This window comes from Eschrichtius robustus, chromosome 1 (assembly GCF_028021215.1).
Source record: "Eschrichtius robustus isolate mEscRob2 chromosome 1, mEscRob2.pri, whole genome shotgun sequence".
Taxonomy (NCBI): Eukaryota; Metazoa; Chordata; class Mammalia; order Artiodactyla; family Eschrichtiidae; genus Eschrichtius; species Eschrichtius robustus.
Window position 1 is genome coordinate 111,090,597 of NC_090824.1, and position 72,089 is coordinate 111,162,685.

The window sequence follows — 72,089 nt, forward strand, 5'->3', positions numbered from 1 at the left end:
AAGTAGTTGATTTTTATAATGGGGTTTAGCTGCTTTTCACTGCTGTGTTTAGGCCGCTTTACACCCACTTGACTCACTTACAGAGGGATATCAACACATAGGTTTTAAGATTCTTACTAGTCAGGTATATTCTTGGGCGTTGAATAGGGGGTGTTGAGTCCAGTTCACTGAGCAAGGAGTAGGTCTTGTCTATTACATATTGGGTTTATGGAACGGTATCTGAGCTAATTTGAAACCCTTGTTTTACGCATCACCCCACCTCACCTTTCCCGTTAAGCAGCCATAGTGTGTTTTCTAAACGTGTGACTCTGTTCTGTTTTGTAATTCAGTTCAAGTGTAGCGGTTTTTACATTCCCTCTATAAGTGATATCTTATGATAAGTGTCTTTTTCTGTTTGACTTATTTCACTTAGAATCGTCGTACCTAAATCCACTCATCATGTTGCTACTAGCCTTATGACGTTGATTTCATGGCTGAGTGATATTCCATTGTACATAAGGACCACAACGTCTTTATCCATTTTTCTCTTTCCTGGGATATTTAAGGTGTAACTCAGTGGAGGTTCTTGTCAGCAGAGCAGCCCTAAACTTTGGGGTGCCTGTGTCTTGCTGATTTTTAGTTTTCCCAATTTATACGCCCATGAGTGGAAGTGCCCTATGCTCTCTAAGCTGAGTTTTTTAGGTGTTTCAGGACACACCGTACACTTCTCCAGAGTGGCTGTTGGCAATTGACATCCCGCCCATCAGCGTAGGAAGGCTCCCGTTTCTTCATGGCCTGTCCTGCATTCCTGGTTTTGACAGTTTATACAGCACGGCCCTTTTGACCGATGGGAAGCAAGACTTCTTTGTAGCGCTGATTTGCCTTTCCAGGTTGCTTGGTTGGCCAAAAAGGGCGTATGCGTTTTTTCCTGAATATATTCAGGAAAAAACGCATACGCCCTTTTTGGCCAAGGGCATCATTGTCGAGGTTTTGCCGCTTTTCCTGTGCTTTAAAGGCGATTCGATTCTACCTCCTGAAATCAGTTTCCTGCAATTCTGCCTTGCTTTCAAATCCTTTTCGTTGCCTTCCCTCAATATATTTGTGGACGAGAGTTATCATTGATAACTCTGCAGGTTTGTGAATTGCAGTGCCCCTGGGCTACGTTTTTCAACTCGCATTTTTGGGAGCAGGCCGCAAAAGCGCAGGATTGCTTCAGGCCCTATTCTGGTTCCGGGGGGGCAGGCTGAGCCTGTGGTTAATTCTTCTTCCTGATGGGAAAATAGAGTGACCTGTGCCTGTCCCAACACCTAGAGCTAGTCTCTCATTGGTTCCCCCTCTTCCCGTTCATCCTCAGGACAAATGGCTACCTGTACGGAACAGGAGGTGAAAGGTGCTGATTCTCCAAGGAGGGAGATTGCTAGTAAAGCGGTTGGAATGGCGAACCCGAGCACAAGGAGATGAGAAATGAGGTGCGTTTTGGAAACCTTTCCCGATCACACGGTGTACCATCTTCTGGGTTTCTCATGCATGTTTTCGATGTAGGAAGATGCCCTTGAACCTGGAGATTTGGGACCCATGGGATGGGTACCCCGCAGTATTACTTTAAAGGGTCTGTGTTTGCTCACCCAACCTCACCAATACTCTAAGCCGCAAGAGTGTCCACCCTTATGTCTCAATCAGCAGTGGGTCTAGATATGGTCAATCCAGGTGGCATCACAGCCCCTGAACGAATTTTGTAAGAATTTCTCTCTCTTTCACTGTCTTTGTTTCACGGGTTTTTAAAAGTAGTTGATTTTTATAGTGGGGTTTAGCTGCTTTTCACTGCTGTGTTTAGGCCGCTTTACACCCACTTGACTCACTTACAGAGGGATATCAACACATAGGTTTTAAGATTCTTACTAGTCAGATATATTCTTGGGCGTTGAATAGGGGGTGTTGAGTCCAGTTCACTGAGCAAGGAGTAGGTCTTGTCTATTACATATTGGGTTTATGGAACGGTATCTGAGCTAATTTGAAACCCTTGTTTTACGCATCACCCCACCTCACCTTTCCCGTTAAGCAGCCATAGTGTGTTTTCTAAACGTGTGACTCTGTTCTGTTTTGTAATTCAGTTCAAGTGTAGCGGTTTTTACATTCCCTCTATAAGTGATATCTTATGATAAGTGTCTTTTTCTGTTTGACTTATTTCACTTAGAATCGTCGTACCTAAATCCACTCATCATGTTGCTACTAGCCTTATGACGTTGATTTCATGGCTGAGTGATATTCCATTGTACATAAGGACCACAACGTCTTTATCCATTTTTCTCTTTCCTGGGATATTTAAGGTGTAACTCAGTGGAGGTTCTTGTCAGCAGAGCAGCCCTAAACTTTGGGGTGCCTGTGTCTTGCTGATTTTTAGTTTTCCCAATTTATACGCCCATGAGTGGAAGTGCCCTATGCTCTCTAAGCTGAGTTTTTTAGGTGTTTCAGGACACACCGTACACTTCTCCAGAGTGGCTGTTGGCAATTGACATCCCGCCCATCAGCGTAGGAAGGCTCCCGTTTCTTCATGGCCTGTCCTGCATTCCTGGTTTTGACAGTTTATACAGCACGGCCCTTTTGACCGATGGGAAGCAAGACTTCTTTGTAGCGCTGATTTGCCTTTCCAGGTTGCTTGGTTGGCCAAAAAGGGCGTATGCGTTTTTTCCTGAATATATTCAGGAAAAAACGCATACGCCCTTTTTGGCTAAGGGCATCATTGTCGAGGTTTTGCCGCTTTTCCTGTGCTTTAAAGGCGATTCGATTCTACCTCCTGAAATCAGTTTCCTGCAATTCTGCCTTGCTTTCAAATCCTTTTCGTTGCCTTCCCTCAATATATTTGTGGACGAGAGTTATCATTGATAACTCTGCAGGTTTGTGAATTGCAGTGCCCCTGGGCTACGTTTTTCAACTCGCATTTTTGGGAGCAGGCCGCAAAAGCGCAGGATTGCTTCAGGCCCTATTCTGGTTCCGGGGGGGCAGGCTGAGCCTGTGGTTAATTCTTCTTCCTGATGGGAAAATAGAGTGACCTGTGCCTGTCCCAACACCTAGAGCTAGTCTCTCATTGGTTCCCCCTCTTCCCGTTCATCCTCAGGACAAATGGCTACCTGTACGGAACAGGAGGTGAAAGGTGCTGATTCTCCAAGGAGGGAGATTGCTAGTAAAGCGGTTGGAATGGCGAACCCGAGCACAAGGAGATGAGAAATGAGGTGCGTTTTGGAAACCTTTCCCGATCACACGGTGTACCATCTTCTGGGTTTCTCATGCATGTTTTCGATGTAGGAAGATGCCCTTGAACCTGGAGATTTGGGACCCATGGGATGGGTACCCCGCAGTATTACTTTAAAGGGTCTGTGTTTGCTCACCCAACCTCACCAATACTCTAAGCCGCAAGAGTGTCCACCCTTATGTCTCAATCAGCAGTGGGTCTAGATATGGTCAATCCAGGTGGCATCACAGCCCCTGAACGAATTTTGTAAGAATTTCTCTCTCTTTCACTGTCTTTGTTTCACGGGTTTTTAAAAGTAGTTGATTTTTATAATGGGGTTTAGCTGCTTTTCACTGCTGTGTTTAGGCCGCTTTACACCCACTTGACTCACTTCCAGAGGGATATCAACACATAGGTTTTAAGATTCTTACTAGTCAGATATATTCTTGGGCGTTGAATAGGGGGTGTTGAGTCCAGTTCACTGAGCAAGGAGTAGGTCTTGTCTATTACATATTGGGTTTATGGAACGGTATCTGAGCTAATTTGAAACCCTTGTTTTATGCATCACCCCACCTCACCTTTCCCGTTAAGCAGCCATAGTGTGTTTTCTAAACGTGTGACTCTGTTCTGTTTTGTAATTCAGTTCAAGTGTAGCGGTTTTTACATTCCCTCTATAAGTGATATCTTATGATAAGTGTCTTTTTCTGTTTGACTTATTTCACTTAGAATCGTCGTACCTAAATCCACTCATCATGTTGCTACTAGCCTTATGACGTTGATTTCATGGCTGAGTGATATTCCATTGTACATAAGGACCACAACGTCTTTATCCATTTTTCTCTTTCCTGGGATATTTAAGGTGTAACTCAGTGGAGGTTCTTGTCAGCAGAGCAGCCCTAAACTTTGGGGTTCCTGTGTCTTGCTGATTTTTAGTTTTCCCAATTTATACGCCCATGAGTGGAAGTGCCCTATGCTCTCTAAGCTGAGTTTTTTAGGTGTTTCAGGACACACCGTACACTTCTCCAGAGTGCCTGTTGGCAATTTACATCCCGCCCATCAGCGTAGCAAGGCTCCCGTTTCTCCATGGCCTGCCCTGCATTTCTGGGTTAGACACTTTACTCAGCATGGTCCTTTTGACCGATGGGAAGCGAGACTTCTTTGTAGCGCTGATTTGCCTTTGCAGGTTGCTTGGTTGGCCAAAAAGGGCGTATGCGTTTTTTCCTGAATATATTCAGGAGAAAACGCATACGCCCTTTATGGCCAAGGGCATCATTGTCGAGGTTTTGCCGCTTTTCCTGTGCTTTAAAGGCGATTCGAATCTACCTCCTGAAATCAGTTTCCTTCAATTCTTCCTTGCTTTCAAATCCTCTTCGTTGCCTTCCCTCAATATATTTGTGGACGAGAGTTATCATTTATAACTCTGCAGGTTTTTGAATTGCAGTGCCCCTGAGCTCCATTTTTCAACTCGCTTTTTTGGGAGCTGGCCGCAAAAGCGCAGGATTGCTTCAGGCCCTATTCTGGTTCCGGGCGTCAGGCTGAGCCTGTGGTTAATTCTTCTTCCTGATGGGAAAATAGAGTGACCTGTGCCTGTCCCAACACCTAGAGCTAGTCTCTCATTGTTTCGCCCTCTTCCCGTTCATCCTCAGGACAAATGGCAACCTGGACGGAACAGGAGGTTAAAGGTGCTGATTCTCCAAGGAGGGAGATTGCTAGTAAAACGGCTGGCATGGCGAACCCGAGCACAAGGAGATGAGAAATGAGGTGCGTTTTAGAAACCTTTCCCGATCACACGGTGTACCATCTTCTGGGTGTCTCATGCATGTTTTCGATGTAGGAAGATGCCCTTGAACCTGGAGATTTGGGACCCATGGGATGGGTACCACGCAGTATTACTTAAAAGGGTCTGCTTTTGCTCACCCAACCTCACCAAACCTCTCAGCCCCAAGAGTGTTCACCCATATGTCTCAATCAGCAGTGGGTCTAGATATGGTCAATCCAGGTGGCATCACAGCCCCTGAACGAATTTTGTAAGAATTTGTCTCTCTTTCACTGTCTTTGTTTCACGGGTTTTTAAAAGTAGTTGATTTTTATAATGGGGTTTAGCTGCTTTTCACTGCTGTGTTTAGGCCGCTTTACACCCACTTGACTCACTTACTGAGGGATATCAACACATAGGTTTTAAGATTCTTACTAGTCAGATATATTCTTGGGCGTTGAATAGGGGGTGTTGAGTCCAGTTCACTGAGCAAGGAGTAGGTCTTGTCTATTACATATTGGGTTTATGGAACGGTATCTGAGCTAATTTGAAACCCTTCTTTTACGCATCACCCCACCTCACCTTTCCCGTTAAGCAGCCATAGTGTGTTTTCTAAACGTGTGACTCTGTTCTGTTTTGTAATTCAGTTCAAGTGTAGCGGTTTTTACATTCCCTCTATAACTGGTATCTTATCATAGGTGTCTCTTTCTGTGTGACTTATTTCACTTAGAATCGTCGTACCTAAATCCACTCATCAAGCTGCTACTAGCCTTATGACGTAGATTTCATGGCTGAGTGATATTCCATTGTACATAAGGACCACAACGTCTTTATCCATTTTTCTCTTTCCTGGGATATTTAAGGTGTAACTCAGTGGAGGTTCTTGTCAGCAGAGCAGCCCTAAACTTTGGGGTGCCTGTGTCTTGCTGATTTTTAGTTTTCCCAATTTATACGCCCATGAGTGGAAGTGCCCTATGCTCTCTAAGCTGAGTTTTTTAGGTGTTTCAGGACACACCGTACACTTCTCCAGAGTGCCTGTTGGCAATTGACATCCCGCCCATCAGCGTAGGAAGGCTCCCGTTTCTTCATGGCCTGTCCTGCATTCCTGGTTTTGACAGTTTATACAGCACGGCCCTTTTGACCGATGGGAAGCAAGACTTCTTTGTAGCGCTGATTTGCCTTTCCAGGTTGCTTGGTTGGCCAAAAAGGGCGTATGCGTTTTTTCCTGAATATATTCAGGAAAAAACGCATACGCCCTTTTTGGCCAAGGGCATCATTGTCGAGGTTTTGCCGCTTTTCCTGTGCTTTAAAGGCGATTCGATTCTACCTCCTGAAATCAGTTTCCTGCAATTCTGCCTTGCTTTCAAATCCTTTTCGTTGCCTTCCCTCAATATATTTGTGGACGAGAGTTATCATTGATAACTCTGCAGGTTTGTGAATTGCAGTGCCCCTGGGCTACGTTTTTCAACTCGCATTTTTGGGAGCAGGCCGCAAAAGCGCAGGATTGCTTCAGGCCCTATTCTGGTTCCGGGGGGGCAGGCTGAGCCTGTGGTTAATTCTTCTTCCTGATGGGAAAATAGAGTGACCTGTGCCTGTCCCAACACCTAGAGCTAGTCTCTCATTGGTTCCCCCTCTTCCCGTTCATCCTCAGGACAAATGGCTACCTGTACGGAACAGGAGGTGAAAGGTGCTGATTCTCCAAGGAGGGAGATTGCTAGTAAAGCGGTTGGAATGGCGAACCCGAGCACAAGGAGATGAGAAATGAGGTGCGTTTTGGAAACCTTTCCCGATCACACGGTGTACCATCTTCTGGGTTTCTCATGCATGTTTTCGATGTAGGAAGATGCCCTTGAACCTGGAGATTTGGGACCCATGGGATGGGTACCCCGCAGTATTACTTTAAAGGGTCTGTGTTTGCTCACCCAACCTCACCAATACTCTAAGCCGCAAGAGTGTCCACCCTTATGTCTCAATCAGCAGTGGGTCTAGATATGGTCAATCCAGGTGGCATCACAGCCCCTGAACGAATTTTGTAAGAATTTGTCTCTCTTTCACTGTCTTTGTTTCACGGGTTTTTAAAAGTAGTTGATTTTTATAATGGGGTTTAGCTGCTTTTCACTGCTGTGTTTAGGCCGCTTTACACCCACTTGACTCACTTCCAGAGGGATATCAACACATAGGTTTTAAGATTCTTACTAGTCAGATATATTCTTGGGCGTTGAATAGGGGGTGTTGAGTCCAGTTCACTGAGCAAGGAGTAGGTCTTGTCTATTACATATTGGGTTTATGGAACGGTATCTGAGCTAATTTGAAACCCTTGTTTTACGCATCACCCCACCTCACCTTTCCCGTTAAGCAGCCATAGTGTGTTTTCTAAACGTGTGACTCTGTTCTGTTTTGTAATTCAGTTCAAGTGTAGCGGTTTTTACATTCCCTCTATAACTGGTATCTTATCATAGGTGTCTCTTTCTGTGTGACTTATTTCACTTAGAATCGTCGTACCTAAATCCACTCATCAAGCTGCTACTAGCCTTATGACGTTGATTTCATGGCTGAGTGATATTCCATTGTACATAAGGACCACAATGTCTTTATCCATTTTTCTCTTTCCTGGGATATTTAAGGTGTAACTCAGTGGAGGTTCTTGTCAGCAGAGCAGCCCTAAACTTTGGGGTGCCTGTGTCTTGCTGATTTTTAGTTTTCCCAATTTATACGCCCATGAGTAGAAGTGCCCTATGCTCTCTAAGCTGAGTTTTTTAGGTGTTTCAGGACACACCGTACACTTCTCCAGAGTGCCTGTTGGCAATTGACATCCCGCCCATCAGCGTAGGAAGGCTCCCGTTTCTTCATGGCCTGTCCTGCATTCCTGGTTTTGACAGTTTATACAGCACGGCCCTTTTGACCGATGGGAAGCAAGACTTCTTTGTAGCGCTGATTTGCCTTTCCAGGTTGCTTGGTTGGCCAAAAAGGGCGTATGCGTTTTTTCCTGAATATATTCAGGAAAAAACGCATACGCCCTTTTTGGCCAAGGGCATCATTGTCGAGATTTTGCCGCTTTTCCTGTGCTTTAAAGGCGATTCGATTCTACCTCCTGAAATCAGTTTCCTGCAATTCTGCCTTGCTTTCAAATCCTTTTCGTTGCCTTCCCTCAATATATTTGTGGACGAGAGTTATCATTGATAACTCTGCAGGTTTGTGAATTGCAGTGCCCCTGGGCTACGTTTTTCAACTCGCATTTTTGGGAGCAGGCCGCAAAAGCGCAGGATTGCTTCAGGCCCTATTCTGGTTCCGGGGGGGCAGGCTGAGCCTGTGGTTAATTCTTCTTCCTGATGGGAAAATAGAGTGACCTGTGCCTGTCCCAACACCTAGAGCTAGTCTCTCATTGGTTCCCCCTCTTCCCGTTCATCCTCAGGACAAATGGCTACCTGTACGGAACAGGAGGTGAAAGGTGCTGATTCTCCAAGGAGGGAGATTGCTAGTAAAGCGGTTGGAATGGCGAAGCCGAGCACAAGGAGATGAGAAATGAGGTGCGTTTTGGAAACCTTTCCCGATCACACGGTGTACCATCTTCTGGGTTTCTCATGCATGTTTTCGATGTAGGAAGATGCCCTTGAACCTGGAGATTTGGGACCCATGGGATGGGTACCCCGCAGTATTACTTTAAAGGGTCTGTGTTTGCTCACCCAACCTCACCAATACTCTAAGCCGCAAGAGTGTCCACCCTTATGTCTCAATCAGCAGTGGGTCTAGATATGGTCAATCCAGGTGGCATCACAGCCCCTGAACGAATTTTGTAAGAATTTGTCTCTCTTTCACTGTCTTTGTTTCACAGGTTTTTAAAAGTAGTTGATTTTTATAATGGGGTTTAGCTGCTTTTCACTGCTGTGTTTAGGCCGCTTTACACCCACTTGACTCACTTCCAGAGGGATATCAACACATAGGTTTTAAGATTCTTACTAGTCAGATATATTCTTGGGCGTTGAATAGGGGGTGTTGAGTCCAGTTCACTGAGCAAGGAGTAGGTCTTGTCTATTACATATTGGGTTTATGGAACGGTATCTGAGCTAATTTGAAACCCTTCTTTTACGCATCACCCCACCTCACCTTTCCCGTTAAGCAGCCATAGTGTGTTTTCTAAACGTGTGACTCTGTTCTGTTTTGTAATTCAGTTCAAGTGTAGCGGTTTTTACATTCCCTCTATAACTGGTATCTTATCATAGGTGTCTCTTTCTGTGTGACTTATTTCACTTAGAATCGTCGTACCTAAATCCACTCATCAAGCTGCTACTAGCCTTATGACGTTGATTTCATGGCTGAGTGATATTCCATTGTACATAAGGACCACAACGTCTTTATCCATTTTTCTCTTTCCTGGGATATTTAAGGTGTAACTCAGTGGAGGTTCTTGTCAGCAGAGCAGCCCTAAACTTTGGGGTGCCTGTGTCTTGCTGATTTTTAGTTTTCCCAATTTATACGCCCATGAGTGGAAGTGCCCTATGCTCTCTAAGCTGAGTTTTTTAGGTGTTTCAGGACACACCGTACACTTCTCCAGAGTGGCTGTTGGCAATTGACATCCCGCCCATCAGCGTAGGAAGGCTCCCGTTTCTTCATGGCCTGTCCTGCATTCCTGGTTTTGACAGTTTATACAGCACGGCCCTTTTGACCGATGGGAAGCGAGACTTCTTTGTAGCGCTGATTTGCCTTTCCAGGTTGCTTGGTTGGCCAAAAAGGGCGTATGCGTTTTTTCCTGAATATATTCAGGAAAAAACGCATACGCCCTTTTTGGCCAAGGGCATCATTGTCGAGGTTTTGCCGCTTTTCCTGTGCTTTAAAGGCGATTCGATTCTACCTCCTGAAATCAGTTTCCTGCAATTCTGCCTTGCTTTCAAATCCTTTTCGTTGCCTTCCCTCAATATATTTGTGGACGAGAGTTATCATTGATAACTCTGCAGGTTTGTGAATTGCAGTGCCCCTGGGCTACGTTTTTCAACTCGCATTTTTGGGAGCAGGCCGCAAAAGCGCAGGATTGCTTCAGGCCCTATTCTGGTTCCGGGGGGGCAGGCTGAGCCTGTGGTTAATTCTTCTTCCTGATGGGAAAATAGAGTGACCTGTGCCTGTCCCAACACCTAGAGCTAGTCTCTCATTGGTTCCCCCTCTTCCCGTTCATCCTCAGGACAAATGGCTACCTGTACGGAACAGGAGGTGAAAGGTGCTGATTCTCCAAGGAGGGAGATTGCTAGTAAAGCGGTTGGAATGGCGAACCCGAGCACAAGGAGATGAGAAATGAGGTGCGTTTTGGAAACCTTTCCCGATCACACGGTGTACCATCTTCTGGGTTTCTCATGCATGTTTTCGATGTAGGAAGATGCCCTTGAACCTGGAGATTTGGGACCCATGGGATGGGTACCCCGCAGTATTACTTTAAAGGGTCTGTGTTTGCTCACCCAACCTCACCAATACTCTAAGCCGCAAGAGTGTCCACCCTTATGTCTCAATCAGCAGTGGGTCTAGATATGGTCAATCCAGGTGGCATCACAGCCCCTGAACGAATTTTGTAAGAATTTGTCTCTCTTTCACTGTCTTTGTTTCACGGGTTTTTAAAAGTAGTTGATTTTTATAATGGGGTGTAGCTGCTTTTCACTGCTGTGTTTAGGCCGCTTTACACCCACTTGACTCACTTACAGAGGGATATCAACACATAGGTTTTAAGATTCTTACTAGTCAGATATATTCTTGGGCGTTGAATAGGGGGTGTTGAGTCCAGTTCACTGAGCAAGGAGTAGGTCTTGTCTATTACATATTGGGTTTATGGAACGGTATCTGAGCTAATTTGAAACCCTTGTTTTACGCATCACCCCACCTCACCTTTCCCGTTAAGCAGCCATAGTGTGTTTTCTAAACGTGTGACTCTGTTCTGTTTTGTAATTCAGTTCAAGTGTAGCGGTTTTTACATTCCCTCTATAAGTGATATCTTATGATAAGTGTCTTTTTCTGTTTGACTTATTTCACTTAGAATCGTCGTACCTAAATCCACTCATCATGTTGCTACTAGCCTTATGACGTTGATTTCATGGCTGAGTGATATTCCATTGTACATAAGGACCACAACGTCTTTATCCATTTTTCTCTTTCCTGGGATATTTAAGGTGTAACTCAGTGGAGGTTCTTGTCAGCAGAGCAGCCCTAAACTTTGGGGTGCCTGTGTCTTGCTGATTTTTAGTTTTCCCAATTTATACGCCCATGAGTGGAAGTGCCCTATGCTCTCTAAGCTGAGTTTTTTAGGTGTTTCAGGACACACCGTACACTTCTCCAGAGTGCCTGTTGGCAATTGACATCCCGCCCATCAGCGTAGGAAGGCTCCCGTTTCTCCATGGCCTGTCCTGCATTCCTGGTTTTGACAGTTTATACAGCACGGCCCTTTTGACCGATGGGAAGCAAGACTTCTTTGTAGCGCTGATTTGCCTTTGCAGGTTGCTTGGTTGGCCAAAAAGGGCGTATGCGTTTTTTCCTGAATATATTCAGGAAAAAACGCATACGCCCTTTTTGGCCAAGGGCATCATTGTCGAGGTTTTGCCGCTTTTCCTGTGCTTTAAAGGCGATTCGATTCTACCTCCTGAAATCAGTTTCCTGCAATTCTGCCTTGCTTTCAAATCCTTTTCGTTGCCTTCCCTCAATATATTTGTGGACGAGAGTTATCATTGATAACTCTGCAGGTTTGTGAATTGCAGTGCCCCTGGGCTACGTTTTTCAACTCGCATTTTTGGGAGCAGGCCGCAAAAGCGCAGGATTGCTTCAGGCCCTATTCTGGTTCCGGGGGGGCAGGCTGAGCCTGTGGTTAATTCTTCTTCCTGATGGGAAAATAGAGTGACCTGTGCCTGTCCCAACACCTAGAGCTAGTCTCTCATTGGTTCCCCCTCTTCCCGTTCATCCTCAGGACAAATGGCTACCTGTACGGAACAGGAGGTGAAAGGTGCTGATTCTCCAAGGAGGGAGATTGCTAGTAAAGCGGTTGGAATGGCGAACCCGAGCACAAGGAGATGAGAAATGAGGTGCGTTTTGGAAACCTTTCCCGATCACACGGTGTACCATCTTCTGGGTTTCTCATGCATGTTTTCGATGTAGGAAGATGCCCTTGAACCTGGAGATTTGGGACCCATGGGATGGGTACCCAGCAGTATTACTTTAAAGGGTCTGTGTTTGCTCACCCAACCTCAGCAATACTCTAAGCCGCAAGAGTGTCCACCCTTATGTCTCAATCAGCAGTGGGTCTAGATATGGTCAATCCAGGTGGCATCACAGCCCCTGAACGAATTTTGTAAGAATTTGTCTCTCTTTCACTGTCTTTGTTTCACGGGTTTTTAAAAGTAGTTGATTTTTATAATGGGGTTTAGCTGCTTTTCACTGCTGTGTTTAGGCCGCTTTACACCCACTTGACTCACTTACAGAGGGATATCAACACATAGGTTTTAAGATTCTTACTAGTCAGATATATTCTTGGGCGTTGAATAGGGGGTGTTGAGTCCAGTTCACTGAGCAAGGAGTAGGTCTTGTCTATTACATATTGGGTTTATGGAACGGTATCTGAGCTAATTTGAAACCCTTCTTTTACGCATCACCCCACCTCACCTTTCCCGTTAAGCAGCCATAGTGTGTTTTCTAAACGTGTGACTCTGTTCTGTTTTGTAATTCAGTTCAAGTGTAGCGGTTTTTACATTCCCTCTATAACTGGTATCTTATCATAGGTGTCTCTTTCTGTGTGACTTATTTCACTTAGAATCGTCGTACCTAAATCCACTCATCAAGCTGCTACTAGCCTTATGACGTAGATTTCATGGCTGAGTGATATTCCATTGTACATAAGGACCACAACGTCTTTATCCATTTTTCTCTTTCCTGGGATATTTAAGGTGTAACTCAGTGGAGGTTCTTGTCAGCAGAGCAGCCCTAAACTTTGGGGTGCCTGTGTCTTGCTGATTTTTAGTTTTCCCAATTTATACGCCCATGAGTGGAAGTGCCCTATGCTCTCTAAGCTGAGTTTTTTAGGTGTTTCAGGACACACCGTACACTTCTCCAGAGTGCCTGTTGGCAATTGACATCCCGCCCATCAGCGTAGGAAGGCTCCCGTTTCTTCATGGCCTGTCCTGCATTCCTGGTTTTGACAGTTTATACAGCACGGCCCTTTTGACCGATGGGAAGCAAGACTTCTTTGTAGCGCTGATTTGCCTTTCCAGGTTGCTTGGTTGGCCAAAAAGGGCGTATGCGTTTTTTCCTGAATATATTCAGGAAAAAACGCATACGCCCTTTTTGGCCAAGGGCATCATTGTCGAGGTTTTGCCGCTTTTCCTGTGCTTTAAAGGCGATTCGATTCTACCTCCTGAAATCAGTTTCCTGCAATTCTGCCTTGCTTTCAAATCCTTTTCGTTGCCTTCCCTCAATATATTTGTGGACGAGAGTTATCATTGATAACTCTGCAGGTTTGTGAATTGCAGTGCCCCTGGGCTACGTTTTTCAACTCGCATTTTTGGGAGCAGGCCGCAAAAGCGCAGGATTGCTTCAGGCCCTATTCTGGTTCCGGGGGGGCAGGCTGAGCCTGTGGTTAATTCTTCTTCCTGATGGGAAAATAGAGTGACCTGTGCCTGTCCCAACACCTAGAGCTAGTCTCTCATTGGTTCCCCCTCTTCCCGTTCATCCTCAGGACAAATGGCTACCTGTACGGAACAGGAGGTGAAAGGTGCTGATTCTCCAAGGAGGGAGATTGCTAGTAAAGCGGTTGGAATGGCGAACCCGAGCACAAGGAGATGAGAAATGAGGTGCGTTTTGGAAACCTTTCCCGATCACACGGTGTACCATCTTCTGGGTTTCTCATGCATGTTTTCGATGTAGGAAGATGCCCTTGAACCTGGAGATTTGGGACCCATGGGATGGGTACCCCGCAGTATTACTTTAAAGGGTCTGTGTTTGCTCACCCAACCTCACCAATACTCTAAGCCGCAAGAGTGTCCACCCTTATGTCTCAATCAGCAGTGGGTCTAGATATGGTCAATCCAGGTGGCATCACAGCCCCTGAACGAATTTTGTAAGAATTTGTCTCTCTTTCACTGTCTTTGTTTCACGGGTTTTTAAAAGTAGTTGATTTTTATAATGGGGTTTAGCTGCTTTTCACTGCTGTGTTTAGGCCGCTTTACACCCACTTGACTCACTTCCAGAGGGATATCAACACATAGGTTTTAAGATTCTTACTAGTCAGATATATTCTTGGGCGTTGAATAGGGGGTGTTGAGTCCAGTTCACTGAGCAAGGAGTAGGTCTTGTCTATTACATATTGGGTTTATGGAACGGTATCTGAGCTAATTTGAAACCCTTGTTTTACGCATCACCCCACCTCACCTTTCCCGTTAAGCAGCCATAGTGTGTTTTCTAAACGTGTGACTCTGTTCTGTTTTGTAATTCAGTTCAAGTGTAGCGGTTTTTACATTCCCTCTATAACTGGTATCTTATCATAGGTGTCTCTTTCTGTGTGACTTATTTCACTTAGAATCGTCGTACCTAAATCCACTCATCAAGCTGCTACTAGCCTTATGACGTTGATTTCATGGCTGAGTGATATTCCATTGTACATAAGGACCACAATGTCTTTATCCATTTTTCTCTTTCCTGGGATATTTAAGGTGTAACTCAGTGGAGGTTCTTGTCAGCAGAGCAGCCCTAAACTTTGGGGTGCCTGTGTCTTGCTGATTTTTAGTTTTCCCAATTTATACGCCCATGAGTAGAAGTGCCCTATGCTCTCTAAGCTGAGTTTTTTAGGTGTTTCAGGACACACCGTACACTTCTCCAGAGTGCCTGTTGGCAATTGACATCCCGCCCATCAGCGTAGGAAGGCTCCCGTTTCTTCATGGCCTGTCCTGCATTCCTGGTTTTGACAGTTTATACAGCACGGCCCTTTTGACCGATGGGAAGCAAGACTTCTTTGTAGCGCTGATTTGCCTTTCCAGGTTGCTTGGTTGGCCAAAAAGGGCGTATGCGTTTTTTCCTGAATATATTCAGGAAAAAACGCATACGCCCTTTTTGGCCAAGGGCATCATTGTCGAGATTTTGCCGCTTTTCCTGTGCTTTAAAGGCGATTCGATTCTACCTCCTGAAATCAGTTTCCTGCAATTCTGCCTTGCTTTCAAATCCTTTTCGTTGCCTTCCCTCAATATATTTGTGGACGAGAGTTATCATTGATAACTCTGCAGGTTTGTGAATTGCAGTGCCCCTGGGCTACGTTTTTCAACTCGCATTTTTGGGAGCAGGCCGCAAAAGCGCAGGATTGCTTCAGGCCCTATTCTGGTTCCGGGGGGGCAGGCTGAGCCTGTGGTTAATTCTTCTTCCTGATGGGAAAATAGAGTGACCTGTGCCTGTCCCAACACCTAGAGCTAGTCTCTCATTGGTTCCCCCTCTTCCCGTTCATCCTCAGGACAAATGGCTACCTGTACGGAACAGGAGGTGAAAGGTGCTGATTCTCCAAGGAGGGAGATTGCTAGTAAAGCGGTTGGAATGGCGAAGCCGAGCACAAGGAGATGAGAAATGAGGTGCGTTTTGGAAACCTTTCCCGATCACACGGTGTACCATCTTCTGGGTTTCTCATGCATGTTTTCGATGTAGGAAGATGCCCTTGAACCTGGAGATTTGGGACCCATGGGATGGGTACCCCGCAGTATTACTTTAAAGGGTCTGTGTTTGCTCACCCAACCTCACCAATACTCTAAGCCGCAAGAGTGTCCACCCTTATGTCTCAATCAGCAGTGGGTCTAGATATGGTCAATCCAGGTGGCATCACAGCCCCTGAACGAATTTTGTAAGAATTTGTCTCTCTTTCACTGTCTTTGTTTCACAGGTTTTTAAAAGTAGTTGATTTTTATAATGGGGTTTAGCTGCTTTTCACTGCTGTGTTTAGGCCGCTTTACACCCACTTGACTCACTTCCAGAGGGATATCAACACATAGGTTTTAAGATTCTTACTAGTCAGATATATTCTTGGGCGTTGAATAGGGGGTGTTGAGTCCAGTTCACTGAGCAAGGAGTAGGTCTTGTCTATTACATATTGGGTTTATGGAACGGTATCTGAGCTAATTTGAAACCCTTCTTTTACGCATCACCCCACCTCACCTTTCCCGTTAAGCAGCCATAGTGTGTTTTCTAAACGTGTGACTCTGTTCTGTTTTGTAATTCAGTTCAAGTGTAGCGGTTTTTACATTCCCTCTATAACTGGTATCTTATCATAGGTGTCTCTTTCTGTGTGACTTATTTCACTTAGAATCGTCGTACCTAAATCCACTCATCAAGCTGCTACTAGCCTTATGACGTTGATTTCATGGCTGAGTGATATTCCATTGTACATAAGGACCACAACGTCTTTATCCATTTTTCTCTTTCCTGGGATATTTAAGGTGTAACTCAGTGGAGGTTCTTGTCAGCAGAGCAGCCCTAAACTTTGGGGTGCCTGTGTCTTGCTGATTTTTAGTTTTCCCAATTTATACGCCCATGAGTGGAAGTGCCCTATGCTCTCTAAGCTGAGTTTTTTAGGTGTTTCAGGACACACCGTACACTTCTCCAGAGTGGCTGTTGGCAATTGACATCCCGCCCATCAGCGTAGGAAGGCTCCCGTTTCTTCATGGCCTGTCCTGCATTCCTGGTTTTGACAGTTTATACAGCACGGCCCTTTTGACCGATGGGAAGCGAGACTTCTTTGTAGCGCTGATTTGCCTTTCCAGGTTGCTTGGTTGGCCAAAAAGGGCGTATGCGTTTTTTCCTGAATATATTCAGGAAAAAACGCATACGCCCTTTTTGGCCAAGGGCATCATTGTCGAGGTTTTGCCGCTTTTCCTGTGCTTTAAAGGCGATTCGATTCTACCTCCTGAAATCAGTTTCCTGCAATTCTGCCTTGCTTTCAAATCCTTTTCGTTGCCTTCCCTCAATATATTTGTGGACGAGAGTTATCATTGATAACTCTGCAGGTTTGTGAATTGCAGTGCCCCTGGGCTACGTTTTTCAACTCGCATTTTTGGGAGCAGGCCGCAAAAGCGCAGGATTGCTTCAGGCCCTATTCTGGTTCCGGGGGGGCAGGCTGAGCCTGTGGTTAATTCTTCTTCCTGATGGGAAAATAGAGTGACCTGTGCCTGTCCCAACACCTAGAGCTAGTCTCTCATTGGTTCCCCCTCTTCCCGTTCATCCTCAGGACAAATGGCTACCTGTACGGAACAGGAGGTGAAAGGTGCTGATTCTCCAAGGAGGGAGATTGCTAGTAAAGCGGTTGGAATGGCGAACCCGAGCACAAGGAGATGAGAAATGAGGTGCGTTTTGGAAACCTTTCCCGATCACACGGTGTACCATCTTCTGGGTTTCTCATGCATGTTTTCGATGTAGGAAGATGCCCTTGAACCTGGAGATTTGGGACCCATGGGATGGGTACCCCGCAGTATTACTTTAAAGGGTCTGTGTTTGCTCACCCAACCTCACCAATACTCTAAGCCGCAAGAGTGTCCACCCTTATGTCTCAATCAGCAGTGGGTCTAGATATGGTCAATCCAGGTGGCATCACAGCCCCTGAACGAATTTTGTAAGAATTTGTCTCTCTTTCACTGTCTTTGTTTCACGGGTTTTTAAAAGTAGTTGATTTTTATAATGGGGTGTAGCTGCTTTTCACTGCTGTGTTTAGGCCGCTTTACACCCACTTGACTCACTTACAGAGGGATATCAACACATAGGTTTTAAGATTCTTACTAGTCAGATATATTCTTGGGCGTTGAATAGGGGGTGTTGAGTCCAGTTCACTGAGCAAGGAGTAGGTCTTGTCTATTACATATTGGGTTTATGGAACGGTATCTGAGCTAATTTGAAACCCTTGTTTTACGCATCACCCCACCTCACCTTTCCCGTTAAGCAGCCATAGTGTGTTTTCTAAACGTGTGACTCTGTTCTGTTTTGTAATTCAGTTCAAGTGTAGCGGTTTTTACATTCCCTCTATAAGTGATATCTTATGATAAGTGTCTTTTTCTGTTTGACTTATTTCACTTAGAATCGTCGTACCTAAATCCACTCATCATGTTGCTACTAGCCTTATGACGTTGATTTCATGGCTGAGTGATATTCCATTGTACATAAGGACCACAACGTCTTTATCCATTTTTCTCTTTCCTGGGATATTTAAGGTGTAACTCAGTGGAGGTTCTTGTCAGCAGAGCAGCCCTAAACTTTGGGGTGCCTGTGTCTTGCTGATTTTTAGTTTTCCCAATTTATACGCCCATGAGTGGAAGTGCCCTATGCTCTCTAAGCTGAGTTTTTTAGGTGTTTCAGGACACACCGTACACTTCTCCAGAGTGCCTGTTGGCAATTGACATCCCGCCCATCAGCGTAGGAAGGCTCCCGTTTCTCCATGGCCTGTCCTGCATTCCTGGTTTTGACAGTTTATACAGCACGGCCCTTTTGACCGATGGGAAGCAAGACTTCTTTGTAGCGCTGATTTGCCTTTGCAGGTTGCTTGGTTGGCCAAAAAGGGCGTATGCGTTTTTTCCTGAATATATTCAGGAAAAAACGCATACGCCCTTTTTGGCCAAGGGCATCATTGTCGAGGTTTTGCCGCTTTTCCTGTGCTTTAAAGGCGATTCGATTCTACCTCCTGAAATCAGTTTCCTGCAATTCTGCCTTGCTTTCAAATCCTTTTCGTTGCCTTCCCTCAATATATTTGTGGACGAGAGTTATCATTGATAACTCTGCAGGTTTGTGAATTGCAGTGCCCCTGGGCTACGTTTTTCAACTCGCATTTTTGGGAGCAGGCCGCAAAAGCGCAGGATTGCTTCAGGCCCTATTCTGGTTCCGGGGGGGCAGGCTGAGCCTGTGGTTAATTCTTCTTCCTGATGGGAAAATAGAGTGACCTGTGCCTGTCCCAACACCTAGAGCTAGTCTCTCATTGGTTCCCCCTCTTCCCGTTCATCCTCAGGACAAATGGCTACCTGTACGGAACAGGAGGTGAAAGGTGCTGATTCTCCAAGGAGGGAGATTGCTAGTAAAGCGGTTGGAATGGCGAACCCGAGCACAAGGAGATGAGAAATGAGGTGCGTTTTGGAAACCTTTCCCGATCACACGGTGTACCATCTTCTGGGTTTCTCATGCATGTTTTCGATGTAGGAAGATGCCCTTGAACCTGGAGATTTGGGACCCATGGGATGGGTACCCAGCAGTATTACTTTAAAGGGTCTGTGTTTGCTCACCCAACCTCAGCAATACTCTAAGCCGCAAGAGTGTCCACCCTTATGTCTCAATCAGCAGTGGGTCTAGATATGGTCAATCCAGGTGGCATCACAGCCCCTGAACGAATTTTGTAAGAATTTGTCTCTCTTTCACTGTCTTTGTTTCACGGGTTTTTAAAAGTAGTTGATTTTTATAATGGGGTTTAGCTGCTTTTCACTGCTGTGTTTAGGCCGCTTTACACCCACTTGACTCACTTACAGAGGGATATCAACACATAGGTTTTAAGATTCTTACTAGTCAGATATATTCTTGGGCGTTGAATAGGGGGTGTTGAGTCCAGTTCACTGAGCAAGGAGTAGGTCTTGTCTATTACATATTGGGTTTATGGAACGGTATCTGAGCTAATTTGAAACCCTTGTTTTACGCATCACCCCACCTCACCTTTCCCGTTAAGCAGCCATAGTGTGTTTTCTAAACTTGTGACTCTGTTCTGTTTTGTAATTCAGTTCAAGTGTAGCGGTTTTTACATTCCCTCTATAAGTGATATCTTATGATAAGTGTCTTTTTCTGTTTGACTTATTTCACTTAGAATCGTCGTACCTAAATCCACTCATCATGTTGCTACTAGCCTTATGACGTTGATTTCATGGCTGAGTGATATTCCATTGTACATAAGGACCACAACGTCTTTATCCATTTTTCTCTTTCCTGGGATATTTAAGGTGTAACTCAGTGGAGGTTCTTGTCATCAGAGCAGCCCTAAACTTTGGGGTGCCTGTGTCTTGCTGATTTTTAGTTTTCCCAATTTATACGCCCATGAGTGGAAGTGCCCTATGCTCTCTAAGCTGAGTTTTTTAGGTGTTTCAGGACACACCGTACACTTCTCCAGAGTGCCTGTTGGCAATTTACATCCCGCCCATCAGCGTAGCAAGGCTCCAGTTTCTCCATGGCCTGCCCTGCATTTCTGGTTTAGACACTTTACTCAGCATGGTCCTTTTGACCGATGGGAAGCGAGACTTCTTTGTAGCGCTGATTTGCCTTTGCAGGTTGCTTGGTTGGCCAAAAAGGGCGTATGCGTTTTTTCCTGAATATATTCAGGAGAAAACGCATACGCCCTTTTTGGCCAAGGGCATCATTGTCGAGGTTTTGCCGCTTTTCCTGTGCTTTAAAGGCGATTCGAATCTACCTCCTGAAATCAGTTTCCTTCAATTCTTCCTTGCTTTCAAATCCTCTTCGTTGCCTTCCCTCAATATATTTGTGGACGAGAGTTATCATTGATAACTCTGCAGGTTTGTGAATTGCAGTGCCCCTGAGCTCCATTTTTCAACTCGTATTTTTGGGAGCAGGCCGCAAAAGCGCAGGATTGCTTCAGGCCCTATTCTGGTTCCGGGGGGGCAGGCTGAGCCTGTGGTTAATTCTTCTTCCTGATGGGAAAATAGAGTGACCTGTACCTTTCCCAACACTTAGAGCTAGTCTCTCATTGGTTCCCCCTCTTCCCGTTCATCCTCAGGACAAATGGCTACCTGTACGGAACAGGAGGTGAAAGGTGCTGATTCTCCAAGGAGGGAGATTGCTAGTAAAGCGGTTGGAATGGCGAACCCGAGCACAAGGAGTTGAGAAATGAGGTGCGTTTTGGAAACCTTTCCCGATCACACGGTGTACCATCTTCTGGGTTTCTCATGCATGTTTTCGAGGTAGGAAGATGCCCTTGAACCTGGAGATTTGGGACCCATGGGATGGGTACCCCGCAGTATTACTTTAAAGTGTCTGCGTTTGCTCACCCAACCTCACCAAACCTCTCAGCCCCAAGAGTGTTCACCCTTATGTCTCAATCAGCAGTGGGTCTAGATATGGTCAATCTAGGTGGCCTCACAGCTCCTGAACGAATTTCGTAAGAATTTCTCTCTCTTTCACTGTCTTTGTTTCACGGGTTTTTAAAAGTAGTTGATTTTTATAATGGGGTTTAGCTGCTTTTCACTGCTGTGTTTATGCCGCTTTACACCCACTTGACTCACTTACGGAGAGATATCAATACATAGGTTTTAAGATTCTTACTAGTCAGATATATTCTTGTGCGGTGAATACGGGGTGTTCAGTCCAGTTCACTGAGCAAGGAGTAGGTCTTGTCTATTTCATATTGGGTTTACGGAACGGTATCTGAGCTAATTTGAAACCCTTGTTTTATGCATCACCCCACCTCACCTTTCCCGTTAAGCAGCCATAGTGTGTTTTCTAAACGTGTGACTCTGTTCTGTTTTGTAATTCAGTTCAAGTGTAGCGGTTTTTACATTCCCTCTATAAGTGATATCTTATCATAGGTGTCTCTTTCTGTGTGACTTATTTCACTTAGAATCGTCGTCCCTAATCCACTCATCATGCTGCTACTAGCCTTAGGACGTTGATTTCATGGCTGAGTGATATGCCATTGTACATAAGGACCACAACGTCTTTATCCATTTTTCTCTTTCCTGGGATATTTAAGGTGTATCGATGTGGAGGTTCTTGTCAACAGAGCAACCCTAAACTTTGGGGTGCCTGTGTCTTGCTGATTTTCAGTTTTCCCAATTTATACGCCCATGAGTGGAAGTGCCCTATGCTCTGTAAGCTGAGTTTTTTAGATGTTTCAGGACACACCGAACACTTCTCCAGAGTGGCTGTTGGCAATTTACATCCAGCCCATCAGCGTAGCAAGGCTCCCGTTTCTCCATGGCTGTCCTGCCTTTCTGGTTTTGACACTTTATTCAGCACGGCCCTTTTGACCGATGGGAAGCGAGACTTCTTTGTAGCGCCTTTTTGCCTTTCCAGGTTGCTTGGTTGGCCAAAAAGGGCGTATGCATTTTTTCCTGAATATATTCAGGAAAAAATGCATACGTCCTTTTTGGCCAAGGGCATCATTGTCGAGGTTTTGCCGCTTTTCCTGTGTTTTAAAAGCGATTCGAATCTACCTCCTGAAATCAGTTTCCTGCAATTCTGCCTTGCTTTCAAATCCTCTTCGTTGCCTTCCCTCAATATATTTGTGGACGAGAGTTATCAGTTATTACTCTGCAGGTTTGTGAATTGCAGTGCCCCTGAGCTCCATTTTTCAACTCGCTTTTTTGGGAGCAGGCCGCAAAAGCGCAGGATTGCTTCAGGCCCTATTCTGGTTCCGGGGGGGCAGGCTGAGCCTGTGGTTAATTCTTCTTCCTGATGGGAAAATAGAGTGACCTGTGCCTTTCCCAACACTTAGAGCTAGTCTCTCATTGGTTCCCCCTCTTCCCGTTCATCCTCAGGACAAATGGCTACCTGTACGGAACAGGATGTGAAAGGTGCTGATTCTCCAAGGAGGGAGATTGCTTGTAAAGCGGTTGGAATGGCGAACCCGAGCACAAGGAGTTGAGAAATGAGGTGCGTTTTGGAAACCTTTCCCGATCACACGGTGTACCATCTTCTGGGTTTCTCATGCATGTTTTCGAGGTAGGAAGATGCCCTTGAACCTGGAGATTTGGGACCCATGGGATGGGTACCACGCAGTATTATTTTAAAGGGTCTGCGTTTGCTCACCCAACCTCACCAAACCTCTCAGCCCCAAGAGTGTTCACCCTTATGTCTCAATCAGCAGTGGGTCTAGATATGGTCAATCCAGGTGGCCTCACAGCTCCTGAACGAATTTCGTAAGAATTTCTCTCTCTTTCACTGTCTTTGTTTCAAGGGTTTTTAAAAGTAGTTGATTTTTATAATGGGGTTTAGCTGCTTTTCACTGCTGTGTTTATGCCGCTTTACACCCACTTGACTCACTTACGGAGAGATATCAATACATAGGTTTTAAGATTCTTACTAGTCAGATATATTCTTGTGCGGTGAATACGGGGTGTTGAGTCCAGTTCACTGAGCAAGGAGTAGGTCTTGTCTATTTCATATTGGGTTTACGGAACGGTATCTGAGCTAATTTGAAACCCTTGTTTGATGCATCACCCCACCTCCCCTTTCCCGTTAAGCAGCCATAGTGTGTTTTCTAAACGTGTGACTCTGTTCTGTTTTGTAATTCAGTTCAAGTGTAGCGGTTTTTACATTCCCTCTATAAGTGATATCTTATCATAGGTGTCTCTTTCTGTGTGACTTATTTCACTTAGAATCGTCGTCCCTAAATCCACTCATCATGCTGCTACTAGCCTTATGACGTTGATTTCATGGCTGAGTGATATGCCATTGTACATAAGGACCACAACGTCTTTATCCATTTTTCTCTTTCCTGGGATATTTAAGGTGTATCGATGTGGAGGTTCTTGTCAACAGAGCAACCCTAAACTTTGGGGTGCCTGTGTCTTGCTGATTTTCAGTTTTCCCAATTTATACGCCCATGAGTGGAAGTGCCCTATGCTCTGTAAGCTGAGTTTTTTAGATGTTTCAGGACACACCGAACACTTCTCCAGAGTGGCTGTTGGCAATTTACATCCAGCCCTTCAGCGTAGGAAGGCTCCCGTTTCTCCATGGCTGTCCTGCCTTTCTGGTTTTGACACTTTATTCAGCACGGCCCTTTTGACCGATGGGAAGCGAGACTTCTTTGTAGCGCCTTTTAGCCTTTCCAGGTTGCTTGGTTGGCCAAAAAGGGCGTATGCGTTTTTTCCTGAAAATATTCAGGAAAAAACGCATACGCCCTTTTTGGCCAAGGGCATCATTGTCGAGGTTTTGCCGCTTTTCCTGTGCTTTAAATGCGATTCGAATCTACCTCCTGAAATCAGTTTCCTGCAATTCTGCCTTGCTTTCAAATCCTCTTCGTTGCCTTCCCTCAATATATTTGTGGACGAGAGTTATCATTGATAACTCTGCAGGTTTGTGAATTGCAGTGCCCCTGAGCTCCATTTTTCAACTCGTATTTTTGGGAGCAGGCCGCAAAAGCGCAGGATTGCTTCAGGCCCTATTCTGGTTCCGGGGGGGCAGGCTGAGCCTGTGGTTAATTCTTCTTCCTGATGGGAAAATAGAGTGACCTGTGCCTTTCCCAACACCGAGAGCTAGTCTCTCATTGGTTCCCCCTCTTCCCGTTCATCCTCAGGACAAATGGCTACCTGTACGGAACAGGAGGTGAAAGGTGCTGATTCTCCAAGGAGGGAGATTGCTAGTATAGCGGTTGGAATGGCGAACCCGAGCACAAGGAGATGAGAAATGAGGTGCGTTTTGGAAACCTTTCCCGATCACACGGTGTACCATCTTCTGGGTTTCTCATGCATGTTTTCGATGTAGGAAGATGCCCATGAACCTGGAGATTTGGGACCCATGGGATGGGTACCACGCAGTATTACTTTAAAGGGTCTGCGTTTGCTCACCCAACCTCACCAAACCTCTCAGCCCCAAGAGTGTTCACCCTTATGTCTCAATCAGCAGTGGGTCTAGATATGGTCAATCCAGGTGGCCTCACAGCTCTTGAACGAATTTCGTAAGAATTACTCTCTCTTTCACTGTCTTTGTTTCACGGGTTTTTAAAAGTAGTTGATTTTTATAATGGGGTTTAGCTGCTTTTCACTGCTGTGTTTAGGCCGCTTTACACCCACTTGACTCACTTCCAGAGGGATATCAACACATAGGTTTTAAGATTCTTACTAGTCAGATATATTCTTGGGCGTTGAATAGGGGGTGTTGAGTCCAGTTCACTGAGCAAGGAGTAGGTCTTGTCTATTACATATTGGGTTTATGGAACGGTATCTGAGCTAATTTGAAACCCTTCTTTTACGCATCACCCCACCTCACCTTTCCCGTTAAGCAGCCATAGTGTGTTTTCTAAACGTGTGACTCTGTTCTGTTTTGTAATTCAGTTCAAGTGTAGCGGTTTTTACATTCCCTCTATAACTGGTATCTTATCATAGGTGTCTCTTTCTGTGTGACTTATTTCACTTAGAATCGTCGTACCTAAATCCACTCATCAAGCTGCTACTAGCCTTATGACGTTGATTTCATGGCTGAGTGATATTCCATTGTACATAAGGACCACAATGTCTTTATCCATTTTTCTCTTTCCTGGGATATTTAAGGTGTAACTCAGTGGAGGTTCTTGTCAGCAGAGCAGCCCTAAACTTTGGGGTGCCTGTGTCTTGCTGATTTTTAGTTTTCCCAATTTATACGCCCATGAGTGGAAGTGCCCTATGCTCTCTAAGCTGAGTTTTTTAGGTGTTTCAGGACACACCGTACACTTCTCCAGAGTGCCTGTTGGCAATTTACATCCCGCCCATCAGCGTAGCAAGGCTCCCGTTTCTCCATGGCCTGCCCTGCATTTCTGGGTTAGACACTTTACTCAGCATGGTCGTTTTGACCGATGGGAAGCGAGACTTCTTTGTAGCGCTGATTTGCCTTTGCAGGTTGCTTGGTTGGCCAAAAAGGGCGTATGCGTTTTTTCCTGAATATATTCAGGAAAAAACGCATACGCCCTTTTTGGCCAAGGGCATCATTGTCGAGATTTTGCCGCTTTTCCTGTGCTTTAAAGGCGATTCGATTCTACCTCCTGAAATCAGTTTCCTGCAATTCTGCCTTGCTTTCAAATCCTTTTCGTTGCCTTCCCTCAATATATTTGTGGACGAGAGTTATCATTGATAACTCTGCAGGTTTGTGAATTGCAGTGCCCCTGGGCTACGTTTTTCAACTCGCATTTTTGGGAGCAGGCCGCAAAAGCGCAGGATTGCTTCAGGCCCTATTCTGGTTCCGGGGGGGCAGGCTGAGCCTGTGGTTAATTCTTCTTCCTGATGGGAAAATAGAGTGACCTGTGCCTGTCCCAACACCTAGAGCTAGTCTCTCATTGGTTCCCCCTCTTCCCGTTCATCCTCAGGACAAATGGCTACCTGTACGGAACAGGAGGTGAAAGGTGCTGATTCTCCAAGGAGGGAGATTGCTAGTAAAGCGGTTGGAATGGCGAACCCGAGCACAAGGAGATGAGAAATGAGGTGCGTTTTGGAAACCTTTCCCGATCACACGGTGTACCATCTTCTGGGTTTCTCATGCATGTTTTCGATGTAGGAAGATGCCCTTGAACCTGGAGATTTGGGACCCATGGGATGGGTACCCCGCAGTATTACTTTAAAGGGTCTGTGTTTGCTCACCCAACCTCACCAATACTCTAAGCCGCAAGAGTGTCCACCCTTATGTCTCAATCAGCAGTGGGTCTAGATATGGTCAATCCAGGTGGCATCACAGCCCCTGAACGAATTTTGTAAGAATTTGTCTCTCTTTCACTGTCTTTGTTTCACGGGTTTTTAAAAGTAGTTGATTTTTATAATGGGGTTTAGCTGCTTTTCACTGCTGTGTTTAGGCCGCTTTACACCCACTTGACTCACTTCCAGAGGGATATCAACACATAGGTTTTAAGATTCTTACTAGTCAGATATATTCTTGGGCTTTGAATAGGGGGTGTTGAGTCCAGTTCACTGAGCAAGGAGTAGGTCTTGTCTATTACATATTGGGTTTATGGAACGGTATCTGAGCTAATTTGAAACCCTTCTTTTACGCATCACCCCACCTCACCTTTCCCGTTAAGCAGCCATAGTGTGTTTTCTAAACGTGTGACTCTGTTCTGTTTTGTAATTCAGTTCAAGTGTAGCGGTTTTTACATTCCCTCTATAACTGGTATCTTATCATAGGTGTCTCTTTCTGTGTGACTTATTTCACTTAGAATCGTCGTACCTAAATCCACTCATCAAGCTGCTACTAGCCTTATGACGTTGATTTCATGGCTGAGTGATATTCCATTGTACATAAGGACCACAATGTCTTTATCCGTTTTTCTCTTTCCTGGGATATTTAAGGTGTAACGAAGTGGAGGTTCTTGTCAGCAGAGCAGCCCTAAACTTTGGGGTGCCTGTGTCTTGCTGATTTTTAGTTTTCCCAATTTATACGCCCATGAGTGGAAGTGCCCTATGCTCTCTAAGCTGAGTTTTTTAGGTGTTTCAGGACACACCGTACACTTCTCCAGAGTGGCTGTTGGCAATTGACATCCCGCCCATCAGCGTAGGAAGGCTCCCGTTTCTTCATGGCCTGTCCTGCATTCCTGGTTTTGACAGTTTATACAGCACGGCCCTTTTGACCGATGGGAAGCAAGACTTCTTTGTAGCGCTGATTTGCCTTTCCAGGTTGCTTGGTTGACCAAAAAGGGCGTATGCGTTTTTTCCTGAATATATTCAGGAAAAAACGCATACGCCCTTTTTGGCCAAGGGCATCATTGTCGAGGTTTTGCCGCTTTTCCTGTGCTTTAAAGGCGATTCGATTCTACCTCCTGAAATCAGTTTCCTGCAATTCTGCCTTGCTTTCAAATCCTTTTCGTTGCCTTCCCTCAATATATTTGTGGACGAGAGTTATCATTGATAACTCTGCAGGTTTGTGAATTGCAGTGCCCCTGGGCTACGTTTTTCAACTCGCATTTTTGGGAGCAGGCCGCAAAAGCGCAGGATTGCTTCAGGCCCTATTCTGGTTCCGGGGGGGCAGGCTGAGCCTGTGGTTAATTCTTCTTCCTGATGGGAAAATAGAGTGACCTGTGCCTGTCCCAACACCTAGAGCTAGTCTCTCATTGGTTCCCCCTCTTCTCGTTCATCCTCAGGACAAATGGCTACCTGTACGGAACAGGAGGTGAAAGGTGCTGATTCTCCAAGGAGGGAGATTGCTAGTAAAGCGGTTGGAATGGCGAACCCGAGCACAAGGAGATGAGAAATGAGGTGCGTTTTGGAAACCTTTCCCGATCACACGGTGTACCATCTTCTGGGTTTCTCATGCATGTTTTCGATGTAGGAAGATGCCCTTGAACCTGGAGATTTGGGACCCATGGGATGGGTACCCCGCAGTATTACTTTAAAGGGTCTGTGTTTGCTCACCCAACCTCACCAATACTCTAAGCCGCAAGAGTGTCCACCCTTATGTCTCAATCAGCAGTGGGTCTAGATATGGTCAATCCAGGTGGCATCACAGCCCCTGAACGAATTTTGTAAGAATTTGTCTCTCTTTCACTGTCTTTGTTTCACGGGTTTTTAAAAGTAGTTGATTTTTATAATGGGGTGTAGCTGCTTTTCACTGCTGTGTTTAGGCCGCTTTACACCCACTTGACTCACTTACAGAGGGATATCAACACATAGGTTTTAAGATTCTTACTAGTCAGATATATTCTTGGGCGTTGAATAGGGGGTGTTGAGTCCAGTTCACTGAGCAAGGAGTAGGTCTTGTCTATTACATATTGGGTTTATGGAACGGTATCTGAGCTAATTTGAAACCCTTGTTTTACGCATCACCCCACCTCACCTTTCCCGTTAAGCAGCCATAGTGTGTTTTCTAAACGTGTGACTCTGTTCTGTTTTGTAATTCAGTTCAAGTGTAGCGGTTTTTACATTCCCTCTATAAGTGATATCTTATGATAAGTGTCTTTTTCTGTTTGACTTATTTCACTTAGAATCGTCGTACCTAAATCCACTCATCATGTTGCTACTAGCCTTATGACGTTGATTTCATGGCTGAGTGATATTCCATTGTACATAAGGACCACAACGTCTTTATCCATTTTTCTCTTTCCTGGGATATTTAAGGTGTAACTCAGTGGAGGTTCTTGTCAGCAGAGCAGCCCTAAACTTTGGGGTGCCTGTGTCTTGCTGATTTTTAGTTTTCCCAATTTATACGCCCATGAGTGGAAGTGCCCTATGCTCTCTAAGCTGAGTTTTTTAGGTGTTTCAGGACACACCGTACACTTCTCCAGAGTGCCTGTTGGCAATTTACATCCCGCCCATCAGCGTAGCAAGGCTCCAGTTTCTCCATGGCCTGCCCTGCATTTCTGGTTTAGACACTTTACTCAGCATGGTCCTTTTGACCGATGGGAAGCGAGACTTCTTTGTAGCGCTGATTTGCCTTTGCAGGTTGCTTGGTTGGCCAAAAAGGGCGTATGCGTTTTTTCCTGAATATATTCAGGAGAAAACGCATACGCCCTTTTTGGCCAAGGGCATCATTGTCGAGGTTTTGCCGCTTTTCCTGTGCTTTAAAGGCGATTCGAATCTACCTCCTGAAATCAGTTTCCTTCAATTCTTCCTTGCTTTCAAATCCTCTTCGTTGCCTTCCCTCAATATATTTGTGGACGAGAGTTATCAGTTATTACTCTGCAGGTTTGTGAATTGCAGTGCCCCTGAGCTCCATTTTTCAACTCGCTTTTTTGGGAGCAGGCCGCAAAAGCGCAGGATTGCTTCAGGCCCTATTCTGGTTCCGGGGGGGCAGGCTGAGCCTGTGGTTAATTCTTCTTCCTGATGGGAAAATAGAGTGACCTGTGCCTGTCCCAACACCTAGAGCTAGTCTCTCATTGGTTCCCCCTCTTCCCGTTCATCCTCAGGACAAATGGCTACCTGTACGGAACAGGAGGTGAAAGGTGCTGATTCTCCAAGGAGGGAGATTGCTAGTAAAGCGGTTGGAATGGCGAACCCGAGCACAAGGAGATGAGAAATGAGGTGCGTTTTGGAAACCTTTCCTGATCACACGGTGTACCATCTTCTGGGTTTCTCATGCATGTTTTCGATGTAGGAAGATGCCCTTGAACCTGGAGATTTGGGACCCATGGGATGGGTACCCCGCAGTATTACTTTAAAGGGTCTGTGTTTGCTCACCCAACCTCACCAATACTCTAAGCCGCAAGAGTGTCCACCCTTATGTCTCAATCAGCAGTGGGTCTAGATATGGTCAATCCAGGTGGCATCACAGCCCCTGAACGAATTTTGTAAGAATTTGTCTCTCTTTCACTGTCTTTGTTTCACGGGTTTTTAAAAGTAGTTGATTTTTATAATGGGGTTTAGCTGCTTTACACTGCTGTGTTTAGGCCGCTTTACACCCACTTGACTCACTTACAGAGGGATATCAACACATAGGTTTTAAGATTCTTACTAGTCAGATATATTCTTGGGCGTTGAATAGGGGGTGTTGAGTCCAGTTCACTGAGCAAGGAGTAGGTCTTGTCTATTACATATTGGGTTTATGGAACGGTATCTGAGCTAATTTGAAACACTTGTTTTACGCATCACCCCACCTCACCTTTCCCGTTAAGCAGCCATAGTGTGTTTTCTAAACGTGTGACTCTGTTCTGTTTTGTAATTCAGTTCAAGTGTAGCGGTTTTTACATTCCCTCTATAAGTGATATCTTATCATAGGTGTCTCTTTCTGTGTGACTTATTTCACTTAGAATCGTCGTCCCTAAATCCACTCATCATGCTGCTACTAGCCTTATGACGTTGATTTCATGGCTGAGTGATATGCCATTGTACATAAGGACCACAACGTCTTTATCCATTTTTCTCTTTCCTGGGATATTTAAGGTGTATCGATGTGGAGGTTCTTGTCAGCAGAGCAGCCCTAAACTTTGGGGTGCCTGTGTCTTGCTGATTTTTAGTTTTCCCAATTTATACGCCCATGAGTGGAAGTGCCCTATGCTCTCTAAGCTGAGTTTTTTAGGTGTTTCAGGACACACCGTACACTTCTCCAGAGTGGCTGTTGGCAATTGACATCCCGCCCATCAGCGTAGGAAGGCTCCCGTTTCTCCATGGCCTGTCCTGCATTCCTGGTTTTGACAGTTTATACAGCACGGCCCTTTTGACCGATGGGAAGCAAGACTTCTTTGTAGCGCTGATTTGCCTTTCCAGGTTGCTTGGTTGGCCAAAAAGGGCGTATGCGTTTTTTCCTGAATATATTCAGGAAAAAACGCATACGCCCTTTTTGGCCAAGGGCATCATTGTCGAGGTTTTGCCGCTTTTCCTGTGCTTTAAAGGCGATTCGATTCTACCTCCTGAAATCAGTTTCCTGCAATTCTGCCTTGCTTTCAAATCCTTTTCGTTGCCTTCCCTCAATATATTTGTGGACGAGAGTTATCATTGATAACTCTGCAGGTTTGTGAATTGCAGTGCCCCTGGGCTACGTTTTTCAACTCGCATTTTTGGGAGCAGGCCGCAAAAGCGCAGGATTGCTTCAGGCCCTATTCTGGTTCCGGGGGGGCAGGCTGAGCCTGTGGTTAATTCTTCTTCCTGATGGGAAAATAGAGTGACCTGTGCCTGTCCCAACACCTAGAGCTAGTCTCTCATTGGTTCCCCCTCTTCCCGTTCATCCTCAGGACAAATGGCTACCTGTACGGAACAGGAGGTGAAAGGTGCTGATTCTCCAAGGAGGGAGATTGCTAGTAAAGCGGTTGGAATGGCGAACCCGAGCACAAGGAGATGAGAAATGAGGTGCGTTTTGGAAACCTTTCCCGATCACACGGTGTACCATCTTCTGGGTTTCTCATGCATGTTTTCGATGTAGGAAGATGCCCTTGAACCTGGAGATTTGGGACCCATGGGATGGGTACCCCGCAGTATTACTTTAAAGGGTCTGTGTTTGCTCACCCAACCTCATCAATACTCTAAGCCGCAAGAGTGTCCACCCTTATGTCTCAATCAGCAGTGGGTCTAGATATGGTCAGTCCAGGTGGCATCACAGCCCCTGAACGAATTTTGTAAGAATTTGTCTCTCTTTCACTGTCTTTGTTTCACGGGTTTTTAAAAGTAGTTGATTTTTATAATGGGGTTTAGCTGCTTTTCACTGCTGTGTTTAGGCCGCTTTACACCCACTTGACTCACTTACAGAGGGATATCAACACATAGGTTTTAAGATTCTTACTAGTCAGATATATTCTTGGGCGTTGAATAGGGGGTGTTGAGTCCAGTTCACTGAGCAAGGAGTAGGTCTTGTCTATTACATATTGGGTTTATGGAACGGTATCTGAGCTAATTTGAAACCCTTGTTTTACGCATCACCCCACCTCACCTTTCCCGTTAAGCAGCCATAGTGTGTTTTCTAAACTTGTGACTCTGTTCTGTTTTGTAATTCAGTTCAAGTGTAGCGGTTTTTACATTCCCTCTATAAGTGATATCTTATGATAAGTGTCTTTTTCTGTTTGACTTATTTCACTTAGAATCGTCGTACCTAAATCCACTCATCATGTTGCTACTAGCCTTATGACGTTGATTTCATGGCTGAGTGATATTCCATTGTACATAAGGACCACAACGTCTTTATCCATTTTTCTCTTTCCTGGGATATTTAAGGTGTAACTCAGTGGAGGTTCTTGTCATCAGAGCAGCCCTAAACTTTGGTGTGCCTGTGTCTTGCTGATTTTCAGTTTTCCCAATTTATACGCCCATGAGTGGAAGTGCCCTATGCTCTGTAAGCTGAGTTTTTTTGATGTTTCAGGACACACCGAACACTTCTCCAGAGTGGCTGTTGGCAATTTACATCCAGCCCATCAGCGTAGCAAGGCTCCCGTTTCTCCATGGCTGTCCTGCCTTTCTGGTTTTGACACTTTATTCAGCACGGCCCTTTTGACCGATGGGAAGCGAGACTTCTTTGTAGCGCCTTTTTGCCTTTCCAGGTTGCTTGGTTGGCCAAAAAGGGCGTATGCATTTTTTCCTGAATATATTCAGGAAAAAATGCATACGTCCTTTTTGGCCAAGGGCATCATTGTCGAGGTTTTGCCGCTTTTCCTGTGTTTTAAAAGCGATTCGAATCTACCTCCTGAAATCAGTTTCCTGCAATTCTGCCTTGCTTTCAAATCCTCTTCGTTGCCTTCCCTCAATATATTTGTGGACGAGAGTTATCAGTTATTACTCTGCAGGTTTGTGAATTGCAGTGCCCCTGAGCTCCATTTTTCAACTCGCTTTTTTGGGAGCAGGCCGCAAAAGCGCAGGATTGCTTCAGGCCCTATTCTGGTTCCGGGGGGGCAGGCTGAGCCTGTGGTTAATTCTTCTTCCTGATGGGAAAATAGAGTGACCTGTGCCTTTCCCAACACTTAGAGCTAGTCTCTCATTGGTTCCCCCTCTTCCCGTTCATCCTCAGGACAAATGGCTACCTGTACGGAACAGGATGTGAAAGGTGCTGATTCTCCAAGGAGGGAGATTGCTTGTAAAGCGGTTGGAATGGCGAACCCGAGCACAAGGAGTTGAGAAATGAGGTGCGTTTTGGAAACCTTTCCCGATCACACGGTGTACCATCTTCTGGGTTTCTCATGCATGTTTTCGAGGTAGGAAGATGCCCTTGAACCTGGAGATTTGGGACCCATGGGATGGGTACCACGCAGTATTATTTTAAAGGGTCTGCGTTTGCTCACCCAACCTCACCAAACCTCTCAGCCCCAAGAGTGTTCACCCTTATGTCTCAATCAGCAGTGGGTCTAGATATGGTCAATCCAGGTGGCCTCACAGCTCCTGAACGAATTTCGTAAGAATTTCTCTCTCTTTCACTGTCTTTGTTTCAAGGGTTTTTAAAAGTAGTTGATTTTTATAATGGGGTTTAGCTGCTTTTCACTGCTGTGTTTATGCCGCTTTACACCCACTTGACTCACTTACGGAGAGATATCAATACATAGGTTTTAAGATTCTTACTAGTCAGATATATTCTTGTGCGGTGAATACGGGGTGTTGAGTCCAGTTCACTGAGCAAGGAGTAGGTCTTGTCTATTTCATATTGGGTTTACGGAACGGTATCTGAGCTAATTTGAAACCCTTGTTTGATGCATCACCCCACCTCCCCTTTCCCGTTAAGCAGCCATAGTGTGTTTTCTAAACGTGTGACTCTGTTCTGTTTTGTAATTCAGTTCAAGTGTAGCGGTTTTTACATTCCCTCTATAAGTGATATCTTATCATAGGTGTCTCTTTCTGTGTGACTTATTTCACTTAGAATCGTCGTCCCTAAATCCACTCATCATGCTGCTACTAGCCTTATGACGTTGATTTCATGGCTGAGTGATATGCCATTGTACATAAGGACCACAACGTCTTTATCCATTTTTCTCTTTCCTGGGATATTTAAGGTGTATCGATGTGGAGGTTCTTGTCAACAGAGCAACCCTAAACTTTGGGGTGCCTGTGTCTTGCTGATTTTCAGTTTTCCCAATTTATACGCCCATGAGTGGAAGTGCCCTATGCTCTGTAAGCTGAGTTTTTTAGATGTTTCAGGACACACCGAACACTTCTCCAGAGTGGCTGTTGGCAATTTACATCCAGCCCTTCAGCGTAGGAAGGCTCCCGTTTCTCCATGGCTGTCCTGCCTTTCTGCTTTTGACACTTTATTCAGCACGGCCCTTTTGACCGATGGGAAGCGAGACTTCTTTGTAGCGCCTTTTAGCCTTTCCAGGTTGCTTGGTTGGCCAAAAAGGGCGTATGCGTTTTTTCCTGAAAATATTCAGGAAAAAACGCATACGCCCTTTTTGGCCAAGGGCATCATTGTCGAGGTTTTGCCGCTTTTCCTGTGCTTTAAAAGCGATTCGAATCTACCTCCTGAAATCAGTTTCCTGCAATTCTGCCTTGCTTTCAAATCCTCTTCGTTGCCTTCCCTCAATATATTTGTGGACGAGAGTTATCATTGATAACTCTGCAGGTTTGTGAATTGCAGTGCCCCTGAGCTCCATTTTTCAACTCGTATTTTTGGGAGCAGGCCGCAAAAGCGCAGGATTGCTTCAGGCCCTATTCTGGTTCCGGGGGGGCAGGCTGAGCCTGTGGTTAATTCTTCTTCCTGATGGGAAAATAGAGTGACCTGTGCCTTTCCCAACACCGAGAGCTAGTCTCTCATTGGTTCCCCCTCTTCCCGTTCATCCTCAGGACAAATGGCTACCTGTACGGAACAGGAGGTGAAAGGTGCTGATTCTCCAAGGAGGGAGATTGCTAGTATAGCGGTTGGAATGGCGAACCCGAGCACAAGGAGATGAGAAATGAGGTGCGTTTTGGAAACCTTTCCCGATCACACGGTGTACCATCTTCTGGGTTTCTCATGCATGTTTTCGATGTAGGAAGATGCCCTTGAACCTGGAGATTTGGGACCCATGGGATGGGTACCACGCAGTATTACTTTAAAGGGTCTGCGTTTGCTCACCCAACCTCACCAAACCTCTCAGCCCCAAGAGTGTTCACCCTTATGTCTCAATCAGCAGTGGGTCTAGATATGGTCAATCCAGGTGGCCTCACAGCTCTTGAACGAATTTCGTAAGAATTACTCTCTCTTTCACTGTCTTTGTTTCACGGGTTTTTAAAAGTAGTTGATTTTTATAATGGGGTTTAGCTGCTTTTCACTGCTGTGTTTAGGCCGCTTTACACCCACTTGACTCACTTCCAGAGGGATATCAACACATAGGTTTTAAGATTCTTACTAGTCAGATATATTCTTGGGCGTTGAATAGGGGGTGTTGAGTCCAGTTCACTGAGCAAGGAGTAGGTCTTGTCTATTACATATTGGGTTTATGGAACGGTATCTGAGCTAATTTGAAACCCTTCTTTTACGCATCACCCCACCTCACCTTTCCCGTTAAGCAGCCATAGTGTGTTTTCTAAACGTGTGACTCTGTTCTGTTTTGTAATTCAGTTCAAGTGTAGCGGTTTTTACATTCCCTCTATAACTGGTATCTTATCATAGGTGTCTCTTTCTGTGTGACTTATTTCACTTAGAATCGTCGTACCTAAATCCACTCATCAAGCTGCTACTAGCCTTATGACGTTGATTTCATGGCTGAGTGATATTCCATTGTACATAAGGACCACAATGTCTTTATCCATTTTTCTCTTTCCTGGGATATTTAAGGTGTAACTCAGTGGAGGTTCTTGTCAGCAGAGCAGCCCTAAACTTTGGGGTGCCTGTGTCTTGCTGATTTTTAGTTTTCCCAATTTATACGCCCATGAGTGGAAGTGCCCTATGCTCTCTAAGCTGAGTTTTTTAGGTGTTTCAGGACACACCGTACACTTCTCCAGAGTGCCTGTTGGCAATTGACATCCCGCCCATCAGCGTAGGAAGGCTCCCGTTTCTTCATGGCCTGTCCTGCATTCCTGGTTTTGACAGTTTATACAGCACGGCCCTTTTGACCGATGGGAAGCAAGACTTCTTTGTAGCGCTGATTTGCCTTTCCAGGTTGCTTGGTTGGCCAAAAAGGGCGTATGCGTTTTTTCCTGAATATATTCAGGAAAAAACGCATACGCCCTTTTTGGCCAAGGGCATCATTGTCGAGATTTTGCCGCTTTTCCTGTGCTTTAAAGGCGATTCGATTCTACCTCCTGAAATCAGTTTCCTGCAATTCTGCCTTGCTTTCAAATCCTTTTCGTTGCCTTCCCTCAATATATTTGTGGACGAGAGTTATCATTGATAACTCTGCAGGTTTGTGAATTGCAGTGCCCCTGGGCTACGTTTTTCAACTCGCATTTTTGGGAGCAGGCCGCAAAAGCGCAGGATTGCTTCAGGCCCTATTCTGGTTCCGGGGGGGCAGGCTGAGCCTGTGGTTAATTCTTCTTCCTGATGGGAAAATAGAGTGACCTGTGCCTGTCCCAACACCTAGAGCTAGTCTCTCATTGGTTCCCCCTCTTCCCGTTCATCCTCAGGACAAATGGCTACCTGTACGGAACAGGAGGTGAAAGGTGCTGATTCTCCAAGGAGGGAGATTGCTAGTAAAGCGGTTGGAATGGCGAACCCGAGCACAAGGAGATGAGAAATGAGGTGCGTTTTGGAAACCTTTCCCGATCACACGGTGTACCATCTTCTGGGTTTCTCATGCATGTTTTCGATGTAGGAAGATGCCCTTGAACCTGGAGATTTGGGACCCATGGGATGGGTACCCCGCAGTATTACTTTAAAGGGTCTGTGTTTGCTCACCCAACCTCACCAATACTCTAAGCCGCAAGAGTGTCCACCCTTATGTCTCAATCAGCAGTGGGTCTAGATATGGTCAATCCAGGTGGCATCACAGCCCCTGAACGAATTTTGTAAGAATTTGTCTCTCTTTCACTGTCTTTGTTTCACGGGTTTTTAAAAGTAGTTGATTTTTATAATGGGGTTTAGCTGCTTTACACTGCTGTGTTTAGGCCGCTTTACACCCACTTGACTCACTTCCAGAGGGATATCAACACATAGGTTTTAAGATTCTTACTAGTCAGATATATTCTTGGGCGTTGAATAGGGGGTGTTGAGTCCAGTTCACTGAGCAAGGAGTAGGTCTTGTCTATTACATATTGGGTTTATGGAACGGTATCTGAGCTAATTTGAAACCCTTCTTTTACGCATCACCCCACCTCACCTTTCCCGTTAAGCAGCCATAGTGTGTTTTCTAAACGTGTGACTCTGTTCTGTTTTGTAATTCAGTTCAAGTGTAGCGGTTTTTACATTCCCTCTATAACTGGTATCTTATCATAGGTGTCTCTTTCTGTGTGACTTATTTCACTTAGAATCGTCGTACCTAAATCCACTCATCAAGCTGCTACTAGCCTTATGACGTTGATTTCATGGCTGAGTGATATTCCATTGTACATAAGGACCACAATGTCTTTATCCGTTTTTCTCTTTCCTGGGATATTTAAGGTGTAACTCAGTGGAGGTTCTTGTCAGCAGAGCAGCCCTAAACTTTGGGGTGCCTGTGTCTTGCTGATTTTTAGTTTTCCCAATTTATACGCCCATGAGTGGAAGTGCCCTATGCTCTCTAAGCTGAGTTTTTTAGGTGTTTCAGGACACACCGTACACTTCTCCAGAGTGGCTGTTGGCAATTGACATCCCGCCCATCAGCGTAGGAAGGCTCCCGTTTCTCCATGGCCTGTCCTGCATTCCTGGTTTTGACAGTTTATACAGCACGGCCCTTTTGACCGATGGGAAGCAAGACTTCTTTGTAGCGCTGATTTGCCTTTCCAGGTTGCTTGGTTGGCCAAAAAGGGCGTATGCGTTTTTTCCTGAATATATTCAGGAAAAAACGCATACGCCCTTTTTGGCCAAGGGCATCATTGTCGAGGTTTTGCCGCTTTTCCTGTGCTTTAAAGGCGATTCGATTCTACCTCCTGAAATCAGTTTCCTGCAATTCTGCCTTGCTTTCAAATCCTTTTCGTTGCCTTCCCTCAATATATTTGTGGACGAGAGTTATCATTGATAACTCTGCAGGTTTGTGAATTGCAGTGCCCCTGGGCTACGTTTTTCAACTCGCATTTTTGGGAGCAGGCCGCAAAAGCGCAGGATTGCTTCAGGCCCTATTCTGGTTCCGGGGGGGCAGGCTGAGCCTGTGGTTAATTCTTCTTCCTGATGGGAAAATAGAGTGACCTGTGCCTGTCCCAACACCTAGAGCTAGTCTCTCATTGGTTCCCCCTCTTCCCGTTCATCCTCAGGACAAATGGCTACCTGTACGGAACAGGAGGTGAAAGGTGCTGATTCTCCAAGGAGGGAGATTGCTAGTAAAGCGGTTGGAATGGCGAACCCGAGCACAAGGAGATGAGAAATGAGGTGCGTTTTGGAAACCTTTCCCGATCACACGGTGTACCATCTTCTGGGTTTCTCATGCATGTTTTCGATGTAGGAAGATGCCCTTGAACCTGGAGATTTGGGACCCATGGGATGGGTACCCCGCAGTATTACTTTAAAGGGTCTGTGTTTGCTCACCCAACCTCATCAATACTCTAAGCCGCAAGAGTGTCCACCCTTATGTCTCAATCAGCAGTGGGTCTAGATATGGTCAGTCCAGGTGGCATCACAGCCCCTGAACGAATTTTGTAAGAATTTGTCTCTCTTTCACTGTCTTTGTTTCACGGGTTTTTAAAAGTAGTTGATTATTATAATGGGGTTTAGCTGCTTTTCACTGCTGTGTTTAGGCCGCTTTACACCCACTTGACTCACTTACAGAGGGATATCAACACATAGGTTTTAAGATTCTTACTAGTCAGATATATTCTTGGGCGTTGAATAGGGGGTGTTGAGTCCAGTTCACTGAGCAAGGAGTAGGTCTTGTCTATTACATATTGGGTTTATGGAACGGTATCTGAGCTAATTTGAAACCCTTGTTTTACGCATCACCCCACCTCACCTTTCCCGTTAAGCAGCCATAGTGTGTTTTCTAAACTTGTGACTCTGTTCTGTTTTGTAATTCAGTTCAAGTGTAGCGGTTTTTACATTCCCTCTATAAGTGATATCTTATGATAAGTGTCTTTTTCTGTTTGACTTATTTCACTTAGAATCGTCGTACCTAAATCCACTCATCATGTTGCTACTAGCCTTATGACGTTGATTTCATGGCTGAGTGATATTCCATTGTACATAAGGACCACAACGTCTTTATCCATTTTTCTCTTTCCTGGGATATTTAAGGTGTAACTCAGTGGAGGTTCTTGTCATCAGAGCAGCCCTAAACTTTGGTGTGCCTGTGTCTTGCTGATTTTCAGTTTTCCCAATTTATACGCCCATGAGTGGAAGTGCCCTATGCTCTGTAAGCTGAGTTTTTTAGATGTTTCAGGACACACCGAACACTTCTCCAGAGTGGCTGTTGGCAATTTACATCCAGCCCATCAGCGTAGCAAGGCTCCCGTTTCTCCATGGCTGTCCTGCCTTTCTGGTTTTGACACTTTATTCAGCACGGCCCTTTTGACCGATGGGAAGCGAGACTTCTTTGTAGCGCCTTTTTGCCTTTCCAGGTTGCTTGGTTGGCCAAAAAGGGCGTATGCATTTTTTCCTGAATATATTCAGGAAAAAATGCATACGTCCTTTTTGGCCAAGGGCATCATTGTCGAGGTTTTGCCGCTTTTCCTGTGTTTTAAAAGCGATTCGAATCTACCTCCTGAAATCAGTTTCCTGCAATTCTGCCTTGCTTTCAAATCCTCTTCGTTGCCTTCCCTCAATATATTTGTGGACGAGAGTTATCAGTTATTACTCTGCAGGTTTGTGAATTGCAGTGCCCCTGAGCTCCATTTTTCAACTCGCTTTTTTGGGAGCAGGCCGCAAAAGCGCAGGATTGCTTCAGGCCCTATTCTGGTTCCGGGGGGGCAGGCTGAGCCTGTGGTTAATTCTTCTTCCTGATGGGAAAATAGAGTGACCTGTGCCTTTCCCAACACTTAGAGCTAGTCTCTCATTGGTTCCCCCTCTTCCCGTTCATCCTCAGGACAAATGGCTACCTGTACGGAACAGGATGTGAAAGGTGCTGATTCTCCAAGGAGGGAGATTGCTTGTAAAGCGGTTGGAATGGCGAACCCGAGCACAAGGAGTTGAGAAATGAGGTGCGTTTTGGAAACCTTTCCCGATCACACGGTGTACCATCTTCTGGGTTTCTCATGCATGTTTTCGAGGTAGGAAGATGCCCTTGAACCTGGAGATTTGGGACCCATGGGATGGGTACCACGCAGTATTATTTTAAAGGGTCTGCGTTTGCTCACCCAACCTCACCAAACCTCTCAGCCCCAAGAGTGTTCACCCTTATGTCTCAATCAGCAGTGGGTCTAGATATGGTCAATCCAGGTGGCCTCACAGCTCCTGAACGAATTTCGTAAGAATTTCTCTCTCTTTCACTGTCTTTGTTTCAAGGGTTTTTAAAAGTAGTTGATTTTTATAATGGGGTTTAGCTGCTTTTCACTGCTGTGTTTATGCCGCTTTACACCCACTTGACTCACTTACGGAGAGATATCAATACATAGGTTTTAAGATTCTTACTAGTCAGATATATTCTTGTGCGGTGAATACGGGGTGTTGAGTCCAGTTCACTGAGCAAGGAGTAGGTCTTGTCTATTTCATATTGGGTTTACGGAACGGTATCTGAGCTAATTTGAAACCCTTGTTTGATGCATCACCCCACCTCCCCTTTCCCGTTAAGCAGCCATAGTGTGTTTTCTAAACGTGTGACTCTGTTCTGTTTTGTAATTCAGTTCAAGTGTAGCGGTTTTTACATTCCCTCTATAAGTGATATCTTATCATAGGTGTCTCTTTCTGTGTGACTTATTTCACTTAGAATCGTCGTCCCTAAATCCACTCATCATGCTGCTACTAGCCTTATGACGTTGATTTCATGGCTGAGTGATATGCCATTGTACATAAGGACCACAACGTCTTTATCCATTTTTCTCTTTCCTGGGATATTTAAGGTGTATCGATGTGGAGGTTCTTGTCAACAGAGCAACCCTAAACTTTGGGGTGCCTGTGTCTTGCTGATTTTCAGTTTTCCCAATTTATACGCCCATGAGTGGAAGTGCCCTATGCTCTGTAAGCTGAGTTTTTTAGATGTTTCAGGACACACCGAACACTTCTCCAGAGTGGCTGTTGGCAATTTACATCCAGCCCTTCAGCGTAGGAAGGCTCCCGTTTCTCCATGGCTGTCCTGCCTTTCTGGTTTTGACACTTTATTCAGCACGGCCCTTTTGACCGATGGGAAGCGAGACTTCTTTGTAGCGCCTTTTAGCCTTTCCAGGTTGCTTGGTTGGCCAAAAAGGGCGTATGCGTTTTTTCCTGAAAATATTCAGGAAAAAACGCATACGCCCTTTTTGGCCAAGGGCATCATTGTCGAGGTTTTGCCGCTTTTCCTGTGCTTTAAAAGCGATTCGAATCTACCTCCTGAAATCAGTTTCCTGCAATTCTGCCTTGCTTTCAAATCCTCTTCGTTGCCTTCCCTCAATATATTTGTGGACGAGAGTTATCATTGATAACTCTGCAGGTTTGTGAATTGCAGTGCCCCTGAGCTCCATTTTTCAACTCGTATTTTTGGGAGCAGGCCGCAAAAGCGCAGGATTGCTTCAGGCCCTATTCTGGTTCCGGGGGGGCAGGCTGAGCCTGTGGTTAATTCTTCTTCCTGATGGGAAAATAGAGTGACCTGTGCCTTTCCCAACACCGAGAGCTAGTCTCTCATTGGTTCCCCCTCTTCCCGTTCATCCTCAGGACAAATGGCTACCTGTACGGAACAGGAGGTGAAAGGTGCTGATTCTCCAAGGAGGGAGATTGCTAGTATAGCGGTTGGAATGGCGAACCCGAGCACAAGGAGATGAGAAATGAGGTGCGTTTTGGAAACCTTTCCCGATCACACGGTGTACCATCTTCTGGGTTTCTCATGCATGTTTTCGATGTAGGAAGATGCCCTTGAACCTGGAGATTTGGGACCCATGGGATGGGTACCACGCAGTATTACTTTAAAGGGTCTGCGTTTGCTCACCCAACCTCACCAAACCTCTCAGCCCCAAGAGTGTTCACCCTTATGTCTCAATCAGCAGTGGGTCTAGATATGGTCAATCCAGGTGGCCTCACAGCTCTTGAACGAATTTCGTAAGAATTACTCTCTCTTTCACTGTCTTTGTTTCACGGGTTTTTAAAAGTAGTTGATTTTTATAATGGGGTTTAGCTGCTTTTCACTGCTGTGTTTAGGCCGCTTTACACCCACTTGACTCACTTCCAGAGGGATATCAACACATAGGTTTTAAGATTCTTACTAGTCAGATATATTCTTGGGCGTTGAATAGGGGGTGTTGAGTCCAGTTCACTGAGCAAGGAGTAGGTCTTGTCTATTACATATTGGGTTTATGGAACGGTATCTGAGCTAATTTGAAACCCTTCTTTTACGCATCACCCCACCTCACCTTTCCCGTTAAGCAGCCATAGTGTGTTTTCTAAACGTGTGACTCTGTTCTGTTTTGTAATTCAGTTCAAGTGTAGCGGTTTTTACATTCCCTCTATAACTGGTATCTTATCATAGGTGTCTCTTTCTGTGTGACTTATTTCACTTAGAATCGTCGTACCTAAATCCACTCATCAAGCTGCTACTAGCCTTATGACGTTGATTTCATGGCTGAGTGATATTCCATTGTACATAAGGACCACAATGTCTTTATCCATTTTTCTCTTTCCTGGGATATTTAAGGTGTAACTCAGTGGAGGTTCTTGTCAGCAGAGCAGCCCTAAACTTTGGGGTGCCTGTGTCTTGCTGATTTTTAGTTTTCCCAATTTATACGCCCATGAGTGGAAGTGCCCTATGCTCTCTAAGCTGAGTTTTTTAGGTGTTTCAGGACACACCGTACACTTCTCCAGAGTGCCTGTTGGCAATTGACATCCCGCCCATCAGCGTAGGAAGGCTCCCGTTTCTTCATGGCCTGTCCTGCATTCCTGGTTTTGACAGTTTATACAGCACGGCCCTTTTGACCGATGGGAAGCAAGACTTCTTTGTAGCGCTGATTTGCCTTTCCAGGTTGCTTGGTTGGCCAAAAAGGGCGTATGCGTTTTTTCCTGAATATATTCAGGAAAAAACGCATACGCCCTTTTTGGCCAAGGGCATCATTGTCGAGATTTTGCCGCTTTTCCTGTGCTTTAAAGGCGATTCGATTCTACCTCCTGAAATCAGTTTCCTGCAATTCTGCCTTGCTTTCAAATCCTTTTCGTTGCCTTCCCTCAATATATTTGTGGACGAGAGTTATCATTGATAACTCTGCAGGTTTGTGAATTGCAGTGCCCCTGGGCTACGTTTTTCAACTCGCATTTTTGGGAGCAGGCCGCAAAAGCGCAGGATTGCTTCAGGCCCTATTCTGGTTCCGGGGGGGCAGGCTGAGCCTGTGGTTAATTCTTCTTCCTGATGGGAAAATAGAGTGACCTGTGCCTGTCCCAACACCTAGAGCTAGTCTCTCATTGGTTCCCCCTCTTCCCGTTCATCCTCAGGACAAATGGCTACCTGTACGGAACAGGAGGTGAAAGGTGCTGATTCTCCAAGGAGGGAGATTGCTAGTAAAGCGGTTGGAATGGCGAACCCGAGCACAAGGAGATGAGAAATGAGGTGCGTTTTGGAAACCTTTCCCGATCACACGGTGTACCATCTTCTGGGTTTCTCATGCATGTTTTCGATGTAGGAAGATGCCCTTGAACCTGGAGATTTGGGACCCATGGGATGGGTACCCCGCAGTATTACTTTAAAGGGTCTGTGTTTGCTCACCCAACCTCACCAATACTCTAAGCCGCAAGAGTGTCCACCCTTATGTCTCAATCAGCAGTGGGTCTAGATATGGTCAATCCAGGTGGCATCACAGCCCCTGAACGAATTTTGTAAGAATTTGTCTCTCTTTCACTGTCTTTGTTTCACGGGTTTTTAAAAGTAGTTGATTTTTATAATGGGGTTTAGCTGCTTTACACTGCTGTGTTTAGGCCGCTTTACACCCACTTGACTCACTTCCAGAGGGATATCAACACATAGGTTTTAAGATTCTTACTAGTCAGATATATTCTTGGGCGTTGAATAGGGGGTGTTGAGTCCAGTTCACTGAGCAAGGAGTAGGTCTTGTCTATTACATATTGGGTTTATGGAACGGTATCTGAGCTAATTTGAAACCCTTCTTTTACGCATCACCCCACCTCACCTTTCCCGTTAAGCAGCCATAGTGTGTTTTCTAAACGTGTGACTCTGTTCTGTTTTGTAATTCAGTTCAAGTGTAGCGGTTTTTACATTCCCTCTATAACTGGTATCTTATCATAGGTGTCTCTTTCTGTGTGACTTATTTCACTTAGAATCGTCGTACCTAAATCCACTCATCAAGCTGCTACTAGCCTTATGACGTTGATTTCATGGCTGAGTGATATTCCATTGTACATAAGGACCACAATGTCTTTATCCGTTTTTCTCTTTCCTGGGATATTTAAGGTGTAACTCAGTGGAGGTTCTTGTCAGCAGAGCAGCCCTAAACTTTGGGGTGCCTGTGTCTTGCTGATTTTTAGTTTTCCCAATTTATACGCCCATGAGTGGAAGTGCCCTATGCTCTCTAAGCTGAGTTTTTTAGGTGTTTCAGGACACACCGTACACTTCTCCAGAGTGGCTGTTGGCAATTGACATCCCGCCCATCAGCGTAGGAAGGCTCCCGTTTCTCCATGGCCTGTCCTGCATTCCTGGTTTTGACAGTTTATACAGCACGGCCCTTTTGACCGATGGGAAGCAAGACTTCTTTGTAGCGCTGATTTGCCTTTCCAGGTTGCTTGGTTGGCCAAAAAGGGCGTATGCGTTTTTTCCTGAATATATTCAGGAAAAAACGCATACGCCCTTTTTGGCCAAGGGCATCATTGTCGAGGTTTTGCCGCTTTTCCTGTGCTTTAAAGGCGATTCGATTCTACCTCCTGAAATCAGTTTCCTGCAATTCTGCCTTGCTTTCAAATCCTTTTCGTTGCCTTCCCTCAATATATTTGTGGACGAGAGTTATCATTGATAACTCTGCAGGTTTGTGAATTGCAGTGCCCCTGGGCTACGTTTTTCAACTCGCATTTTTGGGAGCAGGCCGCAAAAGCGCAGGATTGCTTCAGGCCCTATTCTGGTTCCGGGGGGGCAGGCTGAGCCTGTGGTTAATTCTTCTTCCTGATGGGAAAATAGAGTGACCTGTGCCTGTCCCAACACCTAGAGCTAGTCTCTCATTGGTTCCCCCTCTTCCCGTTCATCCTCAGGACAAATGGCTACCTGTACGGAACAGGAGGTGAAAGGTGCTGATTCTCCAAGGAGGGAGATTGCTAGTAAAGCGGTTGGAATGGCGAACCCGAGCACAAGGAGATGAGAAATGAGGTGCGTTTTGGAAACCTTTCCCGATCACACGGTGTACCATCTTCTGGGTTTCTCATGCATGTTTTCGATGTAGGAAGATGCCCTTGAACCTGGAGATTTGGGACCCATGGGATGGGTACCCCGCAGTATTACTTTAAAGGGTCTGTGTTTGCTCACCCAACCTCATCAATACTCTAAGCCGCAAGAGTGTCCACCCTTATGTCTCAATCAGCAGTGGGTCTAGATATGGTCAGTCCAGGTGGCATCACAGCCCCTGAACGAATTTTGTAAGAATTTGTCTCTCTTTCACTGTCTTTGTTTCACGGGTTTTTAAAAGTAGTTGATTATTATAATGGGGTTTAGCTGCTTTTCACTGCTGTGTTTAGGCCGCTTTACACCCACTTGACTCACTTACAGAGGGATATCAACACATAGGTTTTAAGATTCTTACTAGTCAGATATATTCTTGGGCGTTGAATAGGGGGTGTTGAGTCCAGTTCACTGAGCAAGGAGTAGGTCTTGTCTATTACATATTGGGTTTATGGAACGGTATCTGAGCTAATTTGAAACCCTTGTTTTACGCATCACCCCACCTCACCTTTCCCGTTAAGCAGCCATAGTGTGTTTTCTAAACTTGTGACTCTGTTCTGTTTTGTAATTCAGTTCAAGTGTAGCGGTTTTTACATTCCCTCTATAAGTGATATCTTATGATAAGTGTCTTTTTCTGTTTGACTTATTTCACTTAGAATCGTCGTACCTAAATCCACTCATCATGTTGCTACTAGCCTTATGACGTTGATTTCATGGCTGAGTGATATTCCATTGTACATAAGGACCACAACGTCTTTATCCATTTTTCTCTTTCCTGGGATATTTAAGGTGTAACTCAGTGGAGGTTCTTGTCATCAGAGCAGCCCTAAACTTTGGTGTGCCTGTGTCTTGCTGATTTTCAGTTTTCCCAATTTATACGCCCATGAGTGGAAGTGCCCTATGCTCTGTAAGCTGAGTTTTTTAGATGTTTCAGGACACACCGAACACTTCTCCAGAGTGGCTGTTGGCAATTTACATCCAGCCCATCAGCGTAGCAAGGCTCCCGTTTCTCCATGGCTGTCCTGCCTTTCTGGTTTTGACACTTTATTCAGCACGGCCCTTTTGACCGATGGGAAGCGAGACTTCTTTGTAGCGCCTTTTTGCCTTTCCAGGTTGCTTGGTTGGCCAAAAAGGGCGTATGCATTTTTTCCTGAATATATTCAGGAAAAAATGCATACGTCCTTTTTGGCCAAGGGCATCATTGTCGAGGTTTTGCCGCTTTTCCTGTGTTTTAAAAGCGATTCGAATCTACCTCCTGAAATCAGTTTCCTGCAATTCTGCCTTGCTTTCAAATCCTCTTCGTTGCCTTCCCTCAATATATTTGTGGACGAGAGTTATCAGTTATTACTCTGCAGGTTTGTGAATTGCAGTGCCCCTGAGCTCCATTTTTCAACTCGCTTTTTTGGGAGCAGGCCGCAAAAGCGCAGGATTGCTTCAGGCCCTATTCTGGTTCCGGGGGGGCAGGCTGAGCCTGTGGTTAATTCTTCTTCCTGATGGGAAAATAGAGTGACCTGTGCCTTTCCCAACACTTAGAGCTAGTCTCTCATTGGTTCCCCCTCTTCCCGTTCATCCTCAGGACAAATGGCTACCTGTACGGAACAGGATGTGAAAGGTGCTGATTCTCCAAGGAGGGAGATTGCTTGTAAAGCGGTTGGAATGGCGAACCCGAGCACAAGGAGTTGAGAAATGAGGTGCGTTTTGGAAACCTTTCCCGATCACACGGTGTACCATCTTCTGGGTTTCTCATGCATGTTTTCGAGGTAGGAAGATGCCCTTGAACCTGGAGATTTGGGACCCATGGGATGGGTACCACGCAGTATTATTTTAAAGGGTCTGCGTTTGCTCACCCAACCTCACCAAACCTCTCAGCCCCAAGAGTGTTCACCCTTATGTCTCAATCAGCAGTGGGTCTAGATATGGTCAATCCAGGTGGCCTCACAGCTCCTGAACGAATTTCGTAAGAATTTCTCTCTCTTTCACTGTCTTTGTTTCAAGGGTTTTTAAAAGTAGTTGATTTTTATAATGGGGTTTAGCTGCTTTTCACTGCTGTGTTTATGCCGCTTTACACCCACTTGACTCACTTACGGAGAGATATCAATACATAGGTTTTAAGATTCTTACTAGTCAGATATATTCTTGTGCGGTGAATACGGGGTGTTGAGTCCAGTTCACTGAGCAAGGAGTAGGTCTTGTCTATTTCATATTGGGTTTACGGAACGGTATCTGAGCTAATTTGAAACCCTTGTTTGATGCATCACCCCACCTCCCCTTTCCCGTTAAGCAGCCATAGTGTGTTTTCTAAACGTGTGACTCTGTTCTGTTTTGTAATTCAGTTCAAGTGTAGCGGTTTTTACATTCCCTCTATAAGTGATATCTTATCATAGGTGTCTCTTTCTGTGTGACTTATTTCACTTAGAATCGTCGTCCCTAAATCCACTCATCATGCTGCTACTAGCCTTATGACGTTGATTTCATGGCTGAGTGATATGCCATTGTACATAAGGACCACAACGTCTTTATCCATTTTTCTCTTTCCTGGGATATTTAAGGTGTATCGATGTGGAGGTTCTTGTCAACAGAGCAACCCTAAACTTTGGGGTGCCTGTGTCTTGCTGATTTTCAGTTTTCCCAATTTATACGCCCATGAGTGGAAGTGCCCTATGCTCTGTAAGCTGAGTTTTTTAGATGTTTCAGGACACACCGAACACTTCTCCAGAGTGGCTGTTGGCAATTTACATCCAGCCCTTCAGCGTAGGAAGGCTCCCGTTTCTCCATGGCTGTCCTGCCTTTCTGGTTTTGACACTTTATTCAGCACGGCCCTTTTGACCGATGGGAAGCGAGACTTCTTTGTAGCGCCTTTTAGCCTTTCCAGGTTGCTTGGTTGGCCAAAAAGGGCGTATGCGTTTTTTCCTGAAAATATTCAGGAAAAAACGCATACGCCCTTTTTGGCCAAGGGCATCATTGTCGAGGTTTTGCCGCTTTTCCTGTGCTTTAAAAGCGATTCGAATCTACCTCCTGAAATCAGTTTCCTGCAATTCTGCCTTGCTTTCAAATCCTCTTCGTTGCCTTCCCTCAATATATTTGTGGACGAGAGTTATCATTGATAACTCTGCAGGTTTGTGAATTGCAGTGCCCCTGAGCTCCATTTTTCAACTCGTATTTTTGGGAGCAGGCCGCAAAAGCGCAGGATTGCTTCAGGCCCTATTCTGGTTCCGGGGGGGCAGGCTGAGCCTGTGGTTAATTCTTCTTCCTGATGGGAAAATAGAGTGACCTGTGCCTTTCCCAACACCGAGAGCTAGTCTCTCATTGGTTCCCCCTCTTCCCGTTCATCCTCAGGACAAATGGCTACCTGTACGGAACAGGAGGTGAAAGGTGCTGATTCTCCAAGGAGGGAGATTGCTAGTATAGCGGTTGGAATGGCGAACCCGAGCACAAGGAGATGAGAAATGAGGTGCGTTTTGGAAACCTTTCCCGATCACACGGTGTACCATCTTCTGGGTTTCTCATGCATGTTTTCGATGTAGGAAGATGCCCTTGAACCTGGAGATTTGGGACCCATGGGATGGGTACCACGCAGTATTACTTTAAAGGGTCTGCGTTTGCTCACCCAACCTCACCAAACCTCTCAGCCCCAAGAGTGTTCACCCTTATGTCTCAATCAGCAGTGGGTCTAGATATGGTCAATCCAGGTGGCCTCACAGCTCTTGAACGAATTTCGTAAGAATTACTCTCTCTTTCACTGTCTTTGTTTCACGGGTTTTTAAAAGTAGTTGATTTTTATAATGGGGTTTAGCTGCTTTTCACTGCTGTGTTTAGGCCGCTTTACACCCACTTGACTCACTTCCAGAGGGATATCAACACATAGGTTTTAAGATTCTTACTAGTCAGATATATTCTTGGGCGTTGAATAGGGGGTGTTGAGTCCAGTTCACTGAGCAAGGAGTAGGTCTTGTCTATTACATATTGGGTTTATGGAACGGTATCTGAGCTAATTTGAAACCCTTCTTTTACGCATCACCCCACCTCACCTTTCCCGTTAAGCAGCCATAGTGTGTTTTCTAAACGTGTGACTCTGTTCTGTTTTGTAATTCAGTTCAAGTGTAGCGGTTTTTACATTCCCTCTATAACTGGTATCTTATCATAGGTGTCTCTTTCTGTGTGACTTATTTCACTTAGAATCGTCGTACCTAAATCCACTCATCAAGCTGCTACTAGCCTTATGACGTTGATTTCATGGCTGAGTGATATTCCATTGTACATAAGGACCACAATGTCTTTATCCATTTTTCTCTTTCCTGGGATATTTAAGGTGTAACTCAGTGGAGGTTCTTGTCAGCAGAGCAGCCCTAAACTTTGGGGTGCCTGTGTCTTGCTGATTTTTAGTTTTCCCAATTTATACGCCCATGAGTGGAAGTGCCCTATGCTCTCTAAGCTGAGTTTTTTAGGTGTTTCAGGACACACCGTACACTTCTCCAGAGTGCCTGTTGGCAATTGACATCCCGCCCATCAGCGTAGGAAGGCTCCCGTTTCTTCATGGCCTGTCCTGCATTCCTGGTTTTGACAGTTTATACAGCACGGCCCTTTTGACCGATGGGAAGCAAGACTTCTTTGTAGCGCTGATTTGCCTTTCCAGGTTGCTTGGTTGGCCAAAAAGGGCGTATGCGTTTTTTCCTGAATATATTCAGGAAAAAACGCATACGCCCTTTTTGGCCAAGGGCATCATTGTCGAGATTTTGCCGCTTTTCCTGTGCTTTAAAGGCGATTCGATTCTACCTCCTGAAATCAGTTTCCTGCAATTCTGCCTTGCTTTCAAATCCTTTTCGTTGCCTTCCCTCAATATATTTGTGGACGAGAGTTATCATTGATAACTCTGCAGGTTTGTGAATTGCAGTGCCCCTGGGCTACGTTTTTCAACTCGCATTTTTGGGAGCAGGCCGCAAAAGCGCAGGATTGCTTCAGGCCCTATTCTGGTTCCGGGGGGGCAGGCTGAGCCTGTGGTTAATTCTTCTTCCTGATGGGAAAATAGAGTGACCTGTGCCTGTCCCAACACCTAGAGCTAGTCTCTCATTGGTTCCCCCTCTTCCCGTTCATCCTCAGGACAAATGGCTACCTGTACGGAACAGGAGGTGAAAGGTGCTGATTCTCCAAGGAGGGAGATTGCTAGTAAAGCGGTTGGAATGGCGAACCCGAGCACAAGGAGATGAGAAATGAGGTGCGTTTTGGAAACCTTTCCCGATCACACGGTGTACCATCTTCTGGGTTTCTCATGCATGTTTTCGATGTAGGAAGATGCCCTTGAACCTGGAGATTTGGGACCCATGGGATGGGTACCCCGCAGTATTACTTTAAAGGGTCTGTGTTTGCTCACCCAACCTCACCAATACTCTAAGCCGCAAGAGTGTCCACCCTTATGTCTCAATCAGCAGTGGGTCTAGATATGGTCAATCCAGGTGGCATCACAGCCCCTGAACGAATTTTGTAAGAATTTGTCTCTCTTTCACTGTCTTTGTTTCACGGGTTTTTAAAAGTAGTTGATTTTTATAATGGGGTTTAGCTGCTTTTCACTGCTGTGTTTAGGCCGCTTTACACCCACTTGACTCACTTCCAGAGGGATATCAACACATAGGTTTTAAGATTCTTACTAGTCAGATATATTCTTGGGCTTTGAATAGGGGGTGTTGAGTCCAGTTCACTGAGCAAGGAGTAGGTCTTGTCTATTACATATTGGGTTTATGGAACGGTATCTGAGCTAATTTGAAACCCTTCTTTTACGCATCACCCCACCTCACCTTTCCCGTTAAGCAGCCATAGTGTGTTTTCTAAACGTGTGACTCTGTTCTGTTTTGTAATTCAGTTCAAGTGTAGCGGTTTTTACATTCCCTCTATAACTGGTATCTTATCATAGGTGTCTCTTTCTGTGTGACTTATTTCACTTAGAATCGTCGTACCTAAATCCACTCATCAAGCTGCTACTAGCCTTATGACGTTGATTTCATGGCTGAGTGATATTCCATTGTACATAAGGACCACAATGTCTTTATCCGTTTTTCTCTTTCCTGGGATATTTAAGGTGTAACGAAGTGGAGGTTCTTGTCAGCAGAGCAGCCCTAAACTTTGGGGTGCCTGTGTCTTGCTGATTTTTAGTTTTCCCAATTTATACGCCCATGAGTGGAAGTGCCCTATGCTCTCTAAGCTGAGTTTTTTAGGTGTTTCAGGACACACCGTACACTTCTCCAGAGTGGCTGTTGGCAATTGACATCCCGCCCATCAGCGTAGGAAGGCTCCCGTTTCTTCATGGCCTGTCCTGCATTCCTGGTTTTGACAGTTTATACAGCACGGCCCTTTTGACCGATGGGAAGCAAGACTTCTTTGTAGCGCTGATTTGCCTTTCCAGGTTGCTTGGTTGACCAAAAAGGGCGTATGCGTTTTTTCCTGAATATATTCAGGAAAAAACGCATACGCCCTTTTTGGCCAAGGGCATCATTGTCGAGGTTTTGCCGCTTTTCCTGTGCTTTAAAGGCGATTCGATTCTACCTCCTGAAATCAGTTTCCTGCAATTCTGCCTTGCTTTCAAATCCTTTTCGTTGCCTTCCCTCAATATATTTGTGGACGAGAGTTATCATTGATAACTCTGCAGGTTTGTGAATTGCAGTGCCCCTGGGCTACGTTTTTCAACTCGCATTTTTGGGAGCAGGCCGCAAAAGCGCAGGATTGCTTCAGGCCCTATTCTGGTTCCGGGGGGGCAGGCTGAGCCTGTGGTTAATTCTTCTTCCTGATGGGAAAATAGAGTGACCTGTGCCTGTCCCAACACCTAGAGCTAGTCTCTCATTGGTTCCCCCTCTTCTCGTTCATCCTCAGGACAAATGGCTACCTGTACGGAACAGGAGGTGAAAGGTGCTGATTCTCCAAGGAGGGAGATTGCTAGTAAAGCGGTTGGAATGGCGAACCCGAGCACAAGGAGATGAGAAATGAGGTGCGTTTTGGAAACCTTTCCCGATCACACGGTGTACCATCTTCTGGGTTTCTCATGCATGTTTTCGATGTAGGAAGATGCCCTTGAACCTGGAGATTTGGGACCCATGGGATGGGTACCCCGCAGTATTACTTTAAAGGGTCTGTGTTTGCTCACCCAACCTCACCAATACTCTAAGCCGCAAGAGTGTCCACCCTTATGTCTCAATCAGCAGTGGGTCTAGATATGGTCAATCCAGGTGGCATCACAGCCCCTGAACGAATTTTGTAAGAATTTGTCTCTCTTTCACTGTCTTTGTTTCACGGGTTTTTAAAAGTAGTTGATTTTTATAATGGGGTGTAGCTGCTTTTCACTGCTGTGTTTAGGCCGCTTTACACCCACTTGACTCACTTACAGAGGGATATCAACACATAGGTTTTAAGATTCTTACTAGTCAGATATATTCTTGGGCGTTGAATAGGGGGTGTTGAGTCCAGTTCACTGAGCAAGGAGTAGGTCTTGTCTATTACATATTGGGTTTATGGAACGGTATCTGAGCTAATTTGAAACCCTTGTTTTACGCATCACCCCACCTCACCTTTCCCGTTAAGCAGCCATAGTGTGTTTTCTAAACGTGTGACTCTGTTCTGTTTTGTAATTCAGTTCAAGTGTAGCGGTTTTTACATTCCCTCTATAAGTGATATCTTATGATAAGTGTCTTTTTCTGTTTGACTTATTTCACTTAGAATCGTCGTACCTAAATCCACTCATCATGTTGCTACTAGCCTTATGACGTTGATTTCATGGCTGAGTGATATTCCATTGTACATAAGGACCACAACGTCTTTATCCATTTTTCTCTTTCCTGGGATATTTAAGGTGTAACTCAGTGGAGGTTCTTGTCAGCAGAGCAGCCCTAAACTTTGGGGTGCCTGTGTCTTGCTGATTTTTAGTTTTCCCAATTTATACGCCCATGAGTGGAAGTGCCCTATGCTCTCTAAGCTGAGTTTTTTAGGTGTTTCAGGACACACCGTACACTTCTCCAGAGTGCCTGTTGGCAATTTACATCCCGCCCATCAGCGTAGCAAGGCTCCAGTTTCTCCATGGCCTGCCCTGCATTTCTGGTTTAGACACTTTACTCAGCATGGTCCTTTTGACCGATGGGAAGCGAGACTTCTTTGTAGCGCTGATTTGCCTTTGCAGGTTGCTTGGTTGGCCAAAAAGGGCGTATGCGTTTTTTCCTGAATATATTCAGGAGAAAACGCATACGCCCTTTTTGGCCAAGGGCATCATTGTCGAGGTTTTGCCGCTTTTCCTGTGCTTTAAAGGCGATTCGAATCTACCTCCTGAAATCAGTTTCCTTCAATTCTTCCTTGCTTTCAAATCCTCTTCGTTGCCTTCCCTCAATATATTTGTGGACGAGAGTTATCAGTTATTACTCTGCAGGTTTGTGAATTGCAGTGCCCCTGAGCTCCATTTTTCAACTCGCTTTTTTGGGAGCAGGCCGCAAAAGCGCAGGATTGCTTCAGGCCCTATTCTGGTTCCGGGGGGGCAGGCTGAGCCTGTGGTTAATTCTTCTTCCTGATGGGAAAATAGAGTGACCTGTGCCTGTCCCAACACCTAGAGCTAGTCTCTCATTGGTTCCCCCTCTTCCCGTTCATCCTCAGGACAAATGGCTACCTGTACGGAACAGGAGGTGAAAGGTGCTGATTCTCCAAGGAGGGAGATTGCTAGTAAAGCGGTTGGAATGGCGAACCCGAGCACAAGGAGATGAGAAATGAGGTGCGTTTTGGAAACCTTTCCTGATCACACGGTGTACCATCTTCTGGGTTTCTCATGCATGTTTTCGATGTAGGAAGATGCCCTTGAACCTGGAGATTTGGGACCCATGGGATGGGTACCCCGCAGTATTACTTTAAAGGGTCTGTGTTTGCTCACCCAACCTCACCAATACTCTAAGCCGCAAGAGTGTCCACCCTTATGTCTCAATCAGCAGTGGGTCTAGATATGGTCAATCCAGGTGGCATCACAGCCCCTGAACGAATTTTGTAAGAATTTGTCTCTCTTTCACTGTCTTTGTTTCACGGGTTTTTAAAAGTAGTTGATTTTTATAATGGGGTTTAGCTGCTTTACACTGCTGTGTTTAGGCCGCTTTACACCCACTTGACTCACTTACAGAGGGATATCAACACATAGGTTTTAAGATTCTTACTAGTCAGATATATTCTTGGGCGTTGAATAGGGGGTGTTGAGTCCAGTTCACTGAGCAAGGAGTAGGTCTTGTCTATTACATATTGGGTTTATGGAACGGTATCTGAGCTAATTTGAAACACTTGTTTTACGCATCACCCCACCTCACCTTTCCCGTTAAGCAGCCATAGTGTGTTTTCTAAACGTGTGACTCTGTTCTGTTTTGTAATTCAGTTCAAGTGTAGCGGTTTTTACATTCCCTCTATAAGTGATATCTTATCATAGGTGTCTCTTTCTGTGTGACTTATTTCACTTAGAATCGTCGTCCCTAAATCCACTCATCATGCTGCTACTAGCCTTATGACGTTGATTTCATGGCTGAGTGATATGCCATTGTACATAAGGACCACAACGTCTTTATCCATTTTTCTCTTTCCTGGGATATTTAAGGTGTATCGATGTGGAGGTTCTTGTCAGCAGAGCAGCCCTAAACTTTGGGGTGCCTGTGTCTTGCTGATTTTTAGTTTTCCCAATTTATACGCCCATGAGTGGAAGTGCCCTATGCTCTCTAAGCTGAGTTTTTTAGGTGTTTCAGGACACACCGTACACTTCTCCAGAGTGGCTGTTGGCAATTGACATCCCGCCCATCAGCGTAGGAAGGCTCCCGTTTCTCCATGGCCTGTCCTGCATTCCTGGTTTTGACAGTTTATACAGCACGGCCCTTTTGACCGATGGGAAGCAAGACTTCTTTGTAGCGCTGATTTGCCTTTCCAGGTTGCTTGGTTGGCCAAAAAGGGCGTATGCGTTTTTTCCTGAATATATTCAGGAAAAAACGCATACGCCCTTTTTGGCCAAGGGCATCATTGTCGAGGTTTTGCCGCTTTTCCTGTGCTTTAAAGGCGATTCGATTCTACCTCCTGAAATCAGTTTCCTGCAATTCTGCCTTGCTTTCAAATCCTTTTCGTTGCCTTCCCTCAATATATTTGTGGACGAGAGTTATCATTGATAACTCTGCAGGTTTGTGAATTGCAGTGCCCCTGGGCTACGTTTTTCAACTCGCATTTTTGGGAGCAGGCCGCAAAAGCGCAGGATTGCTTCAGGCCCTATTCTGGTTCCGGGGGGGCAGGCTGAGCCTGTGGTTAATTCTTCTTCCTGATGGGAAAATAGAGTGACCTGTGCCTGTCCCAACACCTAGAGCTAGTCTCTCATTGGTTCCCCCTCTTCCCGTTCATCCTCAGGACAAATGGCTACCTGTACGGAACAGGAGGTGAAAGGTGCTGATTCTCCAAGGAGGGAGATTGCTAGTAAAGCGGTTGGAATGGCGAACCCGAGCACAAGGAGATGAGAAATGAGGTGCGTTTTGGAAACCTTTCCCGATCACACGGTGTACCATCTTCTGGGTTTCTCATGCATGTTTTCGATGTAGGAAGATGCCCTTGAACCTGGAGATTTGGGACCCATGGGATGGGTACCCCGCAGTATTACTTTAAAGGGTCTGTGTTTGCTCACCCAACCTCATCAATACTCTAAGCCGCAAGAGTGTCCACCCTTATGTCTCAATCAGCAGTGGGTCTAGATATGGTCAGTCCAGGTGGCATCACAGCCCCTGAACGAATTTTGTAAGAATTTGTCTCTCTTTCACTGTCTTTGTTTCACGGGTTTTTAAAAGTAGTTGATTTTTATAATGGGGTTTAGCTGCTTTTCACTGCTGTGTTTAGGCCGCTTTACACCCACTTGACTCACTTACAGAGGGATATCAACACATAGGTTTTAAGATTCTTACTAGTCAGATATATTCTTGGGCGTTGAATAGGGGGTGTTGAGTCCAGTTCACTGAGCAAGGAGTAGGTCTTGTCTATTACATATTGGGTTTATGGAACGGTATCTGAGCTAATTTGAAACCCTTGTTTTACGCATCACCCCACCTCACCTTTCCCGTTAAGCAGCCATAGTGTGTTTTCTAAACTTGTGACTCTGTTCTGTTTTGTAATTCAGTTCAAGTGTAGCGGTTTTTACATTCCCTCTATAAGTGATATCTTATGATAAGTGTCTTTTTCTGTTTGACTTATTTCACTTAGAATCGTCGTACCTAAATCCACTCATCATGTTGCTACTAGCCTTATGACGTTGATTTCATGGCTGAGTGATATTCCATTGTACATAAGGACCACAACGTCTTTATCCATTTTTCTCTTTCCTGGGATATTTAAGGTGTAACTCAGTGGAGGTTCTTGTCATCAGAGCAGCCCTAAACTTTGGTGTGCCTGTGTCTTGCTGATTTTCAGTTTTCCCAATTTATACGCCCATGAGTGGAAGTGCCCTATGCTCTGTAAGCTGAGTTTTTTAGATGTTTCAGGACACACCGAACACTTCTCCAGAGTGGCTGTTGGCAATTTACATCCAGCCCATCAGCGTAGCAAGGCTCCCGTTTCTCCATGGCTGTCCTGCCTTTCTGGTTTTTACACTTTATTCAGCACGGCCCTTTTGACCGATGGGAAGCGAGACTTCTTTGTAGCGCCTTTTTGCCTTTCCAGGTTGCTTGGTTGGCCAAAAAGGGCGTATGCATTTTTTCCTGAATATATTCAGGAAAAAATGCATACGTCCTTTTTGGCCAAGGGCATCATTGTCGAGGTTTTGCCGCTTTTCCTGTGTTTTAAAAGCGATTCGAATCTACCTCCTGAAATCAGTTTCCTGCAATTCTGCCTTGCTTTCAAATCCTCTTCGTTGCCTTCCCTCAATATATTTGTGGACGAGAGTTATCAGTTATTACTCTGCAGGTTTGTGAATTGCAGTGCCCCTGAGCTCCATTTTTCAACTCGCTTTTTTGGGAGCAGGCCGCAAAAGCGCAGGATTGCTTCAGGCCCTATTCTGGTTCCGGGGGGGCAGGCTGAGCCTGTGGTTAATTCTTCTTCCTGATGGGAAAATAGAGTGACCTGTGCCTTTCCCAACACTTAGAGCTAGTCTCTCATTGGTTCCCCCTCTTCCCGTTCATCCTCAGGACAAATGGCTACCTGTACGGAACAGGATGTGAAAGGTGCTGATTCTCCAAGGAGGGAGATTGCTTGTAAAGCGGTTGGAATGGCGAACCCGAGCACAAGGAGTTGAGAAATGAGGTGCGTTTTGGAAACCTTTCCCGATCACACGGTGTACCATCTTCTGGGTTTCTCATGCATGTTTTCGAGGTAGGAAGATGCCCTTGAACCTGGAGATTTGGGACCCATGGGATGGGTACCACGCAGTATTATTTTAAATGGTCTGCGTTTGCTCACCCAACCTCACCAAACCTCTCAGCCCCAAGAGTGTTCACCCTTATGTCTCAATCAGCAGTGGGTCTAGATATGGTCAATCCAGGTGGCCTCACAGCTCCTGAACGAATTTCGTAAGAATTTCTCTCTCTTTCACTGTCTTTGTTTCAAGGGTTTTTAAAAGTAGTTGATTTTTATAATGGGGTTTAGCTGCTTTTCACTGCTGTGTTTATGCCGCTTTACACCCACTTGACTCACTTACGGAGAGATATCAATACATAGGTTTTAAGATTCTTACTAGTCAGATATATTCTTGTGCGGTGAATACGGGGTGTTGAGTCCAGTTCACTGAGCAAGGAGTAGGTCTTGTCTATTTCATATTGGGTTTACGGAACGGTATCTGAGCTAATTTGAAACCCTTGTTTGATGCATCACCCCACCTCCCCTTTCCCGTTAAGCAGCCATAGTGTGTTTTCTAAACGTGTGACTCTGTTCTGTTTTGTAATTCAGTTCAAGTGTAGCGGTTTTTACATTCCCTCTATAAGTGATATCTTATCATAGGTGTCTCTTTCTGTGTGACTTATTTCACTTAGAATCGTCGTCCCTAAATCCACTCATCATGCTGCTACTAGCCTTATGACGTTGATTTCATGGCTGAGTGATATGCCATTGTACATAAGGACCACAACGTCTTTATCCATTTTTCTCTTTCCTGGGATATTTAAGGTGTATCGATGTGGAGGTTCTTGTCAACAGAGCAACCCTAAACTTTGGGGTGCCTGTGTCTTGCTGATTTTCAGTTTTCCCAATTTATACGCCCATGAGTGGAAGTGCCCTATGCTCTGTAAGCTGAGTTTTTTAGATGTTTCAGGACACACCGAACACTTCTCCAGAGTGGCTGTTGGCAATTTACATCCAGCCCTTCAGCGTAGGAAGGCTCCCGTTTCTCCATGGCTGTCCTGCCATTCTGGTTTTGACACTTTATTCAGCACGGCCCTTTTGACCGATGGGAAGCGAGACTTCTTTGTAGCGCCTTTTAGCCTTTCCAGGTTGCTTGGTTGGCCAAAAAGGGCGTATGCGTTTTTTCCTGAAAATATTCAGGAAAAAACGCATACGCCCTTTTTGGCCAAGGGCATCATTGTCGAGGTTTTGCCGCTTTTCCTGTGCTTTAAAAGCGATTCGAATCTACCTCCTGAAATCAGTTTCCTGCAATTCTGCCTTGCTTTCAAATCCTCTTCGTTGCCTTCCCTCAATATATTTGTGGACGAGAGTTATCATTGATAACTCTGCAGGTTTGTGAATTGCAGTGCCCCTGAGCTCCATTTTTCAACTCGTATTTTTGGGAGCAGGCCGCAAAAGCGCAGGATTGCTTCAGGCCCTATTCTGGTTCCGGGGGGGCAGGCTGAGCCTGTGGTTAATTCTTCTTCCTGATGGGAAAATAGAGTGACCTGTGCCTGTCCCAACACCTAGAGCTAGTCTCTCATTGGTTCCCCCTCTTCCCGTTCATCCTCAGGACAAATGGCTACCTGTACGGAACAGGAGGTGAAAGGTGCTGATTCTCCAAGGAGGGAGATTGATAGTAAAGCGGTTGGAATGGCGAACCCGAGCACAAGGAGATGAGAAATGAGGTGCGTTTTGGAAACCTTTCCCGATCACACGGTGTACCATCTTCTGGGTTTCTCATGCATGTTTTCGATGTAGGAAGATGCCCTTGAACCTGGAGATTTGGGACCCATGGGATGGGTACCCCGCAGTATTACTTTAAAGGGTCTGCGTTTGCTCACCCAACCTCACCAAAACTCTAAGGCGCAAGAGTGTCCACCCTTATGTCTCAATCAGCTGTGGGTCTAGATATGGTCAATCCAGGTGGCATCACAGCCCCTGAACGAATTTTGTAAGAATTTCTCTCTCTTTCACTGTCTTTGTTTCACGGAGTTTTAAAAGTAATTGAATTTAATAATGGCGTTTAGCTGCGTTTCACTGCTGTGTTTATGCCGCTTTACACCCACTTCACTCACTTACAGAGAGATATCAATAGATAGGTTTTAAGCTTCTTACTAGTCAGATATATTCTTGGGCGTTGAATAGGGGGTGTTGAGTCCAGTTCACTGAGCAAGGAGTAGGTCTTGTCTATTACATATTGGGTTTACGGAACGGTATCTGAGCTATTTTGAAACCCTTGTTTTATGCGTCACCCCACCTCACCTTTCCCGATAAGCAGCCATAGTGTGTTTTCTAAACGTGTGACTCTGTTCTGTTTTGTAATTCAGTTCAAGTGTAGCGGTTTTTACATTCCCTCTATAAGTGATATCTTATCATAGGTGTCTCTTTCTGTGTGACTTATTTCACTTAGAATCGTAGTACCTAAATCCACTCATCATGCTGCTACTAGCCTTATGACGTTGAGTTCATGGCTGAGTGATATTCCATTGTACATAAGGACCACAACGTCTTTATCCATTTTTCTCTTTTCTGGGATATTTAAGGTGTATCGATGTGGAGGTTCTTGTCAACAGAGCAACCCTAAACTTTGGGGTGCCTGTGTCTTGCTGATTTTCAGTTTTCCCAATTTATACGCCCATGAGTGGAAGTGCCCTATGCTCTGTAAGCTGAGTTTTTTAGATGTTTCAGGACACACCGTACACTTCTCCAGAGTGGCTGTTGGCAATTGACATCCCACCCATCAGCGTAGCAAGGTTCCCGTTTCTCCATGGCCTGTCCTGCATTCCTGGTTTTGACACTTTATTCAGCATGGCCCTTTTGACCGATGGGAAGCGAGACTTCTTTGTAGCGCTGATTTGCCTTTCCAGGTTGCTTGGTTGGCCAAAAAGGGCGTATGCGTTTTTTCCTGAATATATTCAGGAAAAAACGCATACGCCCTTTTTGACCAAGGGCATCATTGCCGAGGTTTTGCCGCTTTTCCTGTGCTTTAAAGGCGATTCGAATCTACCTCCTGCAATCTGTTTCCTGCAATTCTGCCTTGCTTTCAAATCCTCTTCGTTGCCTTCCCTCAATATATTTGTGGACGAGAGTTATCATTTATAACTCTGCAGGTTTGTGAATTTCAGTGCCCCTGAGCTCCATTTTTCAACTCGCTTTCTTGGGAGCTGGCCGCAAAAGCGCAGGATTGCTTCAGGCCCTATTCTGGTTCCGGGCGGCAGGCTGAGCCTGTGGTTAATTCTTCTTCCTGATGGGAAAACAGAGTGACCTGTGCCTGTCCCAACACCTAGAGATAGTCTCTCATTGGTTCCCCCTCTTCCCGTTCATCCTCAGAACAAATGGCAACCTGTACGGAACAGGAGGTGAAAGGTGCTGATTCTCCAAGGAGGGAGATTGCTAGTAAAGCGGCTGGAATGGCGAACCCGAGAACAAGGAGATGAGAAAAGAGGTGCGTTTTGGAAACCTTTCCCGATCACACGGTGTACCATCTTCTGGGTTTCTCCTGCATGTTTTCGATGTAGGAAGATGCCCTTGAACCTGGAGATTTGGGACCCATGGGATGGGTACCACGCAGTATTACTTTAAAGGGTCTGCGTTTGCTCACCCAACCTCACCAATCCTCTCAGCCCCAAGAGTGTTCACCCTTATGTCTCAATCAGCAGTGGGTCTAGATATGGTCAATCCAGGTGGCACCACAGCCCCTGAACGAATTTTGTAAGAATTTCACTCTCTTTCACTGTCTTTGTTTCACGGAGTTTTAAAAGTAATTGAATTTAATAATGGAGTTTAGCTGCGTTTCACTGCTGTGTTTAGGCCGCTTTACACCCACTTCACTCACTTACAGAGAGATATCAATACATAGGTTGTAAGATTCTTACTAGTCAGATGTATTCTTGGGCGGTGAATAGGGGTTGTTGATTCCAGTTCACTGAGCAAGGAGTAGGTCTTGTCTATTACATATTGGGTTTATGGAACGGTATCTGAGCTAATTTGAAACCCTTGTTTTATGCGTCACCCCACCTCACCTTTCCCGATAAGCAGCCATAGTGTGTTTTCTAAACGTGTGACTCTGTTCTGTTTTGTAATTCAGTTCACGTGTAGCGGTTTTTACATTCCCTCTATAAGTGATATCTTATCATAGGTGTCTCTTTCTGTGTGACTTATTTCACTTCGAATCGTAGTACCTAAATCCACTCATCATGCTGCTACTAGCCTTATGACGTTGAGTTCATGGCTGAGTGATATTCCATTGTACATAAGGACCACAACGTCTTTATCCATTTTTCTCTTTCCTGGGATATTTAAGGTGTAAGGAAGTGGAGGTTCTTGTCAGCAGAGCAGCCCTAAACTTTGGGGTGCCTGTGTCTTGCTGATTTTCAGTTTTCCCAATTTATACGCCCATGAGTGGAAGTGCCCTATGCTCTGTAAGCTGAGTTTTTTAGGTGTTTCAGGACACACCGTACACTTCTCCAGAGTGGCTGTTGGCAATTGACATCCCGCCCATCGGCGTAGCAAGGCTCCCGTTTCTAGATGGCCTGCCGTGTATTTCTGGTTTTGACACTTTATTCAGCATGGTCCTTTTGACCGATGGGAAGCGAGACTTCTTTGTAGCGCTGATTTGTCTTTCCAGGTTGCTTGATTGGCCAAAAAGGGCGTATGCGTTTTTTCCTGAATATATTCAGGAAAAAACGCATACGCCCTTTTTGGCCAAGGGCATCATTGTCGAGGTTTTGCCGCTTTTCCTGTGCTTTAAAGGCGATTCGAATCTACCTCCTGAAATCAGTTTCCTGCAATTCTGCCTTGCTTTCAAAACCTCTTCGTTGCCTTCCCTCAATATATTTGTGGACGAGAGTTATCATTTATAACTCTGCAGGTTTGTGAATTGCAGTGCCCCTGAGCTCCATTTTTCAACTCGCTTTCTTGGGAGCTGGCCGCAAAAGCGCAGGATTGCTTCAGGCCCTATTCTGGTTCCGGGCGGCAGGCTGAGCCTGTGGTTAATTCTTCTTCCTGATGGGAAAACAGAGTGACCTGTGCCTGTCCCAACACCTAGAGATAGTCTCTCATTGGTTCCCCCTCTTCCCGTTCATCCTCAGAACAAATGGCAACCTGTACGGAACAGGAGGTGAAAGGTGCTGATTCTCCAAGGAGGGAGATTGCTAGTAAAGCGGCTGGAATGGCGAACCCGAGAACAAGGAGATGAGAAAAGAGGTGCGTTTTGGAAACCTTTCCCGATCACACGGTGTACCATCTTCTGGGTTTCTCCTGCATGTTTTCGATGTAGGAAGATGCCCTTGAACCTGGAGATTTGGGACCCATGGGATGGGTACCACGCAGTATTACTTTAAAGGGTCTGCGTTTGCTCACCCAACCTCACCAATCCTCTCAGCCCCAAGAGTGTTCACCCTTATGTCTCAATCAGCAGTGGGTCTAGATATGGTCAATCCAGGTGGCATCACAGCCCCTGAACGAATTTTGTAAGAATTTCTCTCTCTTTCACTGTCTTTGTTTCACGGGTTTTTAAAAGTAGTTGATTTTTATAATGGGGTTTAGCTGCTGTTCACTGCTGTGTTTAGGCCGCTTTACAACCACTTGACTCACTTACAGAGGGATATCAACACATAGGTTTTAAGATTCTTACTAGTCAGATATATTCTTGGGCGTTGAATAGGGGGTGTTGAGTCCAGTTCACTGAGCAAGGAGTAGGTCTTGTCTATTACATATTGGGTTTATGGAACGGTATCTGAGCTAATTTGAAACCCTTCTTTTATGCATCACCCCACCTCCCCTTTCCCGTTAAGCAGCCATAGTGTGTTTTCTAAACGTGTGACTCTGTTCTGTTTTGTAATTCAGTTCAAGTGTAGCGGTTTTTACATTCCCTCTATAAGTGATAGCTTATGATAATGTCTTTTTCTGTTTGACTTATTTCACTTAGAATCGTCGTACCTAAATCCACTCATCATGTTGCTACTAGCCTTATGACGTTGATTTCATGGCTGAGTGATATTCCATTGTACATAAGGACCACAACGTCTTTATCCATTTTTCTCTTTCCTGGGATATTTAAGGTGTAAGGAAGTGGAGGTTCTTGTCAGCAGAGCAGCCCTAAACTTTGGGGTGCCTTTTTCTTGCAGATTTTTAGTTTTCCCAATTTAAACGCCCATGAGTGGAAGTGCCCTATGCTCTCTAAGCTGAGTTTTTTAGGTGTTTCAGGACACACTGTACACTTCTCCAGAGTGGCTGTTGTCAATTTACATCCCGCCCATCAGCGTAGCAAGGCTCCCGTTTCTCCATGGCCTGCCCTGCATTTCTGGTGTTGACACTTTATTCACCATGGCCCTTTTGACCGATGGAAAGCGAGACTTCTTTGTAGCGCTGATTTGCATTTCCAGGTTGCTTGGTTGGCCAAAAAGGGCGTATGCGTTTTTTCCTGAATATATTCAGGAAAAAAGGCATACGCCCTTTTTGGCCAAGGGCATCATTGTCGAGGTTTTGCTGCTTTTCCTGTGCTTTAAAGGCGATTCGAATCTACCTCCTGAAATCAGTTTCCTGCAATTCTGCCTTGCTTTCAAATCCTCTTCGTTGCCTTCCCTCAATATATTTGTGGACGAGAGTTATCATTTATAACTCTGCAGGTTTGTGAATTGCAGTGCCCCTGAGCTCCATTTTTCAACTCGCTTTTTTGGGAGCTGGCCGCAAAAGCGCAGGATTGCTTCAGGCCGTATTCTGGTTCCTGGCGTCAGCCTGAGCCTGTGGTTAATTCTTCTTCCTGATGGGAAAATAGAGTGACCTGTGCCTGCCCCAACGCCTAGAGCTAGTCTCTCATTGTTTCGCCCTCTTCCCGTTCATCCTCAGGACAAATGGCAACCTGGACGGAACAGGAGGTTAAAGGTGCTGATTCTCCAAGGAGGGAGATTGCTAGTAAAGCGGCTGGAATGGCGAACCCGAGCACAAGGAGATGAGAAATGAGGTGCGTTTTAGAAACCTTTCCCGATCACACGGTGTACCATCTTCTGGGTGTCTCATGCATGTTTTCGATGTAGGAAGATGCCCTTGAACCTGGAGATTTGGGACCCATGGGATGGGTACCACGCAGTATTGCTTTAAAGGGTCTGCGTTTGCTCACCCAACCTCACCAAACCTCTCAGCCCCAAGAGTGTTCACCCTTATGTCTCAATCAGCAGTGGGTCTAGATATGGTCAATCCAGGTGGCATCACAGTCCCTGAACGAATTTTGTAAGAATTTCTCTCTCTTTCACTGTCTTTGTTTCACGGGTTTTTAAAAGTAATTTAATTTTATAATGGGGTTTAGGTGCTTTTCACTGCTGTGTTTATATCGCTTTACACCCACTTGACTCACTTAAAGAGAGATATCAATATATATGTTTTAAGATTCTTACTAGTCAGATATATTCTTCGGCGGTGAATAGGGGGTGTTGAGTCCAGTTCACTGAGCAAGGAGTAGGTCTTGTCTAATACATATTGGGTTTATGGAACGGTATCTGAGCTAAATTGAAACCCTTGTTTTATGCATCACCCCACGTCCCCTTTCCCGTTAAGCAGCCATAGTGTGTTTTCTAAACGTGTGACTCTGTTCTGTTTTGTAATTCAGTTCAAGTGTAGCAGTTTTTACATTCCCTCTATAAGTGATATCTTATGATAAGTGTCTTTTTCTGTGTGACGTATTTCACTTAGAATCGTCATACCTAAATCCACTCATCATGCTGCTACTAGCCTTATGACGTTGTTTTCATGGCTGAGTGATATTCCATTGTACATAAGGACCACAACGTCTTTAACCATTTTTCTCTTTCCTGGGATATTTAAGGTGTAAGGAAGTGGAGGTTCTTGTCAGCAGAGCAGCCCTAAACTTTGGGGTGCCTGTGTCTTGCAGATTTTTAGTTTTCCCAATTTATACGCCCATGAGTGGAAGTGCCCTATGCTCTCTAAGCTGAGTTTTTTAGGTGTTTCAGGAAACACCGTACACTTCTCCAGAGTGGCTGTTGGCAATTTACATCCCGCCCATCAGCGTAGCAAGGCTCCCGTTTCTCCATGGCCTGTCCTGCATTCCTGGTTTTGACACTTTATTCAGCATGGCCCTTTTGACCGATGGGAAGCGAGACCTCTTTGTAGCGCTGATTTGCCTTTCCAGGTTGCTTGGTTGGCCAAAAAGGGCATATGCGTTTTTTCCTGAATATATTCAGGAAAAAACGCATACGCCCTTTTTGGCCAAGGGCATCATTGCCGAGGTTTTGCCGCTTTTCCTGTGCTTTAAAGGCGATTCGAATCTACCTCCTGCAATCTGTTTCCTGCAATTCTGCCTTGCTTTCAAATCCTCTTCGTTGCCTTCCCTCAATATATTTGTGGACGAGAGTTATCAATTGATAACTCTGCAGGTTTGTGAATTGCAGTGCCCCTGGGCTACGTTTTTCAACTCGCATTTTTGTGAGCAGACCGCAAAAGAGCAGGATTGCTTCAGGCCCTATTCTGGTTCCGGGGGGGCAGGCTGAGCCTGTGGTTAATTCTTCTTCCTGATGGGAAAATAGAGTGACCTGTGCCTGTCCCAACACCTAGAGCTAGTCTCTCATTGGTTCCCCCTCTTCCCGTTCATCCTCAGGACAAATGGCTACCTGTACGGAACAAGAGGTGAAAGGTGCTGATTCTCCAAGGAGGGAGATTGCTAGTAAAGGGGTTGGAATGGCGAACCCGAGCACAAGGAGATGAGAAATGAGGTGCGTTTTGGAAACCTTTCCCGATCACACGGTGTACCATCTTCTGGGTTTCTCATGCATGTTTTCGATGTACGAAGATGCCCTTGAACCTGGAGATTTGGGACCCATGGGATGGGTACCCCGCAGTATTACTTTAAAGGGTCTGCGTTTGCTCACCCAACCTCACCAAAACTCTAAGGCGCAAGAGTGTCCACTCTTATGTCTCAATCAGCTGTGGGTCTAGATATGGTCAATCCAGGTGGCATCACAGCCCCTGAACGAATTTTGTAAGAATTTCTCTCTCTTTCACTGTCTTTGTTTCACGGAGTTTTAAAAGTAATTGAATTTAATAATGGCGTTTAGCTGCTTTTCACTGCTGTGTTTAGGCCGCTTTACACCCACTTGACTCACTTACAGAGGGATATCAACACATAGGTTTTAAGATTCTTACTAGTCAGATATATTCTTGGGCGTTGAATAGGGGGTGTTGAGTCAAGTTCACTGAGCAAGGAGTAGGTCTTGTCTATTACATATTGGGTTTATGGAACGGTATCTGAGCTAATTTGAAACCCTTCTTTTACGCATCACCCCACCTCCCCTTTCCCGTTAAGCAGCCATAGTGTGTTTTCTAAACGTGTGGCTCTGTTCTGTTTTGTAATTCAGTTCCAGTGTAGCGGTTTTTACATTCCCTCTATAAGTGATATCTGATGATAAGTGTCGTTTTCTGTTTGACTTATTTCACTTAGAATCGTCGTACCTAAATCCACTCATCATGCTGCCACTAGCCTTATGACGTTGATTTCATGGCTGAGTGATATTCCATTGTACATAAGGACCACAACGTCTTTATCCATTTTTCTCTTTCCTGGGATATTTAAGGAGTAACGAAGTGGAGGTTCTTGTCAGCAGAGCAGCCCTAAACTTTGGGGTGCCTGTGTCTTGCTGATTTTTAGTTTTCCCAATTTATACGCCCATGAGTGGAAATGCCCTATGCTCTCTAAGCTGCGTTTTTTAGGTGTTTCAGGACACACCGTACACTTCTCCAGAGTGGCTGTTGGCAATTTACATCCCGCCCATCAGCGTAGCAAGGCTCCCGTTTCTCCATGGCCTGCCCTGCATTTCTGGTTTTGACACTTTATTCAGCATGGTCCTTTTGACCGATGGGAAGCGAGACTTCTTTGTAGCGCTGATTTGCCTTTCCAGGTTGGTTGGTTGGCCAAAAAGGGCGTATGCGTTTTTTCCTGAATATATTCAGGAAAAAACGCATACGCCCTTTTTGGCCAAGGGCATCATTGTCGAGGTTTTGCCGCTTTTCCTGTGCTTTAAAGGCGATTCGAATCTACCTCCTGAAATCAGTTTCCTGCAATTCTGCCTTGCTTTCAAATCCTCTTCGTTGCCTTCCCTCAATATATTTGTGGACGAGAGTTATCAGTTATAACTCTGCAGGTTTGTGAATTGCAGTGCCCCTGAGCTCCATTTTTCAACTCGCTTTTTTGGGAGCTGGCCGCAAAAGCGCAGGATTGCTTCAGGCCCTCTTCTTGTTCCGGGCGGCAGGCTGAGCCTGTGGTTAATTCTTCTTCCTGATGGGAAAATAGAGTGACCTGTGCCTGCCCCAACTTCTTGAGCTAGTCTCTCATTGTTTCGCCCTCTTCCCGTTCATCCTCAGGAGAAATGGCAACCTGGACGGAACAGGAGGTTAAAGGTGCTGATTCTCCAAGGAGGGAGATTGCTAGTAAAGCGGCTGGAATGGCGAACCCGAGCACAAGGAGATGAGAAATGAGGTGCGTTTTAAAAACCTTTCCCGATCACACGGTGTACCATCTTCTGGGTGTCTCATGCATGTTTTCCATGTAGGAAGATGCCCTTGAACCTGGAGATTTGGGACCCATGGGATGGGTACCACGCAGTATTACTTTAAAGGGTCTGCGTTTGCTCACCCAACCTCACCAAACCTCTCAGCCCCAAGAGTGTTCACCCTTATGTCTCAATCAGCAGTGGGTCTAGATATGGTCAATCCAGGTGGCATCACAGCCCCTGAACGAATTTTGTAAGAATTTCTCTCTTTCACTGTCTTTGTTTCACGGCTTTTTAAAAGTAGTTGATTTTTATAATGGGGTTTGGCTGCTTTTCACTGCTGTGTTTAGGCCGCTTTACACCCACTTGACTCACTTACAGAGGGATATCAACACATAGGTTTTAAGATTCTTACTAGTCAGATATATTCTTGGGCGTTGAATAGGGGGTGTTGAGTCAAGTTCACTGAGCAAGGAGTAGGTCTTGTCTATTACATATTGGGTTTATGGAACGGTATCTGAGCTAATTTGAAACCCTTCTTTTACGCATCACCCCACCTCCCCTTTCCCGTTAAGCAGCCATAGTGTGTTTTCTAAACGTGTGGCTCTGTTCTGTTTTGTAATTCAGGTCAAGTGTAGCGGTTTTTACATTCCCTCTATAAGTGATATCTTATGATAAGTGTCGTTTTCTGTTTGACTTATTTCACGTAGAATCCTCGTACCTAAATCCACTCATCATGCTGCCAGTAGCCTTATGATGTTGATTTCATGGCTCAGTGATATTCCATTCTACATAAGGACCACAACGTCTTTATCCATTTTTCTCTTTCCTGGGATATTTAAGGAGTAACGAAGTGGAGGTTCTTGTCAGCAGAGCAGCCCTAAACTTTGGGGTGCCTGTGTCTTGCTGATTTTTAGTTTTCCCAATTTATACGCCCATGAGTGGAAATGCCCTTCGCTCTCTAAGCTGCGTTTTTTAGATGTTTCAGGACACACCGTACACTTCTCCAGAGTGGCTGTTGGCAATTTACCTCCCGCCCATCAGCGTAGCAAGGCTCCCGTTTCTCCATGGCCTGCCCTGCATTTCTGGTTTTGACACTTTATTCAGCATGGTCCTTTTGACCGATGGGAAGCGAGACTTCTTTGTAGCGCTGATTTGCCTTTCCAGGTTGCTTGGTTGGCCAAAAAGGGCGTATGCGTTTTTTCCTGAATATATTCAGGAAAAAACGCATACGCCCTTTTTGGCCAAGGGCATCATTGTCGAGGTTTTGCCGCTTTTCCTGTGCTTTAAAGGCGATTCGAATCTACCTCCTGAAATCAGTTTCCTGCAATTCTGCCTTGCTTTCAAATCCTCTTCGTTGCCTTCCCTCAATATATTTGTGGACGAGAGTTATCAGTTATAACTCTGCAGGTTTGTGAATTGCAGTGCCCCTGAGCTCCATTTTTCAACTCGCTTTTTTGGGAGCTGGCCGCAAAAGCGCAGGATTGCTTCAGGCCCTATTCTGGTTCCGGGCGGCAGGCTGAGCCTGTGGTTAATTCTTCTTCCTGATGGGAAAATAGAGTGACCTGTGCCTGCCCCAACTTCTTGAGCTAGTCTCTCATTGTTTCACCCTCTTCCCGTTCATCCTCAGGACAAATGGCAACCTGGACGGAACAGGAGGTTAAAGGTGCTGATTCTCCAAGGAGGGAGATTGCTAGTAAAGCGGCTGGAATGGCGAACCCGAGCACAAGGAGATGAGAAATGAGGTGCGTTTTAGAAACCTTTCCCGATCACACGGTGTACCACCTTCTGGGTGTCTCATGCATGTTTTCGATGTAGGAAGATGCCCTTGAACCTGGAGATTTGGGACCCATGGGATGGGTACCACGCAGTATTACTTTAAAGGGTCTGCGTTTGCTCACCCAACCTCGCCAAACCTCTCAGCCCCAAGAGTGTTCACCCTTATGTCTCAATCAGCAGTGGGTCTTGATATGGTCAATCCAGGTGGCATCACAGCCCCTGAACGAATTTTGTAAGAATTTCTCTCTTTTTCACTGTCTTTGTTTCACGGCTTTTTAAAAGTAGTTGATTTTTATAATGGGGTTTAGCTGCTTTTCACTGCTGTGTTTAGGCCGCTTTACACCCACTTGACTCACTTACAGAGGGATATCAACACATAGGTTTTAAGATTCTTACTAGTCAGATATATTCTTGGGCGTTGAATAGGGGGTGTTGAGTCAAGTTCACTGAGCAAGGAGTAGGTCTTGTCTATTACATATTGGGTTTATGGAACGGTATCGGAGCTAATTTGAAACCCTTCTTTTACGCATCTCCCCACCTCCCCTTTCCCGTTGAGCAGCCATAGTGTGTTTTCTAAACGTGTGGCTCTGTTCTGTTTTGTAGTTCAGTTCCAGTGTAGCGGTTTTTACATTCCCTCTATAAGTGATATCTTATGATAAGTGTCGTTTTCTGTTTGACTTATTTCACTTAGAATCGTCGTACCTAAATCCACTCATCATGCTGCCACTAGCCTTATGACGTTGATTTCATGGCTGAGTGATATTCCATTGTACATAAGGACCAAAACGTCTTTATCCATTTTTCTCTTTCCTGGGATATTTAAGGAGTAACGAAGTGGAGGTTCTTGTCAGCAGAGCAGCCCTAAACTTTGGGGTGCCTGTGTCTTGCTGATTTTTAGTTTTCCCAATTTATACGCCCATGAGTGGAAGTGCCCTTCGCTCTCTAAGCTGCGTTTTTTAGGTGTTTCAGGACACACCGTACACTTCTCCAGAGTGGCTGTTGGCAATTTACCTCCCGCCCATCAGCGTAGCAAGGCTCCCGTTTCTCCATGGCCTGCCCTGCATTTCTGGTTTTGACACTTTATTCAGCATGGTCCTTTTGACCGATGGGAAGCGAGACTTCTTTGTAGCGCTGATTTGCCTTTTCAGGTTGGTTGGTTGGCCAAAAAGGGCGTATGCGTTTTTTCCTGAATATATTCAGGAAAAAACGCATACGCCCTTTTTGGCCAAGGGCATCATTGTCGAGGTTTTGCCGCTTTTCCTGTGCTTTAAAGGCGATTCGAATCTACCTCCTGAAATCAGTTTCCTGCAATTCTGCCTTGCTTTCAAATCCTCTTCGTTGCCTTCCCTCAATATATTTGTGGACGAGAGTTATCAGTTATAACTCTGCAGGTTTGTGAATTGCAGTGCCCCTGAGCTCCATTTTTCAACTCGCTTTTTTGGGAGCTGGCCGCAAAAGCGCAGGATTGCTTCAGGCCCTATTCTGGTTCCGGGCGGCAGGCTGAGCCTGTGGTTAATTCTTCTTCCTGATGGGAAAATAGAGTGACCTGTGCCTGCCCCAAATTCTTGAGCTAGTCTCTCATTGTTTCGCCCTCTTCCCGTTCATCCTCAGGACAAATGGCAACCTGGACGGAACAGGAGGTTAAAGGTGCTGATTCTCCAAGGAGGGAGATTGCTAGTAAAGCGGCTGGAATGGCGAACCCGAGCACAAGGACATGAGAAATGAGGTGCGTTTTAGAAACCTTTCCCGATCACACGGTGTATCATCTTCTGGGTGTCTCATGCATGTTTTCGATGTAGGAAGATGCCCTTGAACCTGGAGATTTGGGACCCATGGGATGGGTACCACGCAGTATTACTTTAAAGGGTCTGCGTTTGCTCACCCAACCTCACCAAACCTCTCAGCCCCAAGAGTGTTCACCCTTATGTCTCAATCAGCAGTGGGTCT